Genomic DNA, 65,381 nt, shown 5'->3' with positions numbered 1-65,381 from the left:
CCTTTCTAAGCCCAGCAGAGTCAGAAAAGACTTCCAGGAAGAGGTAACACTTGAATTTGGACTTGAGGGATAAACAGGGATGTTCAATGTGGATGGTGGAAGGTGAAGGCAGGGAGGGCATCCAGGAAGAGGGAAGAGCATGTACAGAGGCATGGAGGCATGATGAAGCAGTGGTATATTTGAGGAATAGCAAGCCTCTTGATTGGCTGGAGGCTACCTGGGAGTGGGGAGAGGTGAGTCCACACAGGTAAGTAGGTACCAGATCCAGCACTAGGCTTATCCTGAAGAAGAAGAATGATATTAGAGAATCAGACCAGATTCTCATTTTAGAAAGAGCCCTCAGGTAGAAATGTAGAGATTAGATGAGAGGTATGTGAGATGGAATGAGCAAGGTGGATGGGATGGGATGGTTGGGGAGGTGGATGAAGTGGATGGGGTAGGGTGGGTGGGATAGATGGGATAGGATGGGACGGGGTGAGGTGGGTAGGGTAGGGCAGGTGGGATGAGGTGGGTGGGGCGGATGGAATGGGATGTGCTGGGGTGGGTGGTGTGGATGACACTGACTTTGAGGTGGGTGTGGGACATCCATGTGAAAATAGCTGGTGGGCAAATGGGTTTAAGAACTTGGGAGACAGGAGAGTGTGAGGCTAAAGATCCTCACTATGCATGTGGGTGAGGCCACTGAGGATTAGAGGGCTGAGGAAAACCCTGGAGGAACCAATATTTAAGGACCGGTAGAGGGGGAGGAGCCGGGGGGGGGGGGAAGACTCAGACCAGAAATTTGGGGAGGTGTGGGGTGGAAACCAAGGCACAGCAATGTTAGGGAGGCCAGGGCTGGGGAGATAGAAGAAGGGAGAACAGACAGGGCTAGCAAGTTCCTCAGAGAGGATAAGAACAAGACAGGCCCCACACGGGGCCAGGGAAGACCTGGTTGGTAGAGCCAGCGCTTGGCAGCAAATGTGCCCGAACAAGAATCCCAGTTGGGAGCAGGGCCGCCATTCATACAGGATGAACCGAGCTGAGGAGGAGAGCAATCCGCCTGCACCCCTTTGCCCTAATTCCTAGCCAAGGGCTCTTGCACAGTCTTCAGAGCACCTCTGATGAAGGATAGTTGGGAACAGAATTCAGCACTGATCGACTGGCAGGTCCTGTGTTAGGTACTTTATGCAAGTAATCTCGTCATAGCCCTTTGAGGCTGAGAGCACAATCCTCCCTTTCAAAATGACGAAATCAAGGCTCAGCACAGCCAAATCACTTGCTCCTCTCTTTCCTCTCCACTGGTTGCCAGGTCACAACCCCCAAAACACATCGGTGAAGAACCATAACTGTGCTTCCCATCTGTGGAGAGCCAGTCTTCATCTCTGACAGGCTCCAGATCCTAAAGTTGATGAGTGAAGAAGAGAAACTTGGGCCAGATCTAGGAAGAGTCTTACTGAAGGCAAGCCAAGGTTGTAAGATATCAATGTTGGTAAATGAGGGATTTCATTCACTACTGAGAGTAGGGGGATTTTCACTGAGCTGACACAGCAGGATACTTGCTAAACTTGAACTAAATGGGCCAAGGACAGAGCTCAAGGTCAGGGACTGGCCAGAAAGAGGATTCAAGAAGACTAACTCAAGTTTGGTTGAAGGAGAGAGTCTTTGTTACCCCTGTGTCCTCTTAGCCAAGGCTGTTCTCCGCTCACTCAAAATACTCAAGTCGTGCCTTCTGTGCCAGGCATTTACTGTGGCCTCTGCTGGAATGCCTTTGCCAGCAGGTGTCTCTGTGGCCAAGGTCCTTAGCCACACCTCCTCCTCCTCTGTGCAGCCTTCCCCAAGTGCCCTATTTATGAGCTCACATCCCCACCCCTGCTCAGTATCTCCCTTGCCTTTTTTCTCCATAGCACTTATTAAAACATTACGAGATGTTTTACTTAGACATTTTATTTATAGTCTGTTCCCCCCCCCCACCCCGCCCCCAGCAGCCATGTCAGTCCCACGAGGCAGGGACGTATATCCGTTTTGTTCACTGCTGTATCCCTAACAACTGGACCAGCATCTGGCACGTAGGATGGGCTCATTCTTTGCTGAATGAACTGGATGCCCAGACGAAGGTCTCCACAAATACCCTCAGATCTTGATTACCTACGTCAACAGGAAAGGATAATAATCCCCAATGACGGATGATCTGCCCAACCAATTCATAATGTACTTTACCATGTGTTATTTCAATTTTAATACAGGACTGCAGGGATTTGCCTTCCGTAAGAATTCGATGGTGTTACGTGGCTCTGAGGGGTGGAACAAAGGAAACGGAAGCCCAGAAATACTGGGACAAAGAAGCCCATCCGGGATTCAGTTTGCTGCAGAAAAATTCACATGCATACGAGATCATCTTCCATATATATATGCAGACTCCTATATAAGGGACCCTCAGTGGGCATTGAATAGCTATTATCTCCTCTTCCACACATCCTATGCAGCATTTCCCAAGGGCACCTCCTGCTGTTCCTGAACCAGTTCGGCCTCCCCCTGCTGCATGCCCCTGCACATGCTCCTTCCTATGCTTGGAATGTTCTTTCCCCTACCCTGTGTCCACTCACTGCCCCCTCACTTCTCCCCTGTCTGTAATTCCTCCCTCACCCTTCAAGTCTCAGCTGAGATACTGCCTAGGAAGGACTCCCCTGGGGAGAGTTAATCACTTCCTCCTCCAATAATAGCATCCAATACAAACACTGTAATTATGTTGCATTATAATTGCTAATTTGTTCCCAGTCTGTCCTTCTCCCCAGAAGACTGTAGGAGCCTGGAGGGCAGAGACTTACTTTACTCAGTACTGTAGCCCGGGCAGCTAACGTGTGTGACTCACGGCAGGACTGCGGTGAATGACCAAGGGGCTGTAGGCATCCCAGACGCTGTAAACAGGGAAGGAAAACATCTTGCCCGGAACAGCGATTTCTCAGTCATCATTCCCCACCTGGGAGGCCAGGTAAACTCTGCTTCAAAGGAACCTGACATGTTTAACACACATGCTGCTGAACGGAGGGCTGTCATTCAGGCTGGCGGAGTATACATTTGAGGGCAGAGTTTACCACAGGGTTCCTTTAAATAATGAGTTTCTTCAGTGTTCTCCAAGGCAAGAGCTGAATCAGCCAGGGAATCCGAACTCAGCCCCGCAGACTTTCGCACAAGGGCACCCCAGGTGAATGGCTAGCTTGATCATCGTCACTTTCTCCTTGTCTGTACACACTGGCTATGGGCATCTGGATGGTGCCCAAAACCAGATCCAGAAAAATCTACAAGGCCTCAAATCCAGATTAAGAGAGGAGGGGCAGAGAATCACAGCAACAGGCAAGGTTTTCGTTTTGTTTCGTTTGTTTGGTTTTGCGTTATAGCATCCCCAATGTCTAGACCGGGTCCCTGGCACATACCTGATACTCCCAGAATATCTGTTGAATGAATGTGTGACTAAGGGACTCTAAAATATCACCAAGAATGGAGAAGACGTGATAGCACTGCAGTTAGAAATAACTCTTTAATGAGCTTTGAAGGGTGGGTCTGGTGGGTGAGTCTCCCAAGAGGCATGCTCTCAGAAAAGCAGATGGTGACCAAACTGCTGTCCAAAGAGTGTGGGTCCAATGAACTAAACTTTGGTCTGACAGTGGAGTATGCACATTCCCATCTGGGCACAAAAGAAGAACTGCCCAGCTTCCTCCTTTTCTCTCATTTTCCATGTAGTGCTCAGCTCCTGTCTCAAGAAATAGTGAGTATTTGGGGCGCCTGGGTGGCTCAGTCGGTTAAGCATCCGACTTCAGCTCAGGTCACGATCTCGCCGTCTGTGAGTTCGAGCCCCGTGTTGGGCTCTGGGCTGATGGCTCAGAGCCTGGAGCCTGCTTCCGATTCTGTGTCTCCCTCTCTCTTTGCCCCTCCCCCGTTCATGCTCTGTCTCTGTCTTGAAAATAAATAAACGTTAAAAAAAAATTAAAAAAAAAAAAGAAGTCGTGAATATTTGAGGAACATTTGCTACAAAGGGCATAAAATCATTAGAAAGCTGGGAGTGACCACATGCCTCCTTATAGCCTTGGCTATAGCTTGACCCAGGACCAGTTTTTATTTTTGAGGGAGAGGGCACAGGGGACAGAGGATTCAAAGCAGGCTCTGTGCAGAAAGCAGTGAGCCTAATGTGGGGCTCAGACTCACAAACTGTGAGATCATGACCTGAGCTGAAGTCGGATGCTCTACCAACTGAGCCACCCAGGTACCCCGACCCAGGACCGCTTTTAAGAGCTAAAAGATCACAAGATTTTTTATTTTATTATTTTTATTTTTTTTTGAGTGCAATGAAACTCTTCCTTCAGGTTGACTTTGCATGAAAAATCTCTGCAGGTGGGCTATAACCATAACATTTAAAGCTTGGCCATATGGGAAGAAAGCTAGCATTTATCCAGTGCCAATCATACGCCAGAATGCATAAACCAGACACTTCTGGTAGATTATTCAATCCTTCTGACTGCACTATGAGGGAAGTGCTATACCCCTTTTGCAGATAGGAACTGAGGCTCAAGGGTAATCTGTAACTTGCCTCAGCTCACCCAATCTGTCACAGGCTGGCTGATGAGTCCACGCCAACTCAGCACACAGCTCACAGATGGGCTTCAGAAAACACTCGTGATTTTAAGAGAACCCCATCCTCTTGATGAATACATTTTCTTGACCTTTTCAGCGACAGACACGTTTGATTGGGCATACGGAGACTGGCCTGGTGCAGAATGGCAAGAAGGCCTGTGATCCCTCCAAGCAGATGAGGTAAGTCTCCAAAGCATATTTCCCCAAGGCCCTCTTAAGCCCAGCCAGTCTGAGCTTAAGCCTTCTGACTGCAGCGCAAGTGTGCGGGATAATGAGCTGCGGAGGAAAATGGGAGGTGAACAGGCTCCTGATGAGAATAGCTTAACTCGCCTTGCAAAGCGGCTCGAGTGCACAGTAGCCCTGTTTCTTGGGAAAATAACATCACGGATACATTGCAGAGATGTAGGTGGTAATGGCACAGAACGTAAGAACATGTTGGCACTGTCTATTTAAAATAGCAAGAGCAGCAGAAAGGCATGAATGCAGTAATTCTAACCCTGTTAAACTAAAAACATTCCTTGGGCCCTCTTGGGAGACTTTATTTGGCTTCCCAAGGAGGGAGGTGAACCAGCCTCTTTGTGGTCACTTTCGTTTGGGGATAGTCCTGTTCCACTCTTCACCTAATTGGCATAGGAGAAGAGTAGACACAACCCAGAGACACCCAGTAAAAATGTGGAGGTTTGGAATGAGTTTTATTTGTAAGAGGTCTTCCCTTGGGTAGACCCATTAGGAAACCTTTAACAGGACTTGCCCTCCTGAGAATGAAAACAGACGCCAGGCTTCCTGGGTTCAGTCCAGTTCTGCCACTTGCCTTGGACAAGGAAACTCATTCATCTGTGTTTGTTTCCTCATCTGTAAACTGGGGATAATAAAATTATCTACCCATAAGGATTTTTATAAAGGTTAAATGAGATAATCCATGCAAACGAGCACAATCCCCAATATATGGGAAGCCCTCAGTTGTTTATTATTACCTTACACACCCAATCACAAAACTATGCACTGCAGCCACTGCAGTACTGTTTATAATAAAAACTGGGAATAATCTAAAAATCCAAAATTGAGGTGCCTAGGTGGTGACTCAGCCGGTTAAACATCCGACTTCGGCTCAGGTCATGATCTAGTGGTTTGTGGGTTCCAGCCCCGCGTTGGTCTCTGTGCTGACAGCTCAGAGCCTGGAACCTGCTTTGGATTCTGTGTCTCCCTCTCTTTCTGCCTCTCTCTCTCTCTCTCTCTCAAAAATGGATAATAAAATGTTTAAAAAATAAATAATAAAGTAAAAAATAAAAATCCAAAATTAAGTCAATGATTAAGCAAAATAGACTGCATATCCAGTCCAGAAAAAAAAGAGCCTTTGAAAATGCCGGCTATGACAAAGCATAAGAGGCTCTTAAAAACTGAGAACAAACTGAGGGTTGATGGGGAGTGGGAGGGAGGGGAGGGTAGGTGATGGGTATTGAAGAGGGCATCTTTTGGGATGAGCACTGGGTGTTGTATGGAAACCAATTCGACAATAAATTTCATATATTAAAAAAAAAATGCCGGCTATGAAAGCTATAGAAGAATATTTTTTAAGTGTTTATGATAAAATAAGTGGAGAAAAGAGCAGCATACAAAATTACATATATGGCATGTTTACAATCATATAGAACAAAAACCAAGTCCTATAAATTGGGGGAAGGGAGATTTATAGGAAATACATGAAAATGTATTAGGATGAGTGAACTCTGGGTAATTAAAAATTTTTCCGTGCTCTGTTTTCCCAAGTGTTTTATGTATTTTCAGAGTAAAAATATATGAAATAATATTTAAAAGTTATGTAAAGTTGCTGCTTTTTGAGGGCAATTTACACTAAGGCTTAAGGAACTGAGTGCTATTTTTTTTATTTTTATTTTATCAATACTTTCAGAAAAAGAGGACCTAAGGGAAGTAGGTAGTAAAATAATTTTCCAGGCTTATAAATCGGTGATAGTTGGTTCTCTGGAAGCTTCAGTAAATAAGGTTGGAGTTGTTCCCTTACTTCAGACACACTATCTAATATTTTCCATGACGATTTCTCATCAACTTTTCTGCGTTTGCTATGGACATTCTAGCTGACCCTTGGTCAGGGACGCCACTCAGGCCAAGGGACCTAGAAATAGTTATCTCCAGGGAGTCAGTGAGAGCCTGCTACAGTGTTCATGATGGACAAGAGGTACTTGGTCCAAACCAGGTCTGTCCTAAACACACTTCATCGTGGGTCTTTCTCCTCTAACCCGCTCCTCCCTCTCTCCTTTTGCTCACTGCACCCTTCTGGTAAGCCCAGTGCTAGGCCACAAGTGGAGCAGAGGTGGATGAGACTTGGCTCCTGCCTTGAGGGAGCCCAGCCCCAGGACAAGAAGGAGCAAACAAACTCAGCCCCAATGCAACACGACAGAGGCCACCATATTAGTGCTGTGCAGCCATAGAGGAAGGCATCTGATGGTGGCTGGGAATGAGGAAATGTTTGCCAGGGTAGGAGAAAGGCTGGGATAAAGGCATCCTGGGAGGAGGAACAGCAGCTACAAGGGCAGTGCAAAAGCACCAAGAGGGCATGTTGTTGAGGGGAAGGTGGTGGGGCTGGTGTCTTGTAGGCTTTAGTCTGAGAGAGAGGATCAGGAAGGAGTCAGCATGTGAAGACACCATGCTTAGGGGTGGACCCAAGTCTTACAGGCTAAGGGTCAGTGGAAGTTTTAAAGCAGGAGAGAGCCGTGCTTAGATTCTATTTTGGGAAGATAATGCCACCTGCAGTGTAAGAGGCTGTGCTTGTTCAAGGGATGGAGTCAGTGGCAAGGGTACATGGGTAGTAGTGGTACGTTGAGGTGGTCTCAGCAGTCTGAGGGCAGCTCACTAGGGCTTGGTAGCTCCTTGCAGCAGGAAGGGGTGGGGGGAGCAGTAAGGAAGCAGATCAGGGAGTGGTGACCGAGGCAGAGGTGACAGCTCTGGCTGGCTGGCTGGATCTGAGGGTGACACGAATCAAGGATGGGCGCGTGGCTATAGCCATGCCATGAACTAAGATAGGGAACGTCAGAGAAATGGGCTTGGCGGTGGGTGGATAAGGAAAGATAACGAACTCAGTTTGGGACAGGCAGAGTGAAACGTGCCGAGGGGCCATCTGGGCAGTTGATGAGAGAGGTCTGGTCTTCAGAAAATAATTTTAGGCTGAGGATACTGATCAGGAAGGTAGAGAGCACAGGAGTAGGCGGATGCTCTAGAAACAGATGAGGTTACCCTGGTGGGACTAGGGGACAGAATTATAGGGAATAATAATGTTTCAAGATACTTGGTCTTCAAGATTAGGTTTGATGGAGGGTTGCCTGAGGGTCTACTGAGGCTCTAAACTGCATGAATAGTGTTTTCTTTCCCATGGCCATTGCAGATGAATTTTCAGTTCAAGTTTCTTGACTGGTTTGTTTTTGCTGGCTTTGAAAATGCAGTGGTGTATGGTGAGTAGGCGGCTTTGGAACCAGAGGGACCTGTGTGCCTGTCCCAGCTCCCTGACTCTGGAGGAAGGAGTCGAACCTCTCTGACGCTGCACTGTGGAAAAGGGAGTGAGCTCGGACATTCACACACTTGTTTGCGATATGATGTAGGTTTGGTTGCTTATACAAAAGTGTGTAACCTCAGCCTTGCAATGTATTCCATAAGCTAAACCAAAAGACTTCTCTTCGTAAAGATACATCATTTATAAAATTTACAATCTTTAGCATATTTTAAAGTGAAACATGTGCTGATTTTAATGTTTGAGCTGGCTCTGGCATTTCAATGATTAAAAAGTGGGCTAGAAAGTTCTAGAGGACAGGGCACATTTGTTTCTCTTTTCATCCTGACTTTTCAAAAGAAAAAGAAAAAAGGCGAGTATACAGATTACAACGCTAGATGAGCTCAAGCTCTCAAAAATGCATTATCATCTCCACAGTCATCTAATTCAGAGACAGTGGAACAAATCCAAGTAACAAGTTTATTCTAGTCTACAGCACAATTTTTTACATACATTTTAGTGGTTTTGACAGTGTTACTTTTGAGCAGACTTTAAATTCACAAAAGTTAATATATTAAAAACAGAATACACACAAAACCACAGGCATCAGGATGGTCAGAATCATGCAGGTAGGGGTGGTCTGGTTGGTGTTATCACTGGGCGCCTTGCCTGTTTAAGAATTCACCAGCAAATACCAGTTCTTCCCAAATGAGAGAGTTCTACATATGCACACCCAAAATAAACCCTCTTTTGAAGCCGCATCAGTACAAAACTTCAGTGAGTAAGCCTAAATGTTTCATCAAACCAGCTATTCCACTGATCAAACCCAGTACTTGCAAACAGTCAATACCAGCACCAATCTAAAGGCAAGGTTATTTCATTTATTAAAACACCAACAGGAGATTAATAAACAAAGCAACTAAGGTTAATCTTAATATAAGACACTGAGGGCAAAAACCAAAAATGATATATTAAATACCACTCCACTGAGCTAGGACATAACCCATGAACTACAGATGCATGGGTTTCTATCTGTCAAACAATGCTTTTAGATATTTTGCTACAGAAAAGAAAAAAGTAAATCAGGAGATGCAGGGGAAAGATAGGAATGTGAATTTGTGCATCTAGTTCCACAACTGAAAATGAGTACCAAACTGATAATAGTAAGCTAAGTGACAGTGACTTAACTGACGGGCACCAAGCAGGCAGTACCACTATTCACTGTAATTCATAACACACTTCAGGAGTCTCGCGTGGATGGCCCCTCCAATAATACCATCATAACACAGACATGAATGCTCATCCACTGTTGAAAGGGACCCTGAAGAACACATAGCAAAGGCATAGAGAAAAAGTTGAGTCCTTTGAAAAAGTTAATGATATCAAAATACTTTTCTATCACTGGTAAACCAAACGAGGTCAAGTATATGGCCCAAAGCAGCATGGAATTCAGAGTCAGAGGTTGGCAGAAAAGTTTGGAAAACCGCAGTTTTTAAAAATTGGCAATTTCTCTATGCTTAATAAAACTATCAGAAGAGGTATAATGTTTGTTCATTTGTGGAATGTTGACAGCTTGCTGCAAAAATTCACATGAATGAGGAACCGCAGAGATGCGCTTCGATGAAATATTCTTTAAAAATTTACAAAAAACGAAACTTTCTATTTAAAAAATAACCATGTTATGCCAAGATGAAACATGGTAAAAGTAGTGTAAGTTCTGTCCATGATTCTTCACACAGCTAATGGGAAAGTGATAGAAACAATTTTCTCCTAAAAAGGAAGCTTTGTTATTGCACTGACTTTTACAACCTGACCTAGTAATTTAGAAAAATCATGTAGTAAAATCTGTAAAATTAAAATACAAAATTCTGTTTTGTAAACATCAGTTGGCCAAGTCTATCCAGAGTCCTTCATGATAGTGGAATGGAATGAATAATTAATTCACTACCTTATTTATCTGCTGTGAAGAGGGAAATTCCAGAACACAGCTTTTATACTTTCACAGTAATTATATGCAAAAGATATAAAGGAAGTCAGTGCAGTTGTCTTTGTTTGTCTTTTTCCCTCTGTGCAACCTTCGGCTCTTACCCCACTCCCAAGTGCCATAATTGAAATAATACTGGTTTCGAGACCTAGTACAGATTGGTCATAAATGTCGCATAAAGTCTGTAGGACTGCGATAAAGGTATTTCCAAATGGCATAGTAATGTACCGCAGCTGCCGTGGCCACAAACAGGTGCCAGATGGCATGGGCAAATGGAATGATGCCATCACTCTTGAAGAACACAACTCCCAGGCAATAAATTAAGCCCCCACAGGCAAGTTCGTGAAGTCCATCAGTGTTATTCTGTCAACAGAGGAAAAAGAGAAAGAGGTTTTGATGTTACTCGATGTGACAAACTAAAGAGATAATTGCAATTCCCCCTGAGCCTGCTGATTTTCTAGACAATGAAGTAGCTGCACAGGCTGAATCCCGGTCCGTAATCATGAACTTAACTTAAAAGCCTCTCATCCATCAACCTGGATTTACCCTGGGGGTTGACCATCTTGGACCGGAGCAAGCAGTCGGGTTACGGAACCCACACTCTACTCATCTACAGCATGTTGAAGCAGATTACAATCACATCCAGACATGGGAATTCATTTTAATAAAGTATAATCCTTGGCTTTCATCTTCTCCTTTAAGAGCTTTCTTCCCTACTAAGGCACGGCCACACCACTCCATTTAGAATTTACATCTGGGCCCGGGGTTTCACTTCCCTTATCCTCCTCAAACGCTGGACCACACCGATTCCTTTTCTGAGACTCCCCCCTGCTTGTGCGAGCTTACAGCTTCCTTATGGCTGACACAGGAAATCAGAGCTACATGTGACCTCGGAGATCAGAGAGCGTGTAAGGATAACATACTTCCTAACCTTCTACATGTTGCCAGGACTTTTTGTCTGTGAGCCTGGGCGTTTCTTAGCTTAGCAGGAAGTTTTGTGCTTTAACATAAAAAAGTGAATTTTTAGGTTGCTCTTGGTTTTCCAAGACCTCAGCCCATCTTCAAAATTAAACTGGTCTGTGTGAATGAGGGAAAGAGAACAGAAGCAGGGTTTGGTGGAGGTGGGGGGGGGGGTGCATTGATGAAACAAGTCAGTCCCCTGGATTCCTGAGGACTAGGAATAGAAAAGTCTCAGGTTCTGCAAGGTGGTGGAAACCTAAGCCAGATTGTGGCGAGGCCCTGGAAAGGGACAGTGTGTGGGTGTCCCAGAGGCCTGGGCACTGATGACTGCAACCTTGTGAGCCCTGGAGCCTTGGACTGCAGCCAAGTCCAGCAGGGAGCGTGGGAAAGCTCTAATGCAGCCACCAACGTGAAGGGGTCCCATGTGCCTAGACAGTGGCAGCAATGGACAACCATAAGCCAAGAACCAGGCATGAGGACCCAGGGCCACAGATGAGGATCAGTCCTTTCTTCAAAGTTCACATAGGCCCCCTGGTTTTTGTAGGATCAAAAGATGGGGAAGGAGCCAACCCAAATCGACTGATTCCAGATTTTTCATTAACCTTGGTAAGATGGAAAGTCAGCCGGATTGATTTTTATCAGAACAAACAAAAAAACAAAACAAAACAAAAAAATTCCAATACCACACATTTATCATGTCCTAAAGGTTACAAAGCAATTAATATCCATTAATTATACAAAATCCTCTAGTATGTGCATTAGGGGCATTTTTTTTCTAGAAAGTATTCATCACATTTTTAAGGAGGCATATAATTCCTAAACAGTAAAAGCCACTCATCTAACATAACACAACCTCCTCATTTTAGAGATGAAGAGAGTAAAACCAGAGGAATGAAGTAGCCTGAACAAAATCATAGAGCTGGTCACTGCCCAAAAGATACCACTCTTCTTTTCTTTCTGCTAAAACAATAAGCATGAGACCAAGCCAAGTATACAGGTTGGTTCTGACATAACATTCTGTTAAAGATAGCTCCCTAAGACACCACATTTATCAACTTTCAAAGAACTAGACCATAGGTAATCCTAAAACACATTTTCATCATGACCCATGTCATTACTTTGTTACAGCAGGCACTGTTTGAAGCATTTCCATGTATTTACTCAGTTAGTCTTCACAACCCTAAATTAGGTACTATTATCTCAACTTTACAGATGAGAAAACTAAAACACAGAGAGGTTTCATAATTTGCTCAAGGCCACATAGTTTTTAAGTGTCAGAATGGGGTTTGAATCAAGGCAGTCTCGTTCCTGAGCTTATATTCTTTTGGGGGGTGGGGTGGGTGGGTGGGAGGGATGGGTCATTTTTTTGATTGATGATTAATTTACAGGGTGTAATGCATAAATACTACATGAACACCATGGGTTTTGATAAATGCATACACCTATCTAACCCATACTCCTATCAAGATAGATAACTACCCCAACACCCCCTCCCAATCCTGGACAATCTCTTTCACCAAGGTAACCATTATTCTTACTGCATTAACACAGACCAAATCTGTTTTAGAACTTCACATAAATGGAATTATAATGTATGTATATTTTTATGTCTGTTTTTTTGTATTTGTGAGATTCCTGCATGTGCTTATGTATATCAATCATTCCTTCCTTTTTATCACTTAGCATTCCCTTGATTTATTTATTATAATTTGTTTATCAATTCTTCCCATCTGGGGCTTATGGAGGTCTTTCTGTATATGTTTTCATTTCTGATGGGTAGTACCTGTTGAGTCATAAGTTTATGCTTAATTTTATAATAAACTGCTAAACAATTTTCCAAATAGTTATACCATTTTATACTCCCCGGAACAATGAATTAGGGCTCCAGTTATTTCACATCTTTGCTAGAATTTGGTGTTGTCAGTCTTTTTGATTTTAACAGTTCTACGGGATACATTCTGGTAGCACACTGAGGTTTTAATTTTCATTTCCAGGATGACTAATGGTGTTGGGCACTTTTTCAAGGGCCTACTGGATACTTGAGTACATTTCTTTGTGAAGTGCCTGTTCAAGTGTTTTACTCATTTTTATAGGACTATTACTCCTTTGGAGTGTTTTATATATTTCATATACATGTCTTTTACCAGATACATATAGAGAAAGCAACCGCTGTATTTTCCCCCAGCCTGTAGCATGTCTGTGCATTTTCAAGTTCATGGATCTCTTCTTTTGCAGTATCTAATCTGTTGTTAAACCCTCCAATGAATTTTTTTCTTAACATATCATTTTCAAATCTAGAATTTCCACTTGGTTCCTTTTTTATAGTTCCATATCTTTTCTGAGATTCTTCATTTGTTTACTCATTATGTTTGGAAGTCCTTGTACGTAAATTTCAACATCTCTGTCCTCTTTGGATCTGTTTCTATTGACTTGTTTTTCCTTAGGTGTGTGGTGTCACCTTTTCTTGTTTCTTGTTTATCTAGTAATATTTGTTTGAATAAATGGACGCAGGCTGTTGGAGTACAGATTCTGTGGTCTTCCTTTTAGGAATGTTGAGTTTTGTTCTGTAGGCAGTTTATGTACAGAGGATCAGGTATATTTGTTGTGGCAATTCCAGGGCAGTCCTCACTCAAGACCTAGAGCAGTTCTCCTAAGACATGAAGGTCACCTTTCTAGGTTCGGTTGAACACCTGAGCTGTTCAGCATGGCCACTCTGGCTGGTTGGACCCTGATATCTTCCAGCACCAGGCACCTCTGGAATCTCAATAGCTACTCTTGACCTGGGCATGCAGAGTCTTGCCCTGTGCAAATCCAGCTTAGTATCTGGGCAAGGATTCAGGGAAACCCCTTTGTAGATTTCTGGAGATGCCTCTCTGTGAAGCTCCCTCCTTTCCAGGATCCTACCCCAAAACTGCAGCAGGCTCAGTAGCTGAAATGCTGATTTCTGTTTCTTCCACGCTGACTGCTGCTTTCTGGCTCCCCTTTCTTTTGTCGCAGTTTGGAAAGTGTCCCCAGGGAGAAAACTGGGGCGAATTTGAAGCTCATGTTTTGGTTTCTGTTCCCTAAAGGAATACAGTCCTGTGTCTGCAGTCCAACACCAAGAAACAGTTGTTTCATCTACTTTTTCCAGTTTTATATCATTCTTTATGGCATAAGAATAAGTCATTTGGTTCTGACCAGAACCAAAGCTTAGAGTGTCCAGTCTTACTGTTGTTAGTTCATATGGCTTATGAGTTTCTTTTTGATCTGGTCTCTGTCTAGCTCTCCAGCTTTATCACAAGACTTGTGCTACCTGCATACTTACCTACCTCATGCCCAGAGGCACACTCAAACAGGTGCACACCCTCATGTTCCGAACAATGAACTATTTTCAATTCTTCAAAGGTGTTAGTGCTTTCTCCTCTCAGGGCTCCCTTCATGCTGTATTCTTTCCTATTCCACTTGTATCATCCTTACTATCTCTAGGCCCTTTTTTGTCTTTATGAATCAGCTTGAACACCATTTCCTCTGGTGCTTGGCTCATGTGCTCCCACAGCAGCCTACACTTTCCCCAAAGACATAAAAACTTCAAGATAGTTTCTTATTGAACATGAATTGTAGTTTCCTGCTTGGTGCTAAGGTCTATGGGGGGAAATGCGAGGATTATCCTGTTTTACTATCATAAACATTAGTCACTGACTACTCTACAACTTGTGAAAATGCCAAGATTTAGGCTAGTAAAAATACTGGAGAAACCTGCTCTTATGGTAGCCAGAGGGAATTTATTTGATGTCCTACACTAGTGATTAGTAACCTACACATACAGACCTTGCTTAAACTGTTTTGGGTGTCCTGATTTGCCCTCCAACGAGATGGCCTGCAAGGCAGATTTTCTCATTTCCATTATTCATCTCCTTCCCCTCACTACTCCCTGTTACCTTTACCAACTAAACTATATGGATTTCTAATGCTAGGTAATTATTAAAGCTACCATAAAGCTCTTTAATCCTAAAGAAACACAACTTGTGACATTCTCATAAGACATATTACTGAAAACAGCAAGCAAACCTGTAACTCCTAAACCTTTAACAGGTATTTTGGTGACCAGGTCAGGACCTATGTACATTCTTATAATATGCCCATGAGCTCAGGAGTGAAACGGTAGATACAAGTCTTCTGACCTCTATAGACTGAGAAAAGAATTCAAACTGGACACAGTGTGAGTTCCTTAATTAACAACATAGTGGCTATGCCAAACAGTGTAGAGCGTAGGATACTGGAGCTGATGGTACTAAGCTAATGGCACAAAGTAACCAGTTGGATGGGATCACAAGGCCATAATGCTGTTTTTCTTTCAAATTGACAGAGGGGTGCCCCAGGTGGTTCAGTCAGTTAAGATCTGCTTTTGATTTCAGCTTGGGTCACGATCTCATAGTTCATGAGTTTGAGCCCTGCATCGGGCTCTGCACTGACAATGTAGACCATGCTTGGAATTCTTTCTCTCTTCCCTTCCCAGACTCGAGCTGTCTCTCTCTCTCAAAATAAATAAATAAACTTAAAAAAAAAAATTAACAGATAGGGCCTCCTGGGCAGCTGCCCAGGAGCTGCAGTTGGTTAAGCATCCAACTTCGGCTCAGGTCATGACCTCATGGTTCATGGGTTTGAGTCCTGCGTCAGGCTCTGTACAGACAGCTCAGAGCCTGGAGCCCGCTTCGGATTCTGTGTCTCCCTCTCTCTCTGCCCTCCCCTGCTCGTACTCTCTCTCTCTCTCAAAAATAAATATTAAAAAAAAAATAAAAGAAAATTTCAAGCAAAGTTAAAATAAAAAAACACTTTTATAAGAAAGAGAAATAATCTGACTTAAAACCAAGTGAAAGAAAAGTAAAAGTGAAGACTTTTGGGAAATATTAAATAAAATGTTCACACAACTGAGCTCTTCTGGTCCCTCTAATTCTTAGGATTTAAAAAGTCAGTAATTTATAGTTTTTTCATTTTAAGACATAAAAAAATTTACCCTCTTCTGTGGATTTAGGGTTAAGACACCATTTCGGGCAGAAATACCCCTCTACCCATAACCTCATGGGTTATGGTTATGGTTATCCAAAAGATAACATAACCCATGAGGTTATCCAAAGAAACACATACAGAAGATTACCATATGGAAAGAAACACACTTCAGTGTAGAACTTCTCTAAACTCCAAACAGTAGCTAAAACACATTGTTGGCGCTTTGCTATTTACATACTTTTTCTTTGGAGTCTCTAGTTAATGGACACGTCATAATTTCAGAAAGAAAAACTACATATCGTATCTATACACACATGAAGAATCCCAGCAATTAAAAAGGAAATTAGGTGAAATAACTAAAATTATGAAGCCATTTCTTACCATTGATGTCACCACCAAAGCTGGAGAAAACCCCATTGTGAGATAGAAAAAGAGCTCAACCACCTTATACCTGCAGGATAGAAAGGCAGTTCATTTTATGTATTCCTATAATACCTAGTCCAGTCCCATACCAGCTTTCCCTTTTTTCTTTTGAAAGAGAAATGCAAAGTCTTCAACTATCCCAATGAACCATATTTTCCCAGTAGACCATTAGGGCTCTAATTAAAACACTATAGTTGAGTGAGTGAACTAGCATTCCTCTCAGGACTGAAATAGCATCAAACTCCATTAGCAACTTGGAAAATGTTTTCTGCCAAAAGGAGTTACTGTTGCATCCAATCCACCATGCATTTTCCCGCTTCCAATCTCCCAGTGTTTGCCCTCATTACTGCCCCAATCCACAGCTACAAGAAGCTGAAATTATCATGATGGACAGGACAGGGATGCCATATGGGGCCAGGCTTATCAGTGGCAGAGGGGCAGGAGCCCTAAGGAATGAAGAGCATGTAGTTTTCTGTCTCTTTATTTTTCATCTGCACAAACTCCCAACTTGTAAGGCTCATCCCATGAGGCTACAGAATGTCCGAAAACACTAAGAAATATACTCCACTGAAATTTAACTTGCATTTCAGCCTAATCAAAGGAGGCTCTACGTTCCCTGGAGGCAGGGGCCAAATTTCATTTATGTTTGGATGTGCAAAGCCTACCACAGTGCCTGGCACTTTAGGCACTCCCTAATATCTGCCCAACCGAATGGCCATAGGTGACTCACATCTCATTCTCCATGTTTTATACTCAAGAGTCCACCATGAAGCAACCTTATCAGGGACCTGGGGAAGAATGGGTTTGTGGGTTTGCTTTATATTAGGAAGCCTGGAATAGGAGAAAAGATAGTTGTTTTACTCTACTTTCTATTTTATCCAAGGATGTAAGTTAGGGGTGCAGGCCCAAGAAGCAAACTGTTCTCTTGGATTTATATACACTACATAACACCACTCAGAACTGCTAATTGTAGTAAAAAATGCATTTAAGTGAATTTCAAAGTCAGAAGTTAGTGAAAACTACCATTTTCTTCTGAAAAGAGAAAATAACTTAATACTTTGTGATAAATACAACATGTTCAATTCTGAGAGCCATTCTGCCAAAAACAACAGGTAAGCTAATAAACTGTATTCAAAGACAATGATTTCATGCTTGTGGGTTTCTCAAATTCAGGCATCTGAAGTAATGAAAAGAGCCATGGAACAAGAACTAGGACACTTGGGTCCTAATTCTACATGAATCGCTAATTTGATGCACATCCTAAATGTTCTCATTTTTTTTTTCCTTAACCATGAGGCAGGAATAGATGACTTTGCAGGTCTCCTCTAGAGCCATGATGCTAAATCTCAATAGGCTTTCCTTTTTATATTGCTTCACATTTCTGACTATGGGCAATGAATAATGGGTTAAATAATGTGCCCTGTGATTAGGATGCCTCTCCAAATATCCCCTTTCTCAGGGAAGCTTAGTTTGGAACATCTTCTGGGTTCCTGTCTAGATAAGTGTTGTTCTTATCTGTTATCTTCAATCTTCACAGAAAGCTTGAGAAGCAATTACTTTTCTCATGGGCTAAGCGTAGATTACAGAGAATAAGGCTAAATTCGCTGATAAGGCCAGTCACCTGAGGATTGTCCCTCAACTGCTTCCTGTCACACGTGTGCCATTCAGTTCTTTCCACAGCAATCTGTCTACCAACAATGAATACCAAATGGTTTCAAAGATTTGTTAAAAGCAATATATATTCTATTTATGTATTTCTACTATTTTGAAGTGCAAATATAAAGCAAATTATGTTGTAATGTCGATAAAATTTAGGCAGTTAATTTTTAAACTATCAAATGTAAATTACGTTCTCTTACTTTTCATGGTAGAGAAATACATAAATGGTTCCTCCAGCTGCCATGAGCCAGATAAACCAACGCATATGAGATGCCAGGGGTCCAAGTTCACGGAGATTTAACCTAAAAAATGTAAACATGACAACAAAGAACAGAAGTGATAAATGAAGGGAATTCACAGGACCCGTGTTTTCCTCTAGGCCTGAAAACTGGGGGAGCAAGCGCTAGCATAAAACCAGGAGGAAAAGGCATTCAACATGCCACGGAAGTAGTTAGGCAGTTTGGGCAAAATTAATAAAGATAAAATTGTCAGTTGACCTTTAAGACTTCGAATTGTTCCAATGTGGTTTAAAAATAGAACCAGCTAAAAGGAGGTATGAAGTGAGTCCCATCACACCTGTGATGCCTGACTTGCCTTATAAGGCAGACTGCTGTCAGATTAGCTTAATTCTGATAATGTATCTGCAAGCGGACAGGTTACAGAGCTTAATGAGAACCCTGAACAAAATCCTGAGCCAGGATCACATACCCACAGCGGATACCTAATACACAGACCAAGTATTTGCATTACCAATCTCTCGGCCAAGAGAGAACATGAATTAGCCCAACGTATGTTATGAAAGACATTTTGCCAGAATTTTAACTGTGGACTCTTGTAAAGCTTGAGTTTTAAGATGCTGCAAATTCATTTGTACTCATTTCATATTAAGAATGGACATGAGAAGAAAACCAAACGTTATTCTGATTGGCTACGACTACAAAACGATTATTTCCAGATGGAAAAGGCACCACCTGCCTATTGAAAACTACATGAAAACAAGTTCCTTACTGTAATATTTGATTCCTCAGCCAACTTTAAAAAATTTTATTTACTTAAATTGGGGAGCACTTCCCCAAAGCCTGTAACTGTTCTCGCTCCAATATGATACAGACCTATAATTTAGTGACAAGTATTAGAGAGGGAACACACTTTTTACTCCAACAGACAATTAGGTTTCTTTTTAATGATGGATGCTGCGTAAGTCAGAATGTAGAGGCCTGTTGTTTCTAGTGACTCTAGCAGTTCATGGCACAACATGAATTTCTGAGTGTTTAAAACTAGATAATGTCTTCATAGAGGGAATTGAATGTTCCTTTAATTTAGGTTTCAAGGCAACAACAGATTCTACCTGATCTGTACCAAAAGAGCAGAAAGATTAAAAAAAAAAAAAATGAAGAGAATACTAGGTATTTTTTTTTTTTTAATATATCATTTTTAAAAAAATAATCTGTATGCCCAGTGCGGGGCTTAAACTCACAGCCCTGAGGTCAAAAGTCACACGCTCCACCCACTGCGCCAGAATACTAGATATTTTAAGCAGCTAATTTATTTAGTTCTTCTACTCATATAAGCTAAAGAAGTGAGACATGTACTCCATATACAGTAGCTACCATGCTGTGAAGTGAATTGAAAATGATAAATTTCAAAAGCGAGCTTGTTTTCCTCACACATATTTACAGCATTTCCACGTAAACAATTAGATGTCCAAGTATTATGAACAGCAGCAAAAGCAGAAAAAGAATGTGGAAAGCAAGGGTGACATATTTCAAAAGACAGAATGCTACCTATGAACAAGTTCTTAGCGCTTCCTCTTGAATAACCCAGTGCCAGGTATGTATTCTGAACAGCAGTAACATTCTCCCCTTAAAATCTGCAATCTGACCCAAGTAAATAAAAAATTTAAAAAAGCATGTATGCATGTGTACTGGCAGGAGGTGGGGGTGGGGAGGGGGGGCATATGCATGGGGGCTGGGGCAGGGACCCGAGGAAGGGAGGGAAGGGGGACAGAAATTCTATCCCCAAAATGCTACCTTCAAAAATAGAAAGAAGGTATCTTACCATGGAGCGTAAGAAGCAGCAATGAAGAAATAAATAACCATTCTATCACACATGTGAAAACAATGTTCCACTGTCCTAGTGGGGGAAAAACAAGTTAGCAAGTTTTCAGAAAAGTTTCAGACTGGCAGCATGGGTTATCACTCCAAGGTGTTGTAATTTCCATTCCTGTTCTAGCTCCTTGGGGCAGTTATAACTTGGCTTTCAAAGGTATTTTTAATATTATGAAGCTACAAGTAAAAGCTTTACATGACTCAAGCTTGCACATGCGATACTCACCATATAGGAGATACAGTAATCAGGAACTCCAAAGTGGTTAAAAAACAAACAAACAAAACCTGTCTTTTCTGAGGTTTTCCATTTCTTTTAGAGCCTATGTAACTGAGAAAGAAAACTCCTCGAGGGCAGACCACCCCTCAACCCCTGTCATAGTGCAGGATGTGAAGTGGTTTTTCATGCCTTTTTAGAATACCTTCAAAGAATGTTTCACTTCAAATAGCTTAATGTAGATGATAAGTTGTAATCAAGGAAATTCAGAAACTAACTTAGGAACAACAATGACAAAAACAAAAACAAATAAACAAAAAATTAAGAGGCATATTTGCTGCAAGCAGATAGCCACCTGGATTTCTAAATGAGTTTCTCCTTCCAAAACTGAAAATTCAGGAAGTGTACAAAGATCTGGCTCACTGAGGTCTAGTCCCCAAATGGATTAGACAGAACCTGTCCTTTACTGAACTGATTTAAAAGTGTGAATGCACTGCATCGTCTTGAATCCATTTTCAGTGTCCAAGTGGTGAGAGCTGTGATTTGGTGGAGTGCTACTGTTACATTTTGCCTCACCACACACACAATGTCGACCAAAGCAAGTTGAGGACGTTTTAGTCACGGTTAGCGTTAGTCATGTTAGTGAAGGCAAAATAATTTAGGTCACAGGTCTCAAAGGCTTACACTACATTAATGCTTCTCAAACTTGACTGTGTATCACCATCACCTGGGGAGCTTATAAAATAGTCACAAACTCCAGTCCAGAAGATTGTAATATATAAAAGGGCTAGAACATGGGGTAGGGGATGGAGGGAAGAGAAGAATCTTATTATTATTATTTTATTTTATTTTTTTAACTCTTTGGATGATTGTGATTCCTAGCCAGGTCTGAGGCCTTTCTGATTCTGCTCTCTAGATTATTAGGCTCTTGGTACAGAAGGTAAAGTCAGACCTGTAATGTTATTCAAGATCCATGACCGGCTTCTCTGACCCTTACTCTCCACACAGCGAAAATAGACATAACAACATTTCTATCATAGAGTGTGTGTGAGCATTAAATGAGATCACGTGGACCATGTGTTCATTAGCATAGTATCTAGCACATAGTAGGTACTCAATAAATGCTCATTCCCTTGCCTTTATAAATTAAGGCTATATTTGGATCTATAAAAAAATTAAGACAGAGCAAAAATCCACACGTGGCTCATGATTCTAGCAGTGCTATTTCAAGGTTCAAGAGAGCCTGGTTTCTGTTACACCTTCTTCTCCGGCCCCTGGGAGAGAGCCCTGAATACTCAAGTATGCATCTACAACTCTTTATTGATTCAGAAGTCTAGACATCAAAGCCAAGTCAGCCGAGACAACCACAGGCACTGGGTTGTGCTCTGGACAATAACGAAGTGCTCTGGCCTCTGATCTCTGTGACAGTGTGTGCTGGAGAGACGGGTACTTTTGGGGCTCTCTTGTGAGTATGCCTCAGCAAGCCCTCATGATCCGATGCTGTGGTTTCATTTTTGGCCCAAGGAACTGCCACCTTCTAGGCAAAGGTGGCCGGCTGGTAACTGTAAGCAGTACTGAGAAGGGTGTGGTGAAGAACTCCTCAGGACTGGGAGTCAGAGGTCCTGGGATGATCAGACACTGCTGGGGGTCACTGACCTGGGCAAGGTAGACCCCTTCTAAGCCTCAGTGTCCCTTGGTGAAAATTAAGGGGTCTGGATTAATGACCCCTAAGAATCCTTCCTGCTATGAAACTTGACTCCACACATAAGGAGACCGGTAATCATCTCACGAACCTCAAACCCTGTTCTTAAATACTGGATTGTCTGAAAGTTTGAGATTTTTTTCTTTGGACATTCTGTAAAACCGAAAGCTATATTCTATTATTTTAAAGTACTCTAAGTCTGCTCGGAATACTCCTTTTCTGAGAAGAAGTGTTGTGCTTTGGGGTTGTACAGAATCTATTCCATAAGCAACTGAATGGTGTGCTGCATCTTTTGTATTCCCCCAAATTAATCCTTCACCCAGAGGAGGAATGCTTTTATGTCCTCGTTGGGAGGCTAACGGGCTTGGTATGGTTTGGAAAGTACCTGACAGCTAATTGTAGCAAAATCTGTGAACTCTGTTTGAACAGATACACAGCACCCAATTCTGGAAGCTGAACTTTGCAAGACAATAAACCCAAACTGTAGCAAATCTCCTTACATTACAAAGTCCTGGTCATTTGCAATTTTCAGATGATTTTGGCATGCACTGTCTCATTCACCTATCACAGAACCCTGCGAGTCGGGCATTGTTAGTCTCATTTTAGTAATGAAGACACAGAGGTTCCGTGGGGTCAGGGGACTTCCGAAAGGGTAAGTGGCAGGGCTGGGCTGACTCCAAGTTCACTGCACTCTGTCACTACCCCACAGCTGCTGCGCTCTTGGGGCATCCTTGGCGCACCCGACAACATTAAGAGGTCTCAGGATTCCACATTGTAAGTCCTGGGGAAACTGCGGTTTTGTCGGCGGCTTCTGAGAAAGGCCAGCTTTCTTAGATACCTATGGGGGTCCTCAGAGTATGTCCAATCCATAGGAAATTTCCTGAATACAAGGCAAGAAGACATCTAGCTCCTCTACTGCTTCAACCTGACGAAACATGCCAGTACGGGAGGCTAACCTGAGTCAACTATTCTGATCTGTTGAAATAGCGTGCTATCCACAGTACCTTAAGTGGCTCTTTTTCCATGATACAATGTGAAATACTGTGGAAACAATGAAGAGGGCACAGAGGCCCATTCCATAAATCCATGCAGTTATCTTTTCCCAGCAGTCGTCAGACAGCCGATGGAGGAGGGCACTGCCCACAATGGCCGGAACAATGAGGAACTGAGGGAAAGGCAAAGAAAAGTAAATATCCTGGGTTTTCCTAAATTGAGACCTTTGTTAAAAATACACAGGTTTAGCAGGGACAATCTTAGAAAGATAATTTTAAACATTTGCCTCTCCTGGATAATCCTCACCAGAGCCACACTGAGTTGTCAGCTATGGCTGCTCAGGGCCCAGGAACCGTGCCCACCAGCAGGTACTGAAGTCAGCATTAAAAGATGTGACATTACTCAGTTGTTGCAAAGCAGATGTTCTTTATCCTGATTTCATCACGGAAGAACAGATTTCATCCTATTGTCTAATGTGATTTTGAGTAGGTACTTCAAATAATCAAATGCCAAGCATATACCCAGATTTCCCAGGGAGGTCTTGCTTTTAAATGTTCTTTCCTATTTCCCCCATGAACTACTGACATCTCAATATTTCAGCAAACGGTTAAGCCAATGAATCGAGTCAGTAAGTATCCTAATGCACACACCACACACACACACACACACACACACACAAATCAACTGTGCAAGTCATATGTCCCGATTTTTAGTTTGGATCATTCCACCAATTTGGGAACTACTGCAAAGTGAAAGCATTTTTGGGTTATTTCATTTTTAATAGCACCTTTCAAGTAAGCAAGGGTAATCCACTCTCCTGTCATCTACTCGAGTAATTTTAAGAAACCAGAACCTTACAGGGATTTTTGTTTCCTGTACCATAGTTTACACTCCACATGGACACCGATTTCAATGTCTGTCGTAGGAGTATGAGTATGACTAGTGAATTTTTTTCTTTTAAAGACTCCATCTTTTTAGAGACGTTGTAGGTTCTCAGTAAAATTGAAGAGGAGCAAACATTTTATATTAACACACATCCTCAGGAAAAAATAAACTACTTTATTAGATATTAGAGTACACGTACCTGGCAAAGAATACAAAATTTAGCAATCTTCTCTCCACACCCCCATCACCTACTTTTGCCCTCTTGCAACAAAAATATCCTATCCCCTAGATAAGATCAGCACTAAATATTCAAGTGCTGAAGTTTTCACTGGCCCAGACAGTATGAGAAAAATCAAAGACAATAAAGTAAGTTCTTCATAAGATAGAACTTCAGAGGCGCCTGGGTGGCTCAGTTGGTTGAGCGTCCGACTTCAGCTCAGGTCACGATCTCACGGTTCGTGAGTTCGAGCCCCACGTCAGGCTCTGGGCTGATGGCTCAGAGCCTGGAGCCTGCTTCCGATTCTGTGTCTCCCTCTCTCTCTGCCCCTCCCCCATTCATGCTCTGTCTCTCTCTGTCTCAAAAATAAATAAACATTAAAAAAAAAATTAAAAAAAAAATAAGACAGAACTTCATTTATTCTGAGATTATGTCCTTTCTACTTTTTCATGTTAAAATACCCTCTCTTTAAATGAAATGATGATGATGGAAGAAATGTTACTGCTCTCTGAAATTCAAAAATTAGGGATACAGTTTAGTAAAGTTTAATAAGGTGACATTTCTCTTCTAAAAAATTAACATGGAGGTTTTGTCAGTTTTTCCCTAACTTTGTTTTTTACAAGTATTCCTTAACTTATGACATACCCAGAAGACACGAGGGACCAATCTGGTCCGTCTCTAGCAAATAATATTCCTAGAGGTGAACTGTGCATCCCTATAGCCAAACTATGATATTTAAGTAGTTTAAGTGCTCGATATAATGCTAAGTAAAAAACACTTCGTTGATTACTTTTATTGATCAGTGGTATGGAAATTATCAAGGCACTATACCTGTAACTTTCATCAGTGTTTTGTAATTGATAAATAGAAAAAAATAATGGATATATATTGGAGCAATGAGTGAAGGAACAGGCCACATAAATTATTATTCAGGCTTTTATATTCCTTATATCCTAATCTTGCCCTAGATTTACATACACACATACAAGCACACAACTTTTTCTTATGGGTCTATGGGCAATTATCTTCAGAAGTAATAATTTACTTTTAGCTGTTAAATTCACCGAACATCTGGTCAAGAATAAAAGCTGGATATCCTGCAGGTTTGGGAGACAATCAAATTAGGTGTGCATTCTTTAGTCCAAGTTGGTACTCTAAACATTTTGACCCTCTGGTGAAAGCTCACTTTACATAAGTGTGTCACTAAAGTGAAGACAGGGGTCACATCAAGTCTAGAGAATTCCACTGAATCTTTCCTGTCCCCAGAATCTAAGCCATGGGTCTAAGAAGACTGTCCACTGGAGAGGTTACTCCAAATTTCATTATTGAAGCTCTTCTACAGAATCCAGGGCAAGCATGTCAGCTAGTAATTTTTCTCATTAGCTAGATTCAAGCATATTAATTATTTAAATAAAAGTCTTTTTAGCACCTAAGGCACAAGGACATCCAGTGATAAATGAGGATGATGTCTCAGTATTAAGTAATATGTGAATTCCATCATTACAGTACATAAAACCAATGCTTTACAAACTTTGATTTATGCTAAGGAATTACCAAATGGTGTTGTTCTATTCGATTATAAAGGAGTCCACTGGAAACCACAAAGTTTATTTGGGGGTTATTTGGCATTATTGTTTTGTTACAGAAAATACTAGAGCTATTCTTTAGGGAAGATTAAAGACAAGAAAAGGCACAACTGGAATTCAGGCAAATTTAATTCTTAAGACATATGTATGTAACCTATGTATTGTACTAACGTTGTCTAAAATAGTTACATTAGCCTATTCTAAACACTGGTCATGAAAGGATTAAATTGGCCTCCTTCTCTATTTCGTATCTTCAGACTATGCAGCCACAATCTTTCCTTCAAAAGTCTCAGTAAATGCAACTTTCAAAGGGAATAATGAAGCCATAGATAAAAGGAAATTCACAATGACACAAGAAAATGTCAATAATACATTAACAGGAAAACCATGAAAATACACGTTCCTGAACACACACGCAAGTAGAAGAAATGTACCAAAGTGTTAATTTATGTCTGGGTAGTTTTGTTTTTCTTATATATTCTTCAATATTTTATAAGTTTTTTATAATGAGCATGTTTGCTTTTTAAGGAAAAAAAAGTTCACTAAGAATTTAGGGATCAAATCAGCTTTTCCTTCAAAATGTGAAATAATATGGGCACTGCAGAGGTTGGGACGGTGTGCCTACCTGTTTCAAGGGATCATTTAGTAAGAAAAAGCACCCTTTTCATCAAAACCGTCAACTCTTCTGGCCACACGAATACAGTTGATCGTCTTGAAAGGGAGATTCACTTCATGTCAGAGGTGACAGTCCTCATAAATTAGTTTTCTTTGGTTTTCCCATAACTACTAGTGTACTTACTACTATTGCTCTTTTAAGGAAGATCTTGTCAGAGAAAGTCAGTTTAGGACCAACATTGCTGACTGTAGATCAGAGCACTCAAAGCGTTCGACATGTTCACAGTTTCTGGTAACATGACCCAGCACTGATATCCTGAGAGCGAAGGTCACAGAGGTAGGCACATCCAACTAACTGGGCTGAGGGGACTAAAGATAATAGCCCGCCCTCCCACCGGGGCCCTTTGGGAAGGATGCAAAAGGCAGACAATGCATACTCACTGCATGCGTGTAACAGTTAGCAGCATGTTCGTAACAGGTTGGTTTGTAGCGGCCATTGGCTGGGGCCCGGTGGTTCATGAACCTGTCCAAACAAAAAGACATCACGTGAAAAAGCTCAAAGCGTGTGAAGAACAATGAGGAAGGCTGCCAATATTGTTTGGTCCATTCTAATTGCAGAGGGGACTGCTGGAAATACCTAGTTACGGGAACAAAAACAAAGCCACCAAACAGGTGTAAACTGAGCCAACAACCATGATCTGAAAGCAAATGCCTTAGTTCACTGGATTAAGTATTCTTTCAGTTTAGTCAAAAGAAAAACCTTCTACCAACCAAAAGCAAATAGAAATCCTATCCACCCCCTTCAACTCATACCCCACCCCCATGCTAAAAAAAATTACAAAGAAAAAAAAGGCACAACCAAATCTTAAATCTTAGGGGAAAAAAACAAGGGAATTTTTCTAAACTTTAAATGCCTGTAGCTGCCATTCGATGAAAAGGGACACAATACAAGGCTTCAATTTTCTCTCTGAAAATGCATAAACCTTTATACATGTCGATCCTTACATCCTACATTCCACAATTAGCAGGGCCATCCAACTAGTTTCCCTATATTGTATTACCTGTGCCAGCACAGAGAGCTTAAATAAGTGATGCTGGGCTGCATCTAGGCTGCCTAAACAAGAGATATGTTTTTACCTGCATTCTTCCTGAATTAAAAGTTTGCTTCCAAATCCAAATATATGACTACTACCTGATACTCTGGCTATACAATTCAGATATACTTGGGGCGCCTGGGTGGCTCAGTCAGTTAAGTGTTGGACTTCAGCTCAGCTCATGATTTTACGGTTCGTAGTCCGAGCCCCCCATCAGGCTCCTCGCTGAAAGTGTGGAACCTGCTTGGGATTCTCTTTCTTCCTCTCTCTGCCACCCCCTTCCCCACCCCAAGTAAATAAACTTAAAAAAAACAAACATATACACACAAATATGTGTATGTATCTAAATACCAATATCTGTTATACATATAGACACATACCCATATTCCACACTTCCCTTTGGGCCAACTCTGTGGAAACAAGTGCACAGTGAAAACCATGAAGCATTCTTCCACTTCAGTGTGTAGGTGAGGCTCTCCCCAAATCCAACCCACACCCGTGCCATGTTTTCTGAGGGATGCTGGTTTATTCTGTCTGTTCTGTTGGAAAAGGGGAGATGTAAGTTCAGGCAGATAAAAAAAGCGGCTGCCTGAAAGAAGCAGATGCAGAGAAACCAACAGAGGTAAAAGAACCCCAACAGCACGCAGGTCTCAGAGGCGCCACTGCATTCCTGGGCTTGGAGCCTGCAAGATGTCAACAGCCTTTGCACTATAAATTATCCTTTTGCTTCAGCTAGTTTAAGATGGGGGAGGGGGGAGATTTTGTTATTTGCCACTAATGAGTTCTGACTAGTCACACCTTATTAATCGCCATGATGAAAAAATGGTACCAGGCTGAACCAAACGGCAGAGCCAGGATGCCAAAAATTGGCTGAAGCACATGGTCAAGGCATCCTAATCAGTGCCTGGCTTAGGAACAAAAGACTAGCATTTTCTCCCTGAATTAAAAGGGCCTGTTATCCTTACAGCAAATAAATAAAAAAGAAGACAGCAGTTCCTGTTAACCCAATATAGAGAGTTCAGATGGAAAATCCACTGGGGAATGAATTTGGGACAGTGAAGATATTTCACTTGCACCACCAATGAGTTAGTTATCTAACTCGTGTGCAGAATATGTACGGATTGAATGGAATTCACCAGATGGTCTGAAAACTGTTTAACAGAAACGTGCAGCTAACAGCTTCAGATTTTATCCAAGACATTCTCGCACATACATAAATAAATCTTTTTCTCCCCTGATAATCCTTTAAATAATTTTACTAATTTCCTAAGGGGCAAGAGTGTTGCTACAGAGCTGTTATTAGTAAAGGGGAAAATAATTGCACTCTTGGGAAGAATGCTTTCAAAGTGTCCCAAGCATTCAAGGATCTACCTCATCATTACCCCGAGACATAACAGAGCTATAAGTCGCATAACCTATTAGGAATTTTATATATATATATATATATATATATATATATATTCAATATTTATTTTGAGAGAGCACCTGTGAGAGCGGGGGAGGGGCAAGAGGGAGCGAGAATCCCAAGCAGGCTCCATGTTGTCAGCATGGACATGGGGCTCAATCCCATGAACCATGAGATCATGACCTGCGCTGAAATCCAGAGTCTGATGCTTAATGGACTGAGCCACCCGGTCGCCCCCCTATTAGTAATTTTAAAGGGTAAAGAACAAGATGGTGGAGGGTAGATTGAGAGTGTTCTGTTTAGGGTGCAGTAAGTAGGGTTTGTCTACCCACCACCAGGCTGAGGACTAAAATAGCAATTTATATCTCTGGCAGCCCAATCTAAAAATAGTCAAGCCATTACACAGCAACAGGGATAGACTTTCACATTTTCTCCTAAAAGCAAAGAAGCTGGGTGGCCATGTTTATGACAGCTTAGTCCCTGCCCACCCGGAATCACTCAGGGTAAAAATAAACTGGTAAGTTGTAAAGAAAAATATCCCACCCATGTGACTTCAGGTAGTCTCTCATGGACAGAGCCAGATTTGCTTCTAAGACCAGCGAAGAGCAAGTCTGCGAGAAGCCCATCACTGTCTGGGGCTCAGTGAAAACCATGGCACAACATGTTCTGCTGGGAAATAGACAGTGCAATTTGTCCATTTGTCTCTGATCTGCCGGGGTACAATCAAGCCTCCAACATAGCCTCCTGAAGAAATCGTTCCTAAGACCTAAATGGAAAGGCAGAAGTAAAATGCAAATCAACGCCCACACAAGGAACCTATTCTATTCTCTTCCTTCAAAAAGAATGGGAAAGGTCCTCAAGTGTTATGGAAAACAGTGCCCATTTATGGAAGCTGCCTCTACTTCAGGCGGAGTAACCCTAGAAAAGAGTTTCCAAAGGGTTTTACTGGGTTTGAGGGAAGGCGATTTACTCCTGGGTGTGGGAACCACACTTCTATAAAGTTTTTAGTCACGTTTGTTCACTCATCTCCTCACTTTCTTTCAACACTCTCTCTTGCTTCTCCCTTACTCAGGGAGAAAGGTGACAAAACTTCAAAACTCTGGAGAGAAAGAACAGATAGCCCAAAGCACTGGGCCTTCTGAGAGAATAGATCCGCATCTCATCTGTAGATCTCTGAGGCCCAAGGTCAAATGCCAGAAGCTGTCTTTGATTCCTAGGTGTTCCCCATTCTCCAAATACAAGTGTTGTCAATACCACTTCCAAGTATATTCCAGATCAGCCTACTCTAGACAGTTCCACAGACCCCACCTTACATCAAGACATCGACCTCTCTGATCTATAAAACACAAATCTCTTCATCAGTCTCCCTGATGAAGGGAGACTTGTCCCCCCCATATACTGTCTTCTTCATTTGGCAGCCACAATAGTCTATGAAAACCAGATCATAGCACGCACCCCAACTCTAGCTTAAAACCTGCCTTTGGTGGCCTGGGCCCCACCACTGCTGCAGCCTCAGGGTGCCACCTTCCTCCCACTTTCCACCCTCCAGCTACACCACCTCCTCTCTGCTCCTTAAAACACCAAGGTCTTGTCTGGCTCAGGGCGTTTGTGTTTGCTGTTTATTTCTGCCTCTAACGTTCTTCTCCAGAAGGTTCAACCTTCCTCACCTGTCAAGCTCAGCTCAAGTGTCAGCTTCTCAGAGGTTTTCCTGACCATCCTACCTAAAGTATCATTTCAGCCCTCCCCACCCCACCAGGGCCCTTACCAGAATTAGTAAAAATTGGGCTTTTTTTCCCCACTTTTGTATTTTTTATTTCATCTTTCCCCATGGTAATGTGAATTCCACGAAGCCCTTCTTGTTTACCATTTCTTTCCAATCCCAAGCACAATGCCCGGCTTACTATTGGAACTTAATAAGTGTTGAGTGAATAAATAGAAATTCTGGCTGTCGCTTAACTATTTTGTCTTAATCGAGAGGTATCCCCTTGTCAATTAGTTTCACTGGGGATCCAACAGGTTCTGTATGTAATAAAGAGAAATAGGCAGTCTTAGGGCCAAAAGAACCTTAAGTCTCATGAAAAGGCAAAGACCATGGACGTTCCAAGGGCTCTTTCAACATCACTTGACGGAGCAACGTAAGCCAACCCCGACACACAGCACCTTATTATTAGCCAGTTTATGAGTGAGCGTGGTGTGGTGTTCAGGAATAGTGTCCACTGCCAGAGGTGATGATAGTGGTGGAAGGCATTTAGTTTAATTATTGAATAAGAGAGAGGCATATATATAAGAAGACTACTCCATGCCTGTAATTCAGTGTTCTGAGAACATATTTAAAAATAAAAAATTAAATTAAATTAAAAAAAAGGCAACAGGCTGTCCTGGAAGACATCCTAATGCTCACGAATCAGGTACTTTACCACGTTATCAGATCACAAGGCTGGGGCTAGGGAAAGGAGCATCCTTCTTGGATTTTCAGTAGCAAGGCTGGAGAAAGGGGTATATATACCCACACAATACAGTAGAGGCTCTGCGGACCCTCAGCCTCAGCGCTTTACACATGGATGCTGTGGTGTGGGCAGGGAGACAGAAACAGGCGAACTGGCAGCGGTGGGTGGTGGAGAGGGACAAAACACTGAATTGAAATAAATGGGTCTGCCCTTTCCCAGCCATGTGATTTTGGCAAGTTCCCTTTAACTCTCTAGCTCAATTTGCTCTTCCATGAAATGGGTGTAACATTTATCTTCCAGGGTTAGAGTTGAGAAGGAGACGAGTAATATGCAAATACCCAGCCACTGCCTGGCACAAGTAAGTACTCAATAAATGTTAGCAGCTATTCTGATCAGTCAGGGATGCTGCCATAGGGAGAAAATGACTCTGGGTGGGGGGGAGGGCGTGGAGTGAGACTCAAATGTGGAAGATATGCTCTGTGTCCCAGTGGCACTTTTCATATCCTAAACTTTTTGAGAAGCCATGCATGCATAAAACCCTCCGCTTAGCACAGTGGGCTACACTTCCTTACAGCCTTCTGCGGAAATGGCAGAACCATAGAAGTTTATCCAAAGCCACAATGACCACCAAGTTTCTATTAAGAACAAACCAGCAAGGTGTTCATTTCTTGTAATTTAGGCACAGCCACAAACTACAGCCTAATGAAATGTTTTTACTGCAATCAAATGCTCTTCAAGGGAGTACCGATAAATCTATCTGGAGAAGCAGACACATGCATTCAAAGACAGTATGTCCTTCCCTCCAGTTTTCCTGTAACTTACCTGCCTATAACTTTTCTGAATGCTCAAAAGATACATAATGAACAAGGCTCTAAGGGGTGATGAACAGCACCCTCAACATTTTAATGTTGTAGACCACAAAAACCAGGATTTTTCTTAAATTAATTTGTATTTGCAGGCTTAATAACCAAGTACAAATTTATCCTTAGAAATGGCTTTCCAGTCTAGTCTGTAATAGAAAAACAAGCAATTACGTGATCATTCAATCTTCAGAGAATATCAGGGTAGGTGTAGATGCCATCCAAAAAATATATGTTAAATATCCATTCCTATTGTGCAGTCACTGAGAAAATTAAAGTCTATGCCACACCAAAAGAAAATACCTCTAGTTTTCATTTTTAAATGAAAGAAGTGGAGTGCAAAATCACAGTACTACATTGATAATAAGGGCTGGATAAATTAGCATCCAGCAAAAAGTAGTTCAACCAACTGAGATAGTGGGATCCTAAATGAAGGTGTTTTTTTTTTTTCTTTTCATTTTTCTGAAGATTTGTTTTAACGTTTGGGCAAAAAAAGGGGGGGCTTTTTTTTTCTTTCTAAAGGAGAATTCAAAGGACAGGAAAGAAATACAAATTCAATCAAATAAGGAAGGGTAATTTCACAGAATATTTCCACTGTTCTCTGAAAACAGGAAGAGCACAAGATGTGCAAAGAAGTAAAACCAAATCAAACAAACCACATGCACAGGGCTTTACCAATCATGTCTCAATGCAGGTTCCTTTCTCCCTTAAGACCCCTCCAATCTTCATTCCTGACTTCAGTTCTAAAGCCAGACATCATGGTTCTTTTTTGCCTTTAGAAGCACTGATACCATGTTCCCACCTGGGGAATATTGCCAGGCATTCAACACCCTGAGTGATGAGCAATATTCAGAAGTTAATCCAAGTCTTCAAACTGATTCACCCTTCTAATGGCACAGCCCACCCCAACTCTTCCTATGCATTTTTGGCTCCTTTACCTTTGGGGCCTGGGGGGAGGAATGAGAGAAGCATAATGGGTGAGTGGGCATGGGAAGATTAGGAGGTTGGAAAGAAAAAAAAAAAAAGTACAGTTTGAAATTCTGAAATAAAAGGCAACGTCTAAAACCTCAACAATAACCTCCTTGGAGGATTTCATGCATTCCTTGTCTTCTTTCAAATTCCCATTACTGCACACCAAGCTTGCCTGCTAGTAGTGAAGGTCTGGGAATGGGGCCACGGCTGACAGATTCAGACAAAGGATGGAGAGTGAAACACAGGGGAGATGAACTTTCACCCACTTAAACGAAGAAGAATTAGCAAAAAAGCCCAGAGCTTCCTCTCGGAACCATGGGCCAGCCCCCATCCATGGCTAAATGGCAGACACCCGAGTCGGGATTAAGGCCACGGTGCCTCCCTAGGCTGGCGTTCCCACCAGCCCTCCAGTGAATGAGCTGCCGGCCAACCTTCCGGTGGCGCCTCCTCGGTTCCTCCTCCTCGTTTCCTAACACAGGCGCCTCAAAGCAGCTCTTACCACCCGAATGCTAACTTGCCCCTTCGCAGTGCCCAACACAGCACCGCCCTTGGACGCTAAGCCAGCAAGCTCAGAGAACCAGCAAGGCCCGGACCTGGCTGGGCAAGGCTAACCCAGTGGAGCATGCCTCAGTTTCCCTGTTGTTAGGACCGATCACAGACAAAGCACTAAAACGCCCAGCACCCCGGTTTACGACAAATCAAACTGCAGGGCGCAGCGGCTACCCGACCCCTGTTCCGCGCGCCCCGGGAGCCCCCCACGCTGGGGATTTGGGGTGGAGGCCACAGCCGGGGTTGGCGGAACCGGGGTTGGCGTCTGCGGCTGCGGTTTCGGTCCATAGAGCAAGGCACGAGCACTTGTCAGGATGGGGGTCGGCAGGATGCAGTCGGGTGCGCAGTGGGATCCCGTGGGAGGAGGGCAGGCTCGGGGTTCGGGGTCCGGGAACCCGGGTCAGGCACGAGATCCCGATGCTGGGAGGAAGGGGATCGCCCGGGGACTGCAGGGCGGGGAATCCCCGGGGAGCTGGTCCCCGGCCAAGGCGCGGGATCCGCGGGGGGATGGATCCAGGTGAGGAGCCGGGACCCAGGCCGGACGAGGCGGGATCGGGGACCCGCTGCCGGCACGGCCGGCGGGGCAGGGGCGCCATCCCTCTCACCGCTGGAATCGATTCTTGAACCGCATTGATCCTCCGCTCCTCCTCGGGGGCCGGGAGCTCCGTCTCGTCTGCGCCGGCGGCAGGGCGCGCGGCCCTCATGGGCTTGGGCTGCTCCGGAGGCCGCCCGCGTGCCCGGCGGACCGCTCGGCGGGGCAGGCTGGAGTGGGCCAGGCCGGGGGTCGGGACAGGGTCGGGGCCAGACCGGGCGGCTGGGGGCGGGAGGGAGGCCGCTTAAACGGCCCCCGCGCCTCCCGCCTCCCGCCTCCCGGCTCCTCCGCCCCCGGGCACCCGCGCCCCGCCCCGGAGCCCGGCTCCACCCCTGCCCGCTCCGCCGGCCTGCGTGCGCCCGCGGCCGCCAGCGCGTCACCGAGCCGGACGGCCAATCAGCACCCGGAGCGGCGCGGCGGCAAACCTGCCATTCATCCCGCAGGGTCCGGGCGGAGGGGCGGGGCCTCGCAGCTGGGGGCGGGGCCTCGCGGCGGAGGGGCGGGCTTAGGGGGAGAGGAGGAGGGCTGGAAGGGCGGCGCTCTCCTGGAAAGGGTCGAGGTGGACCAGGGAAAGCGAAGGGGCAGAGGGGAGACGAGGAGAAATTGCGAAGGAGAGGATGGACGAAGACTCTTCAAAGTTGCTGTGAAGAAAATAGCAGCAAACAAGGACTTCTGTCTGCGTTCTAGTCCTGGCTGTGTGTCATTCATTCATTCTTCACCATTCATTTCTCCATAGCTCCATTCATTTATTCCTTCACCATTTTGAGAGCCAGCTCTTGCTACTGTGCGAGGCTCCAGGGCAGAGTTAAAAACCTTTCCTTGTGTGCCATGTGAGAAGGTTGGTATCCCTAAGAAACGCTGAGATTAAATGAGAACCACAGATGGGGATATCCTCTACAGAGATCTTTTTATTGACGTCCTCCTCTTCTTCTTTTTTTAAATCTAGGCAGTTTCCAAACAGACCATACAGTAGACATGAATCAGGATCCTGTCGCTAAACCTAAAACTAGAGGGCTTGCTGGAAGAGACGTTCAAAGGAAAGTGAATGATGGGTGACCTCTTGATCCTTTCCCTTATCACTCCTGGAATTTAGGTATGCTCCCCTCTAGGTAGGTAGCCTGTCCACACCCATCCTCCCACACCCCAAACCGGTGACTCTCAAGGGGCTATTAGGCCAGCTTGTTAGGAGTGTTTACTCTGCATGCAGTGCAACATTGAAAACCTGAAATTCTTTCACTCAGAATTCTAGTTCCCTTTCCTTGAGTATTTCCCAATGGACAGGTGCATTCCATGGTGATTTCATTAATTTCCCAAAAGAACTCCAGGAGATAGGCATTATCTTACTCATTTCACAGATAAGGGGACTGAGAATTTTGGAAACTTGCCAAAGGCAAATCTAGGATTTGTACCCATCTTTGTCTAATATTAAAGCCTCAGATCCTTTTGGTACACCACACTGTCTCTCCCTAGGATTTTAAATAGTATGTGTCTTAACAAACAAACAAACAAACAAACAAGCAAGCAAAACTTTTTTTCTATACCAAGTGAGATATATGAGGATGGATTAAAAGTTTTTTCATCTGGGGGCGCCTGGGTGGCTCAGTTGGTTGAGCCTCCGACTTCGGCTCAGGTCATGATCTCACGGTCCGTGAGTTCGAGCCCCACGTTGGGCTCTGTGCTGACAGCTCAGAGCCTGGAGCTCGTTTCAGATTCTGTGTCTCCCTCTCTCTCTCTCTGACCCTCCCCTGTTCATGCTCTGTCTCTCTCTGTCTCAAAAAAATAAATAAACGTTAAAAAAAAATTTAAAAGTTTTCTCATCTGTTCTGTCTGGCCACCAGGCTGAATAAATTGATTGGGGTGGGGAAGATTACAAAGGAAATAACTAATAAAAATAGATCTAAATAACAATATGAAATAACTCTAAGAAGGTTTAAAAAAACACAATGAACCAACAGATGATTTCAGGTCACATTCTACTAATTACTTAGGAATGTGCAGAGAAAAGAGGCTTTGAGAATGTGGTGGGGCTAATTTGGGGAAAGGGTACAGGAAAGAAGGAAGTCCGGAGATGGATTTTGAATGCGATGATGGGCATGATTTGGCACAGCCTTTCATAAGGGGAGAATGGCTTGAACAAAGATGAGAAGTGGTTAGCGTGGGGAAAATTTGTGCGGGGCCACCTAGATTTAGAAACATCAGTGTGAATGGTATTTGCCCAAGAGAAAAAATGAGCAAGATAAAAATCAGATTAAACTAATAGAATAAAATTCCGTGACCTACAGGGTCATTTCTCTGCATTTCCACAGAAATGCAGGAATATTAACTGGAAGTGGCTTGTGTAAACAATATGGTCACACATTTAAATCAGCCTCATTGTTGGTGAAACCCGTCCCCAAATGTAAAAGCAATCTTGAAAAGATAAAAATAAAACACAAGAAACAGCTTTGAATTAATTATGGAAACACCTGGCACATTATTTTTGAAAGTGACATGTCCGTTTGGATCTGTTTCTGAGGACAAATCCCAAATATTTTTGAGGAAAAGAGGTACTAGATTCAACTGAGAGATTAGTGTTTGGGGAGGGGAAGAAAGTGCACTAGCAGGATGTGACATTTTTGTTGAGCTCAGAGATACAGTTCTTTCTGCAAAATGGCAGACCCACATTTGCAGGGGCATGGCCCGTGCCTAGGAGAAAGAATTTGTGATGCACCAGGCACCGGCTGCAGAGGAATCTCTTGGAAGAACACCTGCTCTGCTAGCTGAAGGGCGCAGAGTTTCTGGACAGGATGCTGACCATACTAGGAAGCACCTGGAATCTAGTCCTCTGGCTGCCATCATCCAACCAGAAAATAGCAGCTCTGCTCACGACTGTGATTTCATCAGATGCCCAGGAAGGTTGCCGAACTTCTGATTTCAAGTCTTATTTTGTGAGTGGCTTTTCAATCTGTCTCTTCACCAATATGACCAAGTAAAGCAGTTACTAAAATGTAAAGGAGAGAGAAAGGACTGAGGTAGACCAACTACCTTGATTTACATAATGAAGCTGAGTGAGGGAACAATCCACAATCTGCAGAATATTAGTAAAGGTGTTTTGTGAGGTGTGGAGGGATTTAGCTCAGTGAGAAGGTTCATAGAATTTTGGGCCATGAGAGGAACAGGCAGGGATTGTGAGAAGCTCTGCTACAAGATGGGTTAAATTCTAATATTTTCCAACAAGTAAAGTTTAGAATCCCCGTTTTATTATCTCAGCTGTTCAGTTGTATTTATTTGGAAGTGATTTCTTCAGAGACTGGACCACATGGAAGGCGGATATAGAATAGTTACACAGATGCAACTTTCTGTTGAATTGGCTAACGTGGTCCTAGAATTTTTACATGTAGGGGGGCTCATTTTATCCTTAAAACCATCCTATAAGGGACAAAATGTCATATCTATTTTATAAAGTAGTGAAAGTTTAGGAAGGCTTTCTGAGTTACTTAATTTTGTAAGTGTAAGTGAAGAAGTCAGGGTTTAAGAGTATGCTGGTGTGAGAACCCATGAACGTTTCTAAACTTGCACACACTGAAAGATGATGCCCTGAAATTTCACCTGCTACTGGAGCATGTCCACTGGGCCCAGCATCATTAATTTATTTGTAAACCAAATGCAACTAGGCCTCCTTGGACGAACCCTTGCACCTGCTGTATGCATTTCTTCTACTTGGAAGAAACACAAACCTGGATGATTCTCTAAAAGCACAGACGAGTAATGGCAACTGTTACTGAAGTTTTGGTGAATGTGGAAAAGGGCATTACGGTGTGTATCACTTTTAAACATCTATTTCTCCAATGTCCTATGTCTTATGGGAGCTGCCATTTCTTTTTCTCTCAAACAACCCCATTTTCCCACCCAGCATATTTTTTTCCATACCAGTGGGGAAAACCCTCTACCCCAAGAAAGTCTGTCGCTATGTTTTCTCATTGCAAAGAAATTAGGTCTTTCTGTTTTGGCTTCTGTCATTAGCAATACCAACCATCACTCTGTGGGGCAAAACAAAGGGTATTCATGGAGATCTACTTCTTTAAAAGATACAGAAAAGGAAGGACTTGAAAATAACAAATAAATTATTATTTTTATTTATCATACATTTATTGAAAGTCTAATGAGGTGCTGGATACAAAGTAGTAAGAGATGCCCTAGCCTCAAAGAACCTCCAGGTGGTAGGAGACAAAAACAATTGATCTTAAATCACTATTCATTGTGGTTAAGTGCTATGATGGAGTATTGTTCATGATTCTTTAAGGGCACATGACAAAAATCTCTAATGATATTGAAGCTGGGTGGGGGAGGGGGACTTTTCAGAAGAGACGACACTAGGACTTAGTACCCAGTGATTTGATGAGAAAGAGTAACTAAGCTAAGCAATATAGATGTTGATATTCAAAGAAGAGAGAGCATAGCATATGCAAAAGCACTACATGTTGGAAGATGCGCAACTCCACATAATACAAATGAAAGGTGTTTGCGGAGAAGCATCATAGACAGATATGGAGGAGTAAGAGGGGTTCAGATTAAATAAAGTGCTAATGTGCTAAGCCAAGGAGATTTGGAGTTTATACTGCAAGCAGTACAGAACCCCTGGTAAAATTTGTTTGGGAGGGGTATGGATAAGAATATGGGTTGTCTATATCAGCTCTATCCAGGAGAACTTTGAATGATAGAAGTGTCCTATGTCTGCTCCCCAATACAGTAACAGTTAGCCACTTATGCTGTTGAGCACTTGAAATTTAGCTGGTGCATCTGAGGAACTGTATTTTTACTCTTGTTTAATTTTAACTTATTTAAATTTAAATAGCCATGTATGGCTAGTGGCTACCATATCGGACAGTGCCACCATACATCTTTCTCCTCTCTCTTTCTCTCTCTCTCCCTCTCCGTCACTCGCTCTCGCTCTCATTTAAAGATTTTGTTATTTATTTCAGGAAATATTGTTTTATTGCACAGTACAGTTGACACACAATGTTACGTTTGTTTCAGATATACAACATAGTGATCCAGTAACTCTGTCTGTCTTACTATGCTCGCCACAAGTGTAGCTACTACCATGTGATTATCCTTCTCCACTTTATCTGTGCTAATAGAGAAACTCCAGTGTATAAGCTGGGCACGTGGCTGCCCAGAGTAAAGACTGCATTTTCTAGCTTGCCTTATAGCAAAGTATGGGCCACATGACTAAGCTCTGGGCAATGGGATGCGAGCTGAAGTGCGACTTCTAGGTTACGCCTTTAAAGGTACACTTTGCCGGGGTGCCTGGGTGGCTCAGTCGGTTGGGCATCTGGCTCTTGGTTTCGGCTCAGATCATGATCTCATGGTTTAGTGATTTTTAGCCCAAGCACAGAGCCTGGTTGGGGTCTTCTGTTTCCCTCTCTCTCTGCCCCTCCCCTGCTCACACTGGCTCTGTCTCTCTCAAAATAAATAAACTTAAACCAAAAAAAGGCATACTTTGCCATTCCCTTATTAATTTCCCTGTCTCCACAGGCTGAAGTGTGGGCATGAAAGAGAAGCCTTTGGATTATGTGGCATAGCAGAGCAGTGAGATAGGATCGTGGGCACTAATGGCTTTGGTCCAGCCCTGTCATGCCAGTCAGAATTTTAAGAGCAGGACACCTTAGTGGCTCAGTCGGTTGAGCCTCTCAACTCTTGATTTTGGCTCAGGTCATGATCCCAGGGTCATGGGATGGAGCCCTGCATCAGGCTCAGTGCTGAGCACAGAGCCTGCTTAAGATTTTCTCTCCCTCTCTCTCTCTCTCCTCTTTACTCCTCTCCTCTCCCTCTACCCCTCTTCCCTGCTGTCTCTCGCTAAAAAATAAAAAAATAATTTTAAGTGCAAGAGAGATGAATTTCTGTCTCATTTATACCACTCTTATTCTGAGCTTCTGTCACATGCGGGTTACCCTAGCAGACACTGAGTAAAGCTGGAAGTAGAGTGACCAGTTAAAACAGGATTAGAATAATCCGGGCAAGAAGTGATGAAGAACAGAACTGAGGCAATGCCAATGGGAGGGGAAAGAAAGGAGAGAATCTGAGAAGGATAGAAGGACTCTTTGTAGAAAGCCTAACTCTGAAAACTCAGAGAGGAATGCAGTTTCACCCATGACTGCTTCTGTGAACATTACGTTAAACTCACAATTCAGTACCATTTAAAAATAGAAATCTAATGAGCAAAAGAGAAACAAAAATAGGACATATACTCTTCCCTAGACCCAGCTCAGATCTGCTGCAATACAGATACAATTAAGTCAATATAGTACCCTGACCTATTCAGAAACTGAGAAATCCTTGTTTGGGACTAAATGAAGGAGGGCAACCTGAGAGCTAACATACAGTACAAGTTCTAGAATAAATTAAATGTATGTAGGCCGTGCCTGTAGATCACCAGCTCCACGTCGATAAAAACGCTGATGGCATGCCTTAAGAGATACCTTCACGAAAAAATAAAACTGATTAAAAAATTTTTTTTAATCTTTATTATTTATTTTTGAGAGAGAGCATGAGCAGGGGAGGGGCAGAAAGAGAGGGAGACACAGAATCCAAAGCAGGCTCCAGGCTCCGAGCTGGTAGCACAGAGCCAGAGGTGGGGCTCGAGCCTGTGAACCGTGAGATCATGACCTGAGCCGAAGTCGGACGCTTAACCGACTGAGCCACCCAGGCGCCCGAAAAAATAAAATTTATTTTAAACTGCCAACAATTCCTAAGACTTTCAAGCAAGTTTCCTAATCCTTTTTTTTTTTTTATCCTCAGACTTTGTAAATTGTAAAAGAATTCTGATTGGATACATTTTGATTATGAAGGGTCTTGTGGTATTTTGAATAAATAAATGAATGATCATTTGATAAGCACAAGTTCCTATGCCAGGCGCTTTTGAAGGTGAGAATTGCAAAGAACTCTAGGCACATAAGGACTCCATCCCAAAACCCTGCATTTAGAGGCTTGATCAACTCTCTAAAGGCTCCTAGCAGCCCCAAAGGCCTAATCCCTGGGACTACCCAGTCCCCCTTTGAGTTCCTACCTGGAAAAACTCTGAGCTGTCAAAATAATTGACTGTTCTAGCCAACACCCTGCAACAACCCTGACCTCCCTTTCTATAAATCCTTCCTCCATCCCTTTGAGATGTATATGTGCTTCCTACTTCAGGAGAGTCTTTCTCTAGGACCTGAAATCCATTCCTTTGAAATGCAATCATCAGGAAGGATAGGGCCTCCCTCTCCCAGTCTCTATGGGAGGATATAATCCTGGCTTCAATAATTGCCAGCTTGCAGACACAGCTGGCTTCATTGCATTTACACTAACCAACCTTTTGTAATTCTTCACTTCCAGACTCTACTGGAGCCCTGATTGTTTCCCCACCCCCACCCCCATTCCTCATTCTCCCTTTTTAAAATTTATTTTTTAATGTTTACTTATTTTTGAGAGAGAGAGAGAGAGAGAGATAGCGCAAGTGGGGGAGAGGCAGAGAGAGAGGGAGACACAGAATCCAAAGCAGGCTACAGGCTCTAAGCTGTCAGCACAGAGCCCGATGTGGGGCTTGAACCCATGAACTGTAAGATCATGATCTGAGCCAAAGTTGGACACTTAACCGACTGAGCCACCCAGGTGCCCTGCTCATTCTCCCTTTAAATACCCTGTATACATCAGAATGGAGCTCAGCTCTTTCCCCACCCATCAGTAGTTACTGAAGAAAGTCTGTTTTCACCACTTCAACTAATGTTGGGCTCTTTCTGTCCTTGACACAGGTAGGAGCCTGCTGCATGTGTCTATCTAACAATTCTGTGACATGGGCTTTATCATCCTTATTTTGAAGATGAGGAAATTGACCCTCCTAGAGATTAAATAACTCACCCAAGATCACATTTTGTTGTTCATTAGTATTTGAGTCATAGAATTACACAATTATTCAGTGGCAGGAGACTCTAGTGTTCATCTTGTTTGGCCTTTTCATTTTACAGAAGATTGTGAGGACTGGAGAATTTAAATGTTAACCTGTGATAAGAGCTGGAAACTGGGTAGGGATGTCGGATTTAGTAAATAATAATACATGGTACCCAGTTAAATTTGGATTTCAGTTGACAAATAGTTTTTCTAGGATGAGTTTGTCCCATGCAGTATTGGTTGTTCATTTATTATTTACCTGAAATTCAAATTCAACTCAGCATTCTGTATTTTATCTCAGGAATTTTTCTTCCCAGGGTCCTTCCACTCCATAACTTAATAAAACAAAAAACATCAACTATCTCATAATTTCTTTGTAGGAAACTGTGATCTAGTGACTTTTGTGGTTTTGATGAGACACTAAACCTTTCTGAAGTTGGGAAAACCCCACAAAGTAATATTTATGAGGGAGAGACATGGTTCATTTACAAACAAATCTACCAAAAAAAACCCCCAAAAAACTGAATTCAAAACTCCTCTGTCTTATAAACTTAACTGTATCAGGGAGTCACATAGTTGGCTGGAATCTCAAGCTAATATCCATCTGGCCCATCTCTTTGTTGCCATGCCAGTTTGTCCCCAAGCAATTAGTTAAGGGTCCTCTGAACAGGAATCACAATCCTTGTTGAGAGGTAGGGAGGGGGCCATCTAGGCCCATGCTGGCAGGGAAGATAAGGTTTGGCAAAGCAAAGAAACATGGGAAGACTCAGAGCCTAGACTAAGGAAGAGTCAGCCCAGGAGAGTGTCTCTGCTGAGAAGTAAACAGAGCTGTGGAAAAAGAGATCTGTCTTACTGTAAAGAGACTGGTGTTTCCAGAGCTGACTCATTAATGATGTTAAAAAGGAGACAGCCCACCCAAAATGGAGTCATTTATGCTAAACCCCACCTTGCAAACCAAGACTTAATACCTAACCTAACTGCAGTTTCAACCCTCCAGGAAGGTAACCTTTAACCAGTTGACGAGGTTACCTGTTTAGCACTATTGAGTTAACCTGCCAATAGACCTTTTCCATTCCCCCCCTTGAAAGGCCACTGTGCCTGAAACAATTTGTGCTTTGCTAATAATTTCCTTTTTTGGTCCCCCTTCCACCTTCAAAAGCCTTTCCTTTTCTACAGCTTGGTGGAACTCCTTTCTATTTGTTAGATGGGATGATGGCCGATTCATGAATAATAAAGCCAATTTGATCTTCAAATTTACTCAGTTGAGATTTGTTTTTTAACAGGGAGAGAAATAAAGAGAATGTATTTTTCTGACAATACCCGTGACCTTGTAAACAGAGACATGAGTGAGGGAAATGCCATGGTGATAACAGTACCTTTTTCTTTACTGACTGGCACAGCACCACTGATAAAAGCCATAGTTTACATGCAAGCCCTAAGGAATGCTAAGCTTAAAAAAATGCTCCCTATTTACACGGCCTTTTCACCTACTCTATCTTAGGTAAGCCACAGCCACAACTCTTGGCTGGAAGTAGGAGGCAGGACAAATGTTTTGTTATTGGCCATCCCCTCCCCCACACCCATTTTTTTTTTTTTTTTTTTTTTATACAGGAAGCTGTTGAGGTGTAGACACATCAAGGACCAGTTCAAGGTCACACAGTTAATGAGGTGGCAGAACTAAAACACTGTTGTTAATTGAGATTCAAGTTTAACTTGGTGTCCTGTATTTTTATTTACTAAATCTGACTGAGTAGAGAATTCTTTCTGAGCAGGAGGGTCTGAAGAGCAGGAGGGTCTAAAGAGCTGCAGCTAAGCGGGGGACTGTGCAATGAGTGTGACTTCTGAGTCCACCTGCTGAATATTCAATATGGTAACATGGACTTTGAACAAGTGCACAGGGTTATTTTCATCGCACAGAAGTCCCACCTGATTCAGCTCATGCAAAGGTCAATTTATCATAAGAAGTCATTGGATTCATGAAATCCTAGGGCAGGAAACACAATATTGTCAAGCCCCTGGGAATTTTACAGCTGACGGGAAATGAGATCTTTCTGTGGCTGAGTGATGTTTCATTTATGCAACTCTCTTTGCTTCTCCTATTGTTATTGTGCTTTCCTCCATCGACTGGCTTCCTCTGCTTACTCCTTGGCTTGTGTGGGACTTTCAAAGGGGTGCACCATCCCTGTGTCTTTAGGGCTTTTCATCGGGCCCGGTTCTGCCCTAGAGAAACCGACATTTCAACACAGAGAAGAAGGGCACAGACTCTAGAGACAGGTTGCTTGAGTTCGACTCCAGATTTTCCACTTAACTTCTCTGGTTCCAGTTTCCTCATCTGTAAAATAGAGCTAATAACTGCCTCAACCTTATAGGATATTGTGAGGAGTAAGATAATGTCCTTAAACACAATCAGCTTAGTGATGACACATTGTACATGCTCAATAAATATAGTAGTGTTGTTATTATTATAACAACTCTGGTGTTTATAGCTCCTGGAAGAGTGTTACCAAGTCCCAATTTGAAATTCTCAGTGGAAAGAGCCATTGGCTGAGCTCGACTTATCTCCTGAGGCCACAGGCTTTCTATGAATTGGCTGTCCTGATCCAATCAACTCGGGCTGGAGGATGGACTATGGTAGAACAAACACCAGTGATTCATCAACCATTTCATCAGGATCTGTGAATGGGGGGCAGTTGTTTTAGAAGGGGGGGATGGGTGTGGCTATTACCTGAAAAACCCTTAGCACTTAGTGTATGCAAGAATTTGTTCTCAGACATAAAATATCTAATTAAAAAAATTTTTTTTTCAACGTTTATTTATTTTTGGGACAGAGAGAGACAGAGCATGAACGGGGGAGGGGCAGAGAGAGAGGGAGACACAGAATCGGAAACAGGCTCCAGGCTCTGAGCCATCAGCCCAGAGCCTGACGCGGGGCTCGAACTCATGGACCGTGAGATCGTGACCTGGCTGAAGTTGGACGCTTAACCGACTGCGCCACCCAGGCGCCCCTAAAATATCTAATTTTAAAAGGTGCTCACAGGCCCTAGGTTATAGCCATCTCCTTTTCATTGCCCCATTTGGGCTAGAGAGGAATTCTTCCCAATCTCCATTCCATTTATATGCTTTCCAACATCCCGGAGACTCACATAACTCCCATGATTTTTGTCTAATGCCTGCAGTATGTAAGGTACCATGGCCTACACTGCACATAGTGCAAAGGTGGTAATGGTGTGGGTCAGAGGATGGGATTTAAAGATAAATAAGAAGCAATTTCTGTCTTTTCAGACACTTGAAATCTGGCGGGTTTCACAAAATAATTCTATACCAATATAGTAATGGAGGCACAAAGCATTCAGACACCACAGAGAGGGATAGACATTCTGTCTGCCGAGGTTTTACTTTTATGGAGAATGTATCTGGCCTGGATGATGAAGGATGAGAGGATACTGACCAGCAAAGGCAAATAAAAAGTATGTGAAATACTGGGGCACCTGGGTGGCTCAGTCCGTTAAGCATCTGAGTCTTGATTTCCACCCAGGTCATGATCTTACAGTTTGTGGGTTCGAGCCCTGCGTTGGGCTACATGCTGGTGGCTTGGAGCCTGCTTGGGATTCTCTCTCTCCCTCTCTCTCTCTGCCCCTCCCTGGATCTTGCTCTCTCTGTCTCTCTCTCTCAAAATAAATAAATAAGCATTTTTTTAATGTTTACTTAGAGAGAGAGAGAGAGAGAGAGAGAGAGACAGAGCACAAGTGGGGGAGGGACAGAGAGAGAGGGAGACACAGAATCTGAAGCGGCTCTAGGCTCCCAGCTGTCAGCACAAAGCCTGACTCAGGGCTTGAACTCACAAACCGTGAGATCATGATTTGAGCTGAAGTCAGACACTTAACTGACTGAGCCACCCAGGCACCCTGTAAATAAATAAACTCTTTTTAAAAAGTTCTTGTTTAAAAAAAAATGTACATGACATACAGGTTGAATTAATATTATGAAATAAATTTTCAGAGGCGGGAAGATACAGAGCCCACTGGGATGGGAACACAGTTAGTGGTCTGGTTTGGTTGAATTGTAAATTACTGACTTTTTTTTTTTTTAATTTTTTTTTCAACGTTTTATTTATTTTTTTTGGGGACAGAGAGAGACAGAGCATGAACGGGGGAGGGGCAGAGAGAGAGGGAGGCACAGAATCGGAAACAGGCTCCAGGCTCTGAGCCATCAGCCCAGAGCCCGACGCGGGGCTCGAACTCACGGACCGCGAGATCGTGACCTGGCTGAAGTTGGACGCTTAACCGACTGCGCCACCCAGGCGCCCCTGTAAGTTACTGACTTAATGAGAAGAATGTGTTACATGTGTAGAAACATTGGCATCAAATCGTGAAAGACTTTGATGCCAAGCTAAAGAGTTGGTTCTTAACTTTATAAACAGTAGAACCTGTAAAAGAGAGGTAATGAAATACCTACCGCCCATTTGGGGTTTTGTTTTATGTTCTTCTTTTGCTGGCTGCATGTGTTGTTAAAGTGTGTCCACGTAAGTGGATCTTTCCCCCAGCTCCTAGAGGGCAGGGATTCTATAGTAACTAACATAGCCTGAGTACTCACCTTTGTACTTGGCAAGTGCTAATCTAAGCACTAGATGTGTATTATGTCCTCGTAATAACCCTCTGAAGTAGACATCATTGTCCTCCTTTTGCTGACGATGAGGCTGGCACTGCACAGAAAGCAATTTATCTCAGGTTGCCACGTGGAACATGGTAAAGCCGATGCCCGACCCTAGGCCTACTGCCATGTCACACTGCCTCCTGCTACCTATGAAATCCTTTGCAGCACCACCTGGTCTAGCTCGAACAATTCTGGGCTTTAAGGAACAGGGTATATTGCAAGCTATGTACGAGGTGACACTTTTGAAAATCATGAAGCTATGAGATGGAGGAAGCTGAGATATTTATGTGTGGCCTTTCTTTGCATCTGAGAGATCAAAAATGCAGCCGGGGCACCTGGGTGGCTCAGTCAGTTAAGCATCTGACTCTTGGTTTTGGCTCAGGTCATGACCTCACGGCTTTGTGGGATCGAGCCCCATGTCAGGCTCTGTGCTGGCTGTGCAGAGCCTGCTTGGGATTCTCTCTACCTCTCTCTCTGTCCCTCCCCTACTCACACTGTGTCTGTCTCTCTCAAAATAAATAAATAGAGTTAAAAAAAAATGCAGCCCTGACCCAGCCTTATCCCAGACTTGGGATATGGGGGACGATCCCTGCCTGAAAGACCAGAGAACAATTCCCCAAAGAACTTCAAGCCCTGAATAATTTATGTAGTCTCTCATACTCCCTCTCACATGGAACTTTCACTTTCTGCACCAGAACAAACAAACAGAGCACAGGTATTTTTTTAGAATTACCGAGTTTAGGAGTTAGAAGGACTTTTAACCACTGCTCCGTTCAACATCCCCTCCCTGAATTCAGTTCTTGGTTCCTCCAGCCACGTTGCCATCTGTCTCAAGCAGCTTGCAGCCCTTTTTCCCCATCACCCCACACTTGAGGGATAATGCTCACGTGTGAGATACATTATTCTGTGGACGAGCTAAGACTAGAGTGTATTTTTAAACTTGTTTGTTTGCAAAGGTTGGCAGTTTAACAGCTGATACCAAAATTACTAGTAATACCCTGCTCGACTGTTCTTGATATGTAGGTTTTGTGGATGAAAGTACTGATTTCACCAGTGGTTGAAGTCATCCAGTGGCTAGGAGTTCACCCTTTCTGATGGGAACCAGTGACAACTTTGGACAGTTTTACTGTCAGCAAATTCTTCCTTTCATTCTGTTGAAAAATGTCTCCAGCCATAACTGGCCCATTACAGCACTAAGAAGTCTAAGTTTGCCCCCTGCTCTGCATTCTCTATTAGTGTTCTTAGAAACTACTCTGAACTTCCATGGCTTTCTTCAAGTCCTCCACACTGTTCCCCACACTCAGTAGATGACCTTCCCTGGGACACACTAAGTGCTCAGAAAGTGTTTGCTGGTTGAATATCTCTCCCTCTAGAGAACAGTTGACATGAATGCCCTGACTTCTAGGCTCTACCCTAACAAAATCTTGTGTTTTCCTTCTTGCCCCAATTTCAGAGGAAGCCTCTATAAGGCTTATTTATTGGTTTGGGCTCTAAATCTAATCCTCTAGCTAATTCGGGGACTTGTTTGCTTTACACATAAGAAATAGTGTCATGGGGTGCATGGGTGGCTCAGTTGGTTAAGTGTCTGACTTCGGCTCAGGTCATGGTCTTCAATTCATGAGTTCAAGCTCCCATCAGGCTCTGCACCCACAGTGTGGAGCCTGCTTGGGATGCTCTGTCTCTCCTTCTCTCTCTGCCCCTCCCCCACTCTCAGAATAAGTAAGTGAACTTTAATTTTTTTTAATGTTTATTTACTTTTGAGACACAGAAGACAGAGTGTGAGCAGGGAGGGGCAGAGAGAGAGAGAAAGACAGAATCTGAAGCAGGCTCCAGGCTCCCAGCTGTCAGCACAGAGCCCAGCGTGGGGCTAGAACTCGTGAACCATGAGATCAGGTCCTGAGCTGAAGTCAGACGCTTAACCAACTGAGCCACCCAAGTGCTTCAAATAAATGGACTTTAAAAAAAGAAAAAGAAAAAGAAAAAAGAAATAGTGTCATTCCTGTTGGGTAGAGATATTTTCTTTCCTCAAAGAATAACTTCACTCTGAACAAGTGTGCCATTTTAGAAATTTGAGTAGTGAATTTAATGTTTATCAAAGAAACCGCTGAGTAGTTTATTCACCTGCTATGAAGTATTCTTAATTTTAGCCACATATCAAAATTACCTGGGGAACTTTTAAAAATCCTGATGCTTAAGCCACAACCTGCATCAATGAAATCAGGATTTTGGCATGTGGGGATAGCAACCAGGCAGTAGTATTTTAAAGCTCTCCGGTGACTCCAGAATTCCAAGGTTGGGAACTATTGGTTTAAATTCAATCCTTGCTACTCAGAGCATGGTCCTAGACCACTAGCATCATCATTACGTGGGAGCTGGTTAAAAATCTATTGAATCAGACTCTGCATTTTAGCAAAGTACCCTGGAGATTCCTATGCATATTCAAATTTGAGAAGTGCTGGTCTAGACCAGACTCTAGATCAGCCAGCTAAAATCTATAGGTCCAATACAGCTCTCTGCTTGCTTTTGTGAATGAAGTTTTATTAAACAAACCACTCCCATTTATTTGCATATTATCTATGGCTGTTTTTGTGCTACAGTGGCAGAGCCAAGGTAGTAACAGAGATCTTATAGCTGACAAAGCCTGAAATGTTTACTATCCGGCCCTTTACAGACAAAGTTTGCCAACCACTGCTTTAGAGGATAGAGTGGTTAAGTCCCGCCAAGAAAGCCTCTCTGGGCTTTTGTCAGGGCACGGGTGGAGGGGAGGATACGATGTATCTTCCTTTATGCTGGTGATGTCCCTTATGGGGACAGTTCTTCTAGCACACAGGCCTTTTATATCCGTTTTCCAGGGCTATCCTGCCAAAAGAAGCCTGTTGTTTCTAATAGAATTAATTCTGGATATATTCTCCGGAGAAACAGATGGGCTGGCACAAGTCCGCCCTCAGAATCATGCTCAGACACAAGCAGACATTTTATGTCATTTAAATGATGTTACAGAATCATTTGACTAATGCAATATTGCAGTCTCTACTGGAAAAACAGGATGCATGAGTCAGGAAGATCAGCTCTCATGTCTGACTGTCACTCTACCTTCCTTTAAAGATAAGAAGGTTTCTTCCTCCCCCCCCCCCAATATATCAGCTTGATTATATCTTTTTACAAATGTGTGTCCTTCACATTAAATTAATCACTGGCCTCCAGTTGGAATGTCAGACCTTACTTGGTTTGCCCAGTAAAGGGACTCATGGGCCTGCTCTAGGGGGCAAACTTTTGCAAGATGGCTGGTATGGGCGAGGTTCCAACCTTTCCTCTGTAATTATGGAACAGAGAGAAGCTAACCAGCTCATGGTGATACTCATTTGTGACCTTGCCCCAGGGGACACCATATAGCGCTGCTACTCAAACTCGTACATATTATAAATCAGCTGACCATCTTGCTAAATTACAGTTTCTGATCCAGAAGTTCTGGGCCTGGGCTTGGGCCTGAGATTCAGCATGTTCTAGCAGGATTCAAGGGGATGTGAGTGATCCTAGCATCCAGCTTGCATTGGATAGCAAGAGTCTAGGGCAAGGGTTGGCGAAGCATGGCCTATGACCGCATCCAGCTCACTGTCTGCTTCTGTGAATAAAGTTTTATTGGAATTCAGCCATGGTCATTTGTCTCACATACTGTGACTGCTTTCGTGCTACAGTGGCAGAGTTGAGTAGTTATGGCAGAAACAGTATGGCCTGCCAACCCTAAAATATTTACTATCTGCCCCTGGCTTCCTGAGGGAGCCTGTCAGAGTCCTTTATGGGAAGGACATTCTCTCAGCCTGAGAGGCATTTCTTTTAAGGAACTTAATTAGGTGCATGAATCTGGGTCCTGAGGCCCTCTGTGGCGTGCATGTTTCTTTTTCCTGCCATCAAAGTCCTGATGGAAGGCGAGCTGTTGGAATCATGTGGTGCTGACTGGGTCACCCCCGCAGGGTGACTCTGAGGTGGAAATTTGTGTGAAGAAGGTTTACTAGGGAGTGCTCTTGGATTAACACCTGTAGAAGGAAGAAGGGTGGAGGGGAAGGGAGGGGAGAGGAGGAAATGGAAGTAGGATTGGAGAGAAGGAAAGGATAGGCTGCAATAAAGTTTCAAGGGAGGCCTTAGCCAACCCAATGGGGAAACCCTGAATCTGAGATAGCCCTTCAGACTAAAACTGGGTGAAAGAGTCAGTCCTTTTAACCACCCCCCACCCCCCAATCCATAGCTTCCCAGGGGGTGGGACATGTCTTTGGGACAGATGTTTCTCTTCAGCAAAGACATTTTCTCTCTCTCTTTTTTTAATGTTTTTATTTATTTTGAGAGAGAGAGAGAGAGAGAGAGAGAGAGAAGGGGAGGGGAAGAGAGAGAGAGGGAGAGGGACAGAATCCCAAGCAAGCTTCTCACTGTCAGCACAGAGCCCAACGTAGGACTTGATCTCACAAACTGTGAGATCATGACCTGAGCTGAAATCAAGAGTTGGACGCTTAACCAACTGAGCTACCCAGGTGCCCCTGAGATAGTTTCTGAAAAGAGCTGAGAAGCTGTCTCCGGCAGCCTTCTCAGAAGCTGGGGAAGCAAGTCTTTCCTTTATTCCAGAAGGGGATCTAGAAAGTGCCTCACAGCCCTCCATTCCATAAGGTGTCATCAGGGCTCCCATCAGGGGCCAAGCAATAAGTTTGCTTATTTCATCCTTAGTACCGTGGTGAGGTTGGAATTATTTGCCTATATTTGAAGGTGGCAAACCAGAGACTCAGAGAAGTCAAGCAAATTTCCCAGGGCCTCACAGCAAGGAAATGGTAGATAGTGATTCCCACCTAGATTTGCTGACCCAAAAGTTCACAATTTCCCATGAAACCAGTGTACTCCTCAGAACAGATGTTACATGAAAGAGATTTTAGGGATCCGGGTGGCTTAGTCAGTTAAGCCACAGCTCAGATCATGATCTCACAGTTCGTGGGTTTGAGCCCCAAGTCAGGCTTCCGCTCTGGCAGTGTGGAGCCTGCTTCAGATTCTCAGTCTCCCTCTCTCTCTCTCTGTCCCTCCCCGGCTTGCATGGTTTCTCTCTCTTTCTCTCTCTCTCTCAAAACAAATAAACAAATAGCATGCTACTAAACCATGAATAGGTTAACCAAGAAATCAAAGAAGAAGTAAAAAAAATTACATGGAAACAAAATAACTAAATAAACATTTAAAAAAGATTTTAAAAAGATTATATGGTCAAATAGCTTTTGGAAATCTTGCATAATTAAACAGAGATAAGTTTCCTCACAGTAGGCTTTAACATGCCAATGCACAGCGTGAATCTCCAGGAGAGTTATTAATATGCATTTTCCCCAACCTTCCCTAAAAATGGAATTGTTTTGTAGCAGAATGTACATTGGACTGCATTTGGGGACACAACACATTACTCTAACCAGTCCCCTTTTGAAGTCTCTTTCCATGGGAAGATAGAATTTGCCCTGAAAACATGTTCCTGGGACAGCTGCCCGCATACTCCTCCACCTTCCCCTTTTCTAGAAGGGAACTTTCCCAGTGCTTTCCTGCAGAAGGAATGGAATGTAGAGTTTATACTTTGTTGCCTTTGGTCCTGATTTAGAAATACTGGTGTCCTGGGCAAAGGCAGGGAGGCCAGACTCTAAGCCAGGATGGCACTAGCAAAATGGAACAAGGCTTTTCTATGTTCCCACCCACGCTTGGCAATGAGCAAGGTCCGTTTCCCACAGCCTGCTGGGTAGAGTGGTGAAGAGAGTCCTCCCACTCTGCAGGGCTTCTTGGGTTTAGTGCTACATCTTGAAGTGGACGAACCCACTATGTATTTTAAGAAGCAATGACAGACAACTGGCCACCGGAATTTGAAATCCCTTCCCCTAAAACGTTTGACATGCCTTCATTTCAAAGTTTTTTTGAAAGTGTGTGAAATAAAGGTGAAAAATCAATCACAATGCAAAGTTACTGTTGCTATAAACTTTTCCCTAAGTGGGAAAATGCTGAAGAACCACTCCATGGGGGAGGTGGGGGTGGGACTGGTAGCAGCCGGGATGGGTGGAGGGTGGGCAGCGGGGTGGGAGTTAGCTTCGTGCCTTGATGTCCTTCACCTGGCCAGGTTCTGGCAAGGTCATCCACATTGCAGTTTGCTCTGAGGTTTCCACCTGCAATATGGGGGTTGTCACAGACCTGCATGAAACTTGTAGAAATCAAACCCAGGGCCCATTTTCGACAATTCAGTTACAAGATTAAAATCCCATCACCTGGGGTGCCTGGGTGACTCAGTCGGTTAAGCATCTGACTTTGTCTCAGAGCATGATCTCATGGTTTGTGAGTTCGAGCCCCAGGTCAGGCTCTGTGCTGACAGCTCAGAGCCTGGATCCTGCTTTGGATTCGAGTCTCCCTCTCTCTCTGCTCCAACCCTGCTTGAGCTCTCTGTCTCTCAAAAATGAATAAACGTTAAAAAAAAATTAAAAAATACAATAAAATCCCATCACCTGGAACTTGGAAGACTTGGGCTTGGCCATTCTTTCTGACTTGAAGATGGCTAAGCTCTTTGGCTGATACGGTTTTGGAGACTGAACAGATTGTAGCAGAATTCTTACGCGTTCCACCCACCAATCTGACTACTCCTAACCTGTAGGTAGTTGAAGTTTCACATAATGCATGAGACATGAAATTGAGGAAGGGAAGAAGGTTGAGACTTGAACTAAGCATACTAGACCATTTTGGGCCAGAGGGACAGACTTGGCAATTTAAAATGCCCCCCACACCCCACTGTTTGAACCTTGAATCTCCTGCCTCAGCTCGCAAGGCATTATCAGATAAACGGACTGATGGGATGGAAAACAGGTCAGGGAGTGGCTACAGAGGACACTTTTAAAATAGAACCATAAAACTTTAGAAGGGAAGTAATTTACCCAGCGTGAGAAACTTTCTTTAAAAAAAAATTCCATAATTGAACAAAATCAGATTGGTTGCGAAACTGATTTTTCTAAGCCCTGGTTACAGCAAGTCTCATTTGGAAAGGGCCTTATCCTTTCTGTGGCCAAACTCTCCATTTCACAAGGGAAGGGCCCAGAGAGGTAAAATTATGTCCCCAGATCCCACAGCTGTTCCACAGAGAGGTGGGAAAAACGGCCCAGGGTGCTGTGCCTTCGCTTGACTGCTTCTGTTTCCTGCTATCAGACCTGAGCAAGCTGACCCCTACATTAGAAACTAAACAGTATTCTGGCAGGGTTGAGGTCATTTTATTTCACAACTTCCTAAAAGATGGTGCTTTAAGCAATATCAGTAGCTGCATTAATGAATATTTAAGTAATGAGAAAAGGAGGACATGAGTGTCCTGGGTCAGGAAAGGAAAGCACTAAATAATCTGGAATTCCTGGTGGGGGTTTTTGTTCCAAGCTTGTCTCTTATTTTTTTTTTTTTTATTTTTTTATTTTTGGCATTTATTGTAACTGAAACACTTCACTGCAGCCCTGTCGGGAAATGGCCTTGAAACAGCCCCATGTTCTTTCCTTGAGAGATCTGTGCTGTATAATTGAATGTTTTCCTCAGGCAATGTTCTAAAGCTTTATATTAACAGCTCATTTAATCTCCAGAACAACACTATGAGACAGGTACTAATATTCTTCTCACTTTAGTGATGAGGAAAATAGTCACTTAATAAGCATTGCCTATTTTTTCCCCTAATTTTGATGTTTATTTAAAGAAAAAATTTAATGTTTATTTTTGAGAGAGAGAGAGCGTATATGCACGTGTGAGTGGGAGAGGGGCAGAGAGAGAGGGAGACACTGAATCTGAAACAGGCTCCAGGCTCCAAGCTGTCACTTCAGCATGCATGCCTTAAAAAGAAGAATCACGCATAAGAAAATAAACAATAATTCTCTGATACCTAATTTTTAGTTCATAATCAGATGTTTTTAATTGCCCATTTTATAGCTTTTTTTTTAAAGCCAGAATCCATTGAGAGCTCATGTCGTGCATTTTGATTTTATATCTCTTTACTCTCCCATAATCTAGAACAGCAGCCCCTTCCCCATCTTACTTTCTATGGCACCAATGTTTTAAAGTAAGGCCAGTTGTCTTGAGGAATGTCTTACATTCTGTCATTATTTAATTGTTTGTGGTGTTGTTTAACTTGTTCCCCTGCCTTGTATATTTCCCATAAATTGGAGACTAAGTCTAAAGACTTCATTAGATCCAGGATAAATATTTTAGGCAAAAATACAAGGCTTCATAGGTTATGTTGGGTATTCCATATTGCATTATTTAGGTAGGCACATCATGTCAGGCTGTCAACATTAGCTATTAATGTTACCAGGAAAGGATACAGTACTTAAACCTTCTCCAGCTATCCTTTGATAAACATGCCTAGGATATGTACTAGAAAGGAGACTTAATCTCTGTTTGCTATGGTGGTAGAAGGGATACAACCACCACCACCACCAAAGAATTTATTTAGATCACTGATTCCCATTAGAGACTTTGGATTACCCAGTATCTAGGCTGGTCCAATGGTATGTCTCCTGGCAGGTTTGGGGTTGAAATTTCAAAATTTCATTCAGTTAATTAAAAAAAAATTCAAAATATTTCTCCGGGCTAGATATTGTGTCAAATACTTGGGCTGGGAGACAAAGATGAACTTAAGAGTTACAGTCTAGTGACTTCTCAAAATGCTGTAACAGTGGCTAAAGGGAATCACCATATTTACTCTCCTTGAGACGATTATTTGAAGGCTTTCAGGGCCATATTTGCTTTTCTTTTCATTCTTTAATTATTCACAAAGTTCAAACAGAGGTAGAACTAGGGGCTGACACAACCAGGAGGCCATCCCCCAGCGGAGACTTAATGAGGATGTGGTTAGATAATATTCAAAGAGTGATGTGTTAACATTCTTTCCACTCACCCAGCTGTCATCCAAAAAACAACCACAGGTCAGGAAATTAGCTTGGAAGAGACATGAAAGGCTACTGGTAATTCAGTTGCAGTTTCTGCTTTGTCTGAAGATCAGTCCGACCATTATCTACTGAATTTTTTTCTCCACATGATAATTTATTACATGTCAGACAGAGTTTCAAACCTTGGCCTCAAACTATGTGGTTGGGGACAGTTAACTTTATGGTTTCCGTGTCCTTTTTTAAAATTGTAGTGAAATATACATAGCATAAAATTTTACCATTTTAACCATTTTTGAGTGAATAGTTTGGTGGCATTCAGTGTGCCACGATACCACTGTTTATTTCCAGAACTTGTTTGTCATCCCAAACAGAAAGTTTCGACCCATTAAATAATAACTCCTATTCTCCCTTCCTCCCAGCCCCTGATATTCTCTATTCTATCTCCCGTCTCCATGAATTGGCCTATTCTAGGTACCTCATGTGAGTGGAAGGATATAATACCCCTCTGTGTCTGACTCCATTCACTTAGTATAATGTCTTAAGGATCTTGTCCAAATGTTTCATCCATGTTGTAGCATGGATTGGAATTTATTCCTTTTTAAGTTTCAGTAATATTTCAGTGTACGTGTATACCACATTTGGTTTATCCATTCATCTGACAATGGGCACCTAGGTTGTTTCCCCCTTTCTTGTTGTTGTGTCTGTATCTTTTAAAGAGGATGATCAGGTCTAATTCCACAGGGTAGGTGTGAGGGTAAGATAGCCAGGAAAAGGCCTGGCACACAATAGATGCTCAGTTAGTATTATGTTCTTCCTTTCCCCTGGTTACTAAAGTTCATATATTTCCTTTAGAACTTAAGCAAAGGGGTGTGATGAAGAGGACAGGGTCGTTTTTTTTTTCTTTCCTTGCGCCTTTTCTGGTTCTCTGTTACAATGTCTCCAATTGATAGCTTGGATATTTAAATGATTTACCAGAGGAGGGTTTCTTGAGGATCTGCTGGGATGTGGGGAGGAGGATGGAGGGGGACAGGGTGAGGGTGGGAGTCCGAAACAGTCATCCAACCCCTGTATGTTGCTAAACCTAAGAACATTTGTTAGCTGAAGGATTTGTTAACTTTTTCCAAAACAGCAATGGAGCTTGCTGCAGAGATAGTGATCTTTGAAACTTGACCCTCCTTATTGCAAAAGCCTCAAGTGTTCAGATCTGGGCTATCAGGACTGGAAAATGAAGATTTTTATCTCACTTCAATTCTTCTATCTAGGGCAGATGTGTTCCTCCAAATTGTAGTGGGAGGGGGCAAAGGGCTATGCTTTTCCTTTGTAACTTAGAAGAAATATGTGCTTCAAAGGATCCTGAGAAAGAATGTATTTAATGTTGAATTTGAAGGGTATTCAGAGCATGCAACTCCAAAATATGCCACTCTGTATATATAAACCACATCTTCTTTATCCATTCATCGGTTGGTGGACATTTAGGCTCTTTCCATGCTTTGGATATTGTGGAAAGTGCTGCTATAAACATGGCGGTACATGTGCCCCTGTGCATCAGCACTCCTGTATCCCTTGGGTAGATTCCTAGCAGTGTTATTGCTGGGTCATAGGGTAGCTCTATTTTTAATTTTTTGAGGAATACTACTTAGCAATGAGAAAGAATGAAATCTGGCCATTTGCAGCAACGTGGATGGAACTGGAAGGTATTATGCTGAGTGAAATAAGTCAGTCAGAGAAAGACAGATACCATATGTTTTCATTCATATGTGGATCTTGAGAAACTTAACAGAAGACCATGGACGGGGAGGGGGGGGCGGTGGTTACAGAGAGGAAGGAGGCAAATTATAAGAAACTCTTAAATACTGAGAACAAACTGAGAGTTGATGGGGGGTGGGGGAGAGGGGAAAGTGGGTGATGGGCACTGAGGAGGGCACTTGTTGGGATGAGTGCTGGCTGTTGTATGGAAACCAATTTGACAATAAATTATATTTTAAAAAAAGAATGAAATAAAAAAATATATTCCACTCTGACATAAGGTTTATTTTGTGCTAGAGGAAATTAAGAAAAACCAAACACGGGGAAAACTTTCTGCCTTCCCCTCTCTACTAGGAAGGACAGGATGATTCTTAACCACTGGAGACAACTCTGGAGACTCTTATCAGCTCCCAGATGGCACCAGAGGAATCCACATAAGAAACTTTCCTAACTAGCTCTTATTCCCCCTTAGTGTCTCCCACATATTTACCTTTCCACAATTTACCACCGTAAAAACTCAAAGTTCTTTTCCTTCTGAACCTCAGTCTTGTCTCTTCACTACAAATTTATTGTTCTTTTGTTAATTGCTATATAAGCCAAAATTCTAACCACCCCTTTACGGTACTTATCACCGAATACTCCCCTGTGTATGTGTGATACACGTGTGCTAATAAAACTTCTGTATGGTTTTCTCTTCTTAATCTGTCTTTCCCACTCTAATATGCAGGGCCCCGGCCAATGAACCTGAGATGATTAGAGGAACACAATTTTCTTTTTCTCCCCTAGAAGTAAGAGTTTCTAGAAGTCAACTGTGCTAGGCCCCTGTCTGTAGAAAGTCAATGCCCAGACAGCTGGAGAGACTTGCCTAGCCAGGGTCATAAAACAGATTGGTACAGAGTAGGGACTAAAACCCTTATCATTTTTTTGCTGCTTTACAAGTCAGCTGATATCTACCTGATTTTCCAATCTTTGAGTTGTAAGGGAAGTGCCCAGGAGACTCTTACTGCACTGTTTCCAGAAGTTTCTATTTGGGAGCAGTACTCCTCAGAAAAAAAACTACCTACCTATGCAAAGTCTTTTACTGGGCTCCATGAAGGAGAAATGAAAGAAAAAAGTCATGCTGGTATGGGGATTCTGGAGATAAAGAACAAATATCTGAAAATAGCATGAGGGCATATTTGGGGTGGGGTGGTAGTTGATAGCTGTAGCAGGCTTAATGATGCTCCGCCTCAAATATGTCCACGTCCTAACCCCCAGAAACTATGAATATTTACTTTATGTGGTAAAAGATTGAATATTGCTATATATGGCAAAAGACATGATTAAGTTAGGGCTCTTGAGAGTAGGAGCTAAGCCTAGATTTTCCAGATCGGCTCCAAATGCAATCGCAATGATCTTTATAAGAAAGAAGCAGAGAAGAAAAAAAAAGAAAGAAAGAAGCAGAGGGAGTTTTGAGGCAGAAGAGGAGGTGGCAAAATGCCAACAGAGGGAGGCAGAGATTGGAGTGGTCTGGCCACAAGCCAAGACCTCCTGGAGATGCCAGAAGCAGCATGAGACAAGAAGGAATCTCCCCTACAGCCTTTGGAGGGAATGGCCCTGCAGACACCTTGACTTCAGACTTTTAGCCTCTGGAATGTGAAAGAATAAATTTCTGTTCTAAGACACTCAGTTTGTGGTGATTTGTTACATCAGCCACAGGAAACTAATACAATATCTAATCTTTTTTGACTCTTAAAATATTACACATATTTAATGTATATAATTAAAATATACAAGTAGTGGGTTTGAACATGTGTGTGCCTCTGTGAAACTATCACCACAATCAAGGTCATAAAATATCATCCATCACTTCCAGAAGTTTTCTCCTGGCCCTGTGTGTGTGTGTGTGTGTGTGTGTGTGTGTGGTAAGAACACTTTAACTTGAGATTTACTCTCTTAACAAATGTTTCAGTATGTGATACAATGTTATTAAATGTAGGCACGATGTTGTTCAGCAGATCTCCAGAACTCATTCATCTTGTAGAACTAAAACTTTATGCCTGTTGAAGGGCAACTCTCATTTCCCTCTCCCGTCGGTCCCTGGTCACCACTATTTTACTTGCTGCTTCTTTGAGTTAGACTATTTCAGATATTTCACAGGTGAGGGATCATGCCATGTTTGTCCTTCTGTGACTGGTTTATTTCACTTAGCATCATGTCTTCTAGGTTCATCCACGTTGTTGTCGCAGATAGCAAGATTTCCTTCTATTACAAGGCCAAACAATATCCCCTTGAATGTATATACCACACTTTCTTCAGCTATTAATTGGTCAGTGGACACTTAGGGTGTTTCTGTATCTTGGTTATTGTAAATAATGCTGCATTGAACATGGGAGAGCAGCCATCTTTTTGAGACCTCATTTCAATTACTTGGATAAAAGCCCAGAAGTGGGGTTGCTGGATCATATGGTAGTCCTAATTTTCAATTTTTTGAGGAAACTCTGTGTTGTTTTCCACAGCAGCTGCACCATTTTGCATTCCCACCAACAGTATACAAGGGGCCCCAGTGTCTCCGTATTCTTGCCAACACTTATTTTTTTTTTTAAATAAAAGCCATTCTAACAGGTATGAGGTGATACCCCATTGTGGTTTTGAGTTGCATTTCCCCAATGATGAGTGACATTGAGCATCTTTTCATGGATCTGTTGGCCATTTGTATGCCTTCTTCAGCCAAATGTCTATTCGAGTCCTTTGCTCATTTTTACATTGGATTATTGTTGTTGTTGTTGTTGCTTTCTATTTAGTTGTATAAGTTCCTTGTATATTTTGGATATTAATCCTTTACCAGATATATGGTTCACAAATGTTTTTCTTCCCCATTCTGTAGGTTGCTTTCTCACTCTGTTGATTGTTTCCTTTGTTGTGTAGAAGCTTTTTTGTTTGACATAGTCCAGCCTCTCTAATTTTGCTTTTGTTGCTATGCTTTTGGTGTAATATCCAAGAAATCATCGACAAACCCAACATAAAGGTTAACCTTTGACCTTTAATTTTTCTTCCTTGCTATCTCTCAAGGGATGGGGGCAGATCCCCATTTCCCCTCTCTCTATTTGTCTGGTTATGTCCCTCCCTGACTTGAGAGGCATAGAATGTAGATCTCTGAATGTTAGAAGTAGATCACTTAGTCCTTTGTTTTCACTTTACAGATGAGGTGCCTGAGGTCCAGAGAGGTGAAGTGACTTGTTCATACTCTCACATCTGCTTAGTGTGAGCCCAGACTTGGTACTTGGGTCTTCTGATACCCAGATATCTTTGCTTTCTTTTTATTTTTGAGAGAGAGAGACAGACAGACAGACAGACAGACAGAGACTCTTAAGTAGGCTCCATGCCCAGCACCAAGCGCAACTCAGAGCTTGATCTCACAACCGCGAGATCATGACCAGAGCTGAAATCAAGAGTTGGATGCCCAACTGATTGGGCCACCCAAGTGCCACAGGGTATCTTTGCTTTCTGTTTACAGCCTACAGAGAGAGAACTTGCAATTGAGCTAGGAGGCAGAAGTTCACAACCGCCATAGGATAATACAAGAATAGCACAGATAATGTGCTTAGGCACCAGTAGTCAGGCAATAAAACTAGAGAGCCCCAGAGGTTCTCCCACCAAGACATATTTCTTTCCTTTTTGCGGGGGGAGGGTGGTTTGAAGAAAACATGGGCTTGTTTTATTCTGGTATGGGCAAGGAGGGGTGTTTCAAGTGATATTCCAGAAGAGTTAGAATTGTACGTCTAGAGCTCAGAGGGTAACTTTCTGCTTTGGCGTTTGGAGGCCTCTCCACACACTCAATCTAAGCTGGGCCTGGGATGTGAGAATCAGGGCAGCTGGGTGCTAAGGCTTCTGTGTTGGGGCACCTGGTCCTAGTACACCAGGGATCAGGGTCACAGGCATCAGACATGGGATCTGAGGGATTGGCATTTGAGTTTCAGGTGCTGGAGTATTAGGGCTTGGGAAACAGGCATTAGAATTCAAGGGTTTGAGGGCTCCAGGGTGGCTCAATCGGTTGGGCATCTGACTCTTGATTTCGGCTCAGATCATGATCTCAGGGTTGTGGGATTGAGCCCTGCGTCGGGCTCTGTGCTGAGCACGGAGCCTGCTTAAGAGTCTCTCTCTCTCTTTCTCTCTCTCAAATTGAAAAAAAAAAAAAAGAATTCAAAGGTATGGAGTCTGGGGAATTAGAGCCAAGAGTTTTCTCACCAAGACACATTTTTAATCCACCTACTTCCCCTATCTCCTTTTGCAGCAACTCACTGCTTAAAGTCCCCTACTGGCTTCTCACTGTCCTTAAACTAAGATCCAAATTCCTGATTGTTCCCCACAAGGCCCTATGTGATCCAATATCTGCATCTTCCCCAACCTCATTTCTTACCACTGTCTCCACCCCTCACTACCCTCTAGCACCACCAGCCTGGTCAGAAGTTGACCTGATCTTGGAGGAGCCCAAAGTCTTTCCCGCCTTTGGGACTTTGCAGTTACTCTTCTGTTTGCCCAGAATGCTTTCCTCATAGCTCTTCCTGTGGCTGACTCATGTTTACTGTCAACTTTCTGATCAAATAGCTCTCCAGAGACACCTTAAAGTAGTCCCTGGCTATTCCTCTATATGTTTGTTACTACACGCTGAAGCTATCTTGTTTATTGGTTTGTTATCGTCTCTTGCCAGTAGAATTAAAATGTTTTGAAAAGGATCGTGAGAAAGATACATCCTCTCTGTGCCTGGAACAGTACCTGACACATAGTAGGTACTTCATAAATGTTTGTTTGAATGAACGAATTTGCCAGTTTTCCTAAACTAGGTGGCCTGAGAAATTACCATGAATTCCCTACAAAAAAGAGTGAAGAGTTTTATATCCCTTTGAACATTCATAATCATATCAAAGGCTCTGAGAAGTTCCAGAATAAACACTTTACCAAACCCAGCATTCCCCAAATATATTTGGCCACATACTCTTTTGTCAAGGGATTTGTATAAGTATCCTGGAGTATAGGTGTTCTACAGAGCACATCCTGGGAACTTTTGGTATAAAAATCCTGCTGCATCCAGTTAAACTATCAGTTTGCTTAACAATAGGCAGTTGACTCCAGACTGCACACGTGTGCACGCACAGCTATGTGTATAGAAATAGCAGAGAAAAGTTGGTGATAGGACTGGGGCATATGGTGATCCTAGAAGGAAAATCCCCAGGATGGACAAGCAGGAGCTCTGACATTGACCCCTAGATCACTAACACTGTCTGGAGGGGAAATGGGCTGGACCACGTAGCTTTCCCACGGGGCTGTAACTGAACCAAAAATTTGCTGTGTAACGACTGACCAGAAGGCTCCAATTCTGCTGGCCCCAAGTGCTCAGCTCACATAGTGGCCATCCTGTTCTGGAAAGTGGGCTTTGTCATCATTCAGCTATATCCTGTCTCTGGGTGACCTGAGAGTGACCTGTAAATGTTTGCTTTCTAGTAAGAAAAATGAATCCATCAGTCATTGCTGTATTTAGTACTCCCCTGCCTCCACTGGCTCCCTTTATGGGTCTCCTTAAACAGAAAGCCAGTGAGAATAAAGCCATTAGGTCACAGCTAGTTAGATCAAACAGCCTTCTTTTGTGGTTGGTCAAGCTGAAGTTCAGGGAGAAAAAGTAAGCTGCTCAGTGATCTACGTCTCCCGTGAGATGGCTGGGAATAGGAGGCTGTGTTTCCAACTGTCACCCACCCCATTCTCTGAAGTGCACCAGCCGGGCAGCTCCTCAGAGTATGAGGCCACAAAACTTGGTCTCCACGTCTATAGGTCACTCCTGTTTCCCACTCTCCTTCTTGCTTCCCTTCACTCTGAAGAGGCCCTCAAACCACATAAATGATCCTACAGGCCTCTCAGCAAGTTTCGTACTCGTCTGACTATAAGGATCCGTGCTTTGAGAATAGCAGTAGGGGTCCCAGGTTGGTTTTTAAATTTTATTTAGAACTTAAAAAAAAATTGTTTTTTTCAATTAAGAAGGCTTTCTGTAATTTTATTTTTATCTATTTATTTATTTATTTTTTTAAAGTATAATTTATTGTCAAATTGGTTTCCATATAACACCCAATGCTCATCCCAACAAGTGCCCTCCTCAATGCCCATCACCCACTTTCCCCTCTCCCCTACCCTCCATCAACCCTCAGATGTAATATATCATACATACCCAAAAAGGGCACATATGTGTACTAGGTAGATTTTTAGAAGCTAAAGCTTATAACCAGCATTGAGAAGAAGAAACAAAACATTACCAGCTCCTGGGAATCTTTCATCACTCTCTCCTCCCCCTGCACATAGGAATTTAGCACAGTATTTATACAGTATATTTATCCAGTCTGCTCAGGTCAGGATCTCATGGTTTATGAGATGGAGCCCCTCAAATTCTTGCTTAGAATTCTCTCTTTCCTCTCTCTCTGCCCCTACCCCCCCCCACCCAATGCACACACTCTCTGTCTCTCAAAATAAATAAATAAATAAATACTTAATTTAAAAAATTTTTAAGGTTTATTTAATTTTGAGAGAGAGAGAGAGAGAGAGAGAGAGTTCTAGCAGGGGAGGGGCAGAGAGAGGAGGGAGACACAGAATCTGAAACAGGCTCCAGGCTCTGAGCTGTCAACACAGAGCCCAATGCGGGGCTTGAGCTCAGGAAACCGTGAGACCATCACCTGAGCCAAAGTTGGACGCTTAACCAACTAAGTCACCCAGGCGCCCCAATAAATAAACATTTTAAAAAGAAATAAATGAGACCCTTAAATAAAACAAGTTAACATAGGAAGAACTGAGAAAGGGAATGTCATGGCATTTTGATATGCGTTACAGAAGAGAAAGAACTGTTAGGGTCAGAAATCACTAAAAACCAAACAACCTTCAGGGATTACCCTGCTTAAAAAATAACTCCAGTATCGTCTTGTGTTTAATATTCGCCAGTTATTTTTTTTACCCTAGAAAACAGAAAGTAATTTTTTTTAAATGTTAACTTCACAACTGGGGATAACCACTATTACCTTTTTTTTCTTTTGTTTGTTTTTGAGAGAGTGTGCGTGGTGGAGGGACAGAGAGAGAGAGAGAGGGAGGGAAAGAGAGGATCTGATGCTACACTGACACTGCAGAGCCCGACAGAGGGCTCGAACCCACGAGTCGTGAGATCATGACCAGAACTGAAATCAAGAGTTGGGTGCTTAACCAAATGAGCCACCTAGGCACCCCACCACCACTACCTTTTCGATAAGCATTGTTTCAGCCTACGTAAATATATTTATATATATTTTTTACAATCATGCTGGTAGAACACTTAACTGTTTTGTAACTTGCTTTATTTCTCTAACAATGGGTCAGGGGACTTCTATGCAGATAAGACACACAGGCAAGTTCAAAACCTCTAGCTTCTCATTTAAGAAGAATCTAAGAGAGAAGGTAAAATAGTCAAAACAAATTTAAAGCCTTCACAATTTATCATGAACATTCTCCCATTAATTTATCTTCTGCAGTATGATATTTAATGATAATATTTTTTTTTCCAGCTAGAAGAAGGACCATAATTTACTTAATTCATCCCTTATAGGTGGACATAGGTGATTTCTAATTATTCACTGCAATGGGTAGTCTTAGAGAGAGATCCCAGGGCATATTCATTATTGTTTACTTAGAATAAATTCCTAGGGATGCATGGGTGGCTCAGTCGGTTGAGTGTCCGACTCTAGATTTTGGCTCAGGTCATGTTCTCACTGTTCATGAGATTGAGCCCTGTGTCTGGCTCTGTGCTGATAGAGCAGAACCTTCTTGG

General features: G+C 42.8%; 1 protein-coding gene across 6 annotated transcripts; it reads right to left on the bottom strand.

Moving 5' to 3' along the window:
* Positions 1-8,570: 8,570 nt before the first annotated feature.
* Positions 8,571-34,709, bottom strand: MMD (monocyte to macrophage differentiation associated). Of its 6 annotated transcripts, none has more exons than XM_053211557.1 (9): positions 34,369-34,709; positions 29,479-29,701; positions 27,911-28,069; positions 26,878-26,959; positions 23,145-23,305; positions 20,175-20,249; positions 18,317-18,418; positions 16,416-16,485; positions 8,571-10,451 (listed from the first exon to the last, which is right to left on the bottom strand). In XM_053211557.1, the coding sequence occupies exons 2-9, from the start codon at positions 29,631-29,633 to the stop codon at positions 10,251-10,253; spliced, it is 1,005 nt and encodes a 334-aa protein (XP_053067532.1). In that variant the 5' UTR covers positions 29,634-29,701; positions 34,369-34,709; the 3' UTR covers positions 8,571-10,250. The 6 variants fall into 6 exon arrangements, with proteins under 6 accessions (XP_053067532.1, XP_053067535.1, XP_026889972.1 ...); XM_053211560.1 differs by having other exon boundaries at positions 27,911-27,940; XM_053211558.1 differs by lacking the exon at positions 8,571-10,451 and adding an exon at positions 17,188-17,288.
* Between the last annotated feature and the right edge of the window lie 30,672 nt (positions 34,710-65,381).

The sequence above is a fragment of the Acinonyx jubatus genome, chromosome E1 (assembly GCF_027475565.1).
Source record: "Acinonyx jubatus isolate Ajub_Pintada_27869175 chromosome E1, VMU_Ajub_asm_v1.0, whole genome shotgun sequence".
Taxonomy (NCBI): domain Eukaryota; kingdom Metazoa; phylum Chordata; class Mammalia; order Carnivora; family Felidae; genus Acinonyx; species Acinonyx jubatus.
The sequence above is the reverse complement of the archived record's forward strand: the minus strand, read 5'-3'. Positions and strand labels throughout refer to the sequence as shown.

Excerpts from the sequence above, each read along its gene's own strand:
- MMD (XM_053211557.1), bottom strand. The coding sequence starts at position 29,633 with ATGGACAAATTGCACTGTCTATTTCCCAGCAGAACATGTTGTGCCATG. Across the intron at positions 18,419-20,174 it reads GCTGCTTCTTACGCTCCATG|GTTAAATCTCCGTGAACTTG; the intron begins GTAAGATACCTT and ends TACATTTTTTAG. Across the intron at positions 10,452-16,415 it reads CTTTGGTGGTGACATCAATG|AATAACACTGATGGACTTCA; the intron begins GTAAGAAATGGC and ends CTCTGTTGACAG.